This window comes from Triticum urartu, chromosome 5A, assembly GCF_056163025.1.
Source record: "Triticum urartu cultivar PI428250 chromosome 5A, HENAU_Tu73, whole genome shotgun sequence".
Classification (NCBI taxonomy): domain Eukaryota; kingdom Viridiplantae; phylum Streptophyta; class Magnoliopsida; order Poales; family Poaceae; genus Triticum; species Triticum urartu.
Window position 1 is genome coordinate 12972087 of NC_141877.1, and position 72089 is coordinate 13044175.

The window sequence follows — 72089 nt, forward strand, 5'->3', positions numbered from 1 at the left end:
CCAAGGCAAGTGGGAGCCCCCCCACCCCTAGGGTTTCAACCCTAGGCGCAAGGGGTGGGCCTTGGGGGGCGCACCAGCCCACTAAGGGCTGGTTCCCCAACCCACTTCAGCCCATGGGGCCCTCCGTGATGGGTGGCCCCACCCGGTGGACCCCCAGGAACCTTTCGGTGGTCCCTGTACAATACCGGTGACCCCCGAAACTCCCCCGATGGCCGAAATTGCACTTCCTGTATATAATTCTTCACCTCCGGACCATTCCGGAACTCCTCGTGACGTCCGGGATCTCATCCGGGACTCCGAACAACTTTCAGGTTACTGCTTATTCATATCCCTACAACCCTAGCGTCACCGAACCTTAAGTGTGTAGACCCTACGGGTTCGGGAGACATGTAGACATGACCGAGATGGCTCTCCGGTCAATAACCAACAGCGGGATCTGGATACCCATGTTGGCTCCCACATGCTCCTCGATGATCTCATCGGATGAACCACGATGTCGAGGATTCAAGCAACCCCGTATACAATTCCCTTTGTCAATCGGTACGTTACTTGCCTGAGATTCGATCGTCGGTATCCCAATACCTCGTTCAATCTCATTACCGGCAAGTCACTTTACTCGTACCGTAATGCATGATCCCGTGACCAGACACTTGGTCACTTTGAGCTCATTGTGATGATGCATTACCGAGTGGGCCCAGAGATACCTCTCCGTCATACGGAGTGACAAATCCCAGTCTTGATCTGTGTCAACCCAACAGACACTTTCGGAGATACCCGTAGTATACCTTTATAGTCACCCAGTTACGTTTTGACGTTTGGTACACCCAAAGAACTCCTACGGTATCCGGGAGTTACACGATCTCGTGGTCTAAGGAAAGGATACTTGACATTGGAAAAACTCTAGCAAATGAACTATACGATCTTGTGCTATGTTTAGGATCGGGTCTTGTCCATCACATCATTCTCCTAATGATGTGATCTCGTTATCAATGACATCCAATGTCCATAGTCAGGAAACCATGACTATCTGTTGATCAACGAGCTAGTCAACTAGAGGCTTACTAGGGACATGTTGGTGTCTATTTATTCACACATGTATTATGATTTCCGGATAACACAATTATAGCATGAATAAAAGACAATTATCATGAACAAGGAAATATAATAATAATGCTTTTATTATTGCCTCTAGGGCATATTTCCAACAGTCTCCCACTTGCACTAGAGTCAATAATCTAGTTACATTGTGATGAATCGAACACCCATGGAATTCTGGTGTTGATCATGTTTTGCTCTAGGGAGAGGTTTAGTCAACGGATCTGCTACATTCAGGTCCGTATGTACTTTACAAATATCTATGTCTCCATCTTGAACATTTTCATGAATGGAGTTGAAGCGACGCTTGATGTGCCTGGTCTTCTTGTGAAACCTGGGCTCCTTGGCAAGTGCAATAGCTCCAGTGTTGTCACAGAAGAGTTTGATTGGCCCCGACGCATTGGGTATGACTCCTAGGTCGGTGATGAAATCCTTCACCCAAATTGCTTCATGCGCTGCCTCCGAGGCTGCCATGTACTCCACTTCACATGTAGATCCTGCCACAACGCTCTGCTTGCAACTGCACCAGCTTACTACCCCACCATTCAAAATATACACGTATCCGGTTTGTGACTTAGAGTCATCCAGATCTGTGTCGAAGCTAGCGTCGACATAACCCTTTACGACGAGCTCTTCGTCACCTCCATAAACGAGAAACATTTCCTTAGTCCTTTTCAGGTACTTCAGGATATTCTTGACCATTGTCCAGTGTTCCTTGCCGGGATTACTTTGGTATCTACCTACCAAACTTACGGCAAGGTTTATATCAGGTCTGATACACAGCATGGCATACATAATAGAACCTATGGCTGAGGCATAGGCGATGACACTCATCTCTTCTATATCTTCTGCCGTGGTCGGACATTGAGCTGAGCTCAATTTCACACCTTTCAACACAGGCAAGAACCCCTTCTTAGACTGATCCATATTGAACTTCTTCAATATCTTATCAAGGTATGTGCTTTGTGAAAGACCTATGAGGCGTCTTGATCTATCTCTATAGATCTTGATGCCTAATATATATGCAGCTTCTCCAAGGTCCTTCATTGGAAAAACTCTTATTCAAGTAGGCCTTAATGCTGTCCAAGAGTTCTATATCATTTCCCATCAAAAGTATGTCATCTACATATAATATGAGAAATGCTACAGAGCTCCCACTCACTTTCTTGTAAACGCAGGCTTCTCCATAAGTCTGCGTAAACCCAAACGCTTTGATCATCTCATCAAAGCGAATGTTCCAACTCCGAGATGCTTGCACCAGCCCATAAATCGAGCGTTGGAGCTTGCACACCTTGTCAGCATTCTTAGGATCGACAAAACCTTCCGGCTGCATCATATACAATTCTTCCTTAAGGAAACCATTAAGGAATGCCGTTTTGACGTCCATTTGCCATATCTCATAATCATAGAATGCGGCAATTGCTAACATGATTCGGACGGACTTTAGCTTCGCTACCGGTGAGAAAGTCTCATCGTAGTCAACACCTTGAACTTGTCGATAACCCTTAGCGACAAGCCGAGCTTTATAGATGGTCACATTACCATCCGCATATATGTCTTCTTCTTAAAGATCCATTTATTTTCTATGGCTCGCCGCTCAACGGGCAAGTCAGTCAAAGTCCATACTTCGTTTTCATACATGGATCCTATCTCGGATTTCATGGCTTCCAGCCATTTGTCGGAATCCGGGCCCGCCATCGCTTCTTCATAGTTTGAAGGTTCACCATTGTCTAACAACATGATTTCCAAGACAGGGTTGCCATACCACTCTGGTGCGGAACGTGTCCTTGTGGACCTACGAAGTTCAGTAGCAACTTGATCTGAAGTTTCATGATCATCATCATTAATTTCCTCTCTAGTCGGTGCAGGAACCTCAGGAACATTTTCTTGAGTTGTGCCATTTTCCGGTTCAAGAGGTAATACTTCATCAAGTTCTACTTTCCTCCCACTTACTTCTTTCGAGAGAAACTCCTTCTCTAGAAAGGATCCATTCTTGGCAACAAAGATCTTGCCTTCGGATCTGAGGTAGAAGGTGTTGGGTTTCGTAGTAATTTCAAAAAATTTCCTACGCTCACGCAAGATCATGTGATGCATAGCAACGAGGGGGAGAGTGTTGTCTACGTACCCAACGCAGACCGACTGCGGAAGCGATGACACGACGTAGAGGAAGTAGTCGTACGTCTTCACGATCCAACCGATCAAGCACCGAAACTACGGCACCTCCGAGTTCGAGCACACGTTCAGCTCGATGACGATCCCCGCACTCTGATCCAGCAAAGTGTCGGGGAAGAGTTCTGTCAGCACGATGGCGTGGTGACGATCTTGATGTACTACAGCAGCAGGGCTTCGCCTAAACTCCGCTACAGTATTATCGAGGTATATGGTGGCAGGGGGCACCGCACACGGCTAAGGAATAGATCACGTGGATCAACTTGTGTGTCTAGAGGTGCCCCCTGCCTCCGTATATAAAGGAGTAGAGGGGGGAGGCTGGCCGGCCAAGGAGGGAGGCGCAGGAGCAGTCCTACTCCTTCCGGGAGTAGGACTCCCCCCCCCAATCCTATTCCAAGTAGGATTCCCAAGGGGGGGAAAGAGAGAGAGGGGGCCGGCCACCTTCTCCTAGTCCTAATAGGACTAGGGGAGGGGGAAGTGGCGCAGCCACCTTGGGCTGCCCCTTTCTCCTTTCCACTAAGGCCCATGTAGGCCCATATGGCTCCCGGGGGGTTCCGGTAACCCTCCCGGTACTCCGGTAAAATCCCGATTTCACCCGGAACACTTCCGATGTCCAAACATAGGCTTCCAATATATCAATCTTTACGTCTCGACCATTTCGCGACTCCTCGTCATGTCCATGATCACATCCGGGACTCCGAACAACCTTCGGTACATCAAAATGCATAAACTCATAATATAACTGTCATCGTAACCTTAAGCGTGCGGACCCTACGGGTTCGAGAACAATGTAGACATGACCGAGACATGTCTCCGGTCAATAACCAATAGCGGGACCTGGATGCCCATATTGGCTCCTACATATTCTACGAAGATCTTTATCGGTCAGACTGCATAACAACATACGTTGTTCCCTTTGTCATCGGTATGTTACTTTCCCGAGATTCGATCGTCGGTATCCAATACCTAGTTCAATCTCGTTACCGGCAAGTCTCTTTACTCGTTCCGTAATACATCATCTCACAACTAACATATTAGTTGTAATGCTTGCAAGGCTTATGTGATGTGTATTACCGAGAGGGCCCAGAGATACCTCTCCGACAATCGGAGTGACAAATCCTAATCTCGAAATACGCCAACCCAACATCTACCTTTGGAGACACCTGTAATGTTCCTTTATAATCACCCAGTTACGTTGTGACGTTTGGTAACACCCAAAGTGTTCCTCCGGTAAACGGGAGTTGCATAATCTCATAGTCATAGGAACATGTATAAGTCATGAAGAAAGCAATAGCAACATACTAAACGATCGGGTGCTAAGCTAATGGAATGGGTCATGTCAATCAGATCATTCAACTAATGACGTGACCTCTTTAATCAAATAACAACTCTTTGTCCATGGTTAGGAAACATAACCATCTTTGATTAACGAGCTAGTCAAGTAGAGGCATACTAGTGACACTCTGTTTGTCTATGTATTCACACATGTATTATGTTTCCGGTTAATACAATTCTAGCATGAATAATAAACATTTATCATGAAATAAGGAAATAAATAATAACTTTATTATTGCCTCTAGGGTATATTTCCTTCAGTCTCCCACTTGCACTAGAGTCAATAATCTAGTTCACATCGCCATGTGTTTTAACAGCAATAGTTCACATCACCATGTGATTAACACCCATAGTCCACATCGATATGTGACCAACACCCAAAGGGTTTACTAGAGTCAGTAATCTAGTTCACATCGTTGTGTGATTAATACCCAAGGAGTACTAAGGTGTGATCATGTTTTGCTTGTGAGAGAATCTTAGTCAACGGGTCTGTTATATTCAGATCCGTAAGTATTTTGCAAATTTCTATGTCAACAATGCTCTGCATGGAGCTACTCTAGCTAATTGCTCCCACTTTCAATATGTATCTAGACCGAGACTTAGAGTCATCTAGATTAGTGTCAAAACTTGCATCGGCGTAACCCTTTACGACGAACCTTTTTTTCACGTCCATAATCGAGAAACATATCCTTATTTCACTAAGGATAATTCTGACCGCTGTTCAGTGATCTACTCCTAGATCACTATTGTACTCCCTTGCCAAATCAATGCAGGGTATACAATAGATCTGGTACACAACATGACATACTTTATAGAACCTATGGCCAAGGCATAGGGAATGACTTTCATTCTCTTTCTATCTTCTGTCGTGGTCGGGCTTTGAGTCTTACTCAACTTCACACCTTGTAATACAGGCAAGAACTCTTTCTTTGACTGCTTCATTTTGAACTACTTCAAAATCTTGTCAAGGTATGTACTCATTGAAAAAACTTATCAAGTGTCTTGATCTATCTCTATAGATCTTGATACTCAATATGTAAGAAGCTTCACCGAGGTCTTTCCTTGAAAAAAAAACCTTTCAAACACTCCTTTATGCTTTACAGAATAATTCTACATTATTTCCGATCAACAATATGTCATTCACACATACTTATCAGAAATGCTGTAGTGCTCCCACTCACTTTCTTGTAAATACAGGCTTCACCGCAAGTCTGTATAAAACTATATGCTTTGATCAACTTATCAAAGCGTATATTCCAACTCCGAGATTCTTGCACCAGTCCATAGATGGATCGCTGGAGCTTGCATATTTAGTTAACACCTTTAGGATCGACAAAACCTTCTAGTTGCATCGTATACAACTCTTCTTTAGTAAATCCATTAAGGAATGCAGTTTTGTTTATCCATTTGCCAGATTTCATAAAATGCGGCAATTGCTAACATGATTCGGACAGACTTAAGCATAGATACGAGTGAGAAAAACTCATCGTAGTCAACACCTTGAACTTGTCAAAAACCTTTTGCGACAATTCTAGCTTTGTAGATAGTAACACTACTATCAGCGTCCGTCTTCCTCTTGAAGATCCATTTATTTTCTATGGCTTGCCGATCATCGGGCAAGTCAACCAAAGTCCATACTTTGTTCTCATACATGGATCATATCTCAGATTTCATGGCTTCAAGCCACTTTGCGGAATCTGGGCTCACCATCGCTTCTTCATAGTTCGTAGGTTCATCATGATCTAGTAGCATGACTTCCAGAACAGGATTACCGTACCACTCTGGTGCGGATCTTACTCTGGTTGATCTACGAGGTTCAATAGTATCTTGATCTGAAGTTTCATGATCATTATCATTAGCTTCCTCACTAACTGGTGTAGGTGTCACTGAAACAGTTTTCTGCGATGTACTACTTTCCAGTAAGGGAGCAGGTACAGTTACCTCGTCAAGTTCTACTTTCCTCCCACTCACTTCTTTCGAGAGAAACTCCTTCTCCAGAAGGTTTCCAAATTTTAGCAACAAAAGTCTTGCCTTCGGATCTGTGATAGAAGGTGTATCCAATAGTTTCCTTTGGATATCCTATGAAGACGCACTTCTCCGATTTGAGTTTGAGCTTATCAGGATGAAACTTTTTCATATAAGCATCGCAACCCCAAACTTTAAGAAATGACAGCTTAGGTTTCTTGCCAAACCATAGTTCACACGGTGTCGTCTCAACGGATTTAGATGGTGCCCTATTTAACGTGAATGCAGTTGTGTCTAATGCATAACCCCAAAACGATAGTGGTGGATCGGTAAGAGACATCATAGATTGCACTATATCCAATAAAGTACGATTATGACGTTCGGACACACCATTATGCTGTGGTGTTCCATGTGGCATGAGTTTGTGAAACTATTCCACATTGTTTTAATTGAAGACCAAACTCGTAACTCAAATATTTTACCTCTGCGATCATATCGTAGAAACTTTTATTTTCTTGTCATGATGATTTTCCACTTCACTCTGAAATTCTTTGAACTTGTTCAAATGTTTCAGACTTATGTTTCATCAAGTAGATATCCCCATATCTGCTCAAATTATCTGTGAAGGTCAGAAAATAATGATACCTGCTGCAAGCCTTAATATTTATCGGACCACATACATCAGTATGTATGATCTTCAACAAATCTGTTGCTTGCTTCATTGTTTCGGAGAACGGCATTTTAGTCATCTTGCCCCAAAAGGCATGGTTCGCAAGCATCAAGTGATTCATAATCAAGTGATTCCAAAATCCCATCAGCATGGAGTTTCTTCATGCGCTTTACACCAATATGACCTAAACGGCAGTGCTACAAATAAGTTGCACTATCATTATTAACTTTGCATCTTTTGGTTTCAATATTATGATTATGTGTATCACTACGATCGAGATCCAACGAACTATTTTCATTGGGTGTGTAACCATATAAGGTTTTATTCATGTAAACAGAACAACAATTTATTCTCTTACTTAAATGAATAACCGTATTACAATAAACATGATCAAATCATATTCATGCTCAACGCAAACACCAAATAACACTTATTTAGGTTCAACACTAATCCCGAAATTATAGGGAGTGTGCGATGATGATCATATCAATCTTGGAACCACTTCCAACACACATCGTCACTTCACCCTTAACTAGTCTCTGTTTATTTTGCAACTCCCGTTTCGAGTTACTAATCTTAGCAACTGAACTAGTATCAAATACTAAGGGTTTGCTATAAACAGTAGTAAAGTACACATCAATAACATGTATATCAAATATACTTATGTTCACTTTGCCATCCTTCTTATCCGCCAATCACTTGGGGTAGATCCGCTTCCAGTGACCAGTCCCTTTGCAGTAGAAGCACTTAGTCTCAGGCTTAGGACCAGACTTGGGCTTCTTCACTTGAGCAGCAACTTGCTTGCTGTTCTTCTTGAAGTTCCCCTTCTTTCCTCTGCCCTTTTCTTGAAACTAGTGATCTTGTCAACCATCAACACTTGATGTTTTTCTTGATTTCTACCTTCGTTGATTTCAGCATCACGAAGAGCTTGGGAGTTGTTTCCGTTATCCCTTGCATATTATAGTTCATCACGAAGTTCTACTAACTTGGTGATGGTGACTAGAGAATTCTGTCAATCACTATCTTATCTGGAAGATTAACTCCCACTTGATTCAAGCGATTGTAGTACCCAGACAATCTGAGCACATGCTCACTAGTTGAGCGATTCTCCTCCATCTTTTAGCTATAGAACTTGTTGGAGATTTCATATCTCTCAACTCGGGTATTTGCTTGAAATATTAACTTCAACTCCTGGAACATCTCATATGGTCCATGACGTTCAAAACGTCTTTGAAGTCCCGATTCTAAGCCGTTAAGCATGGTGCACTTAAACTATCAAGTAGTCATCATATTGAGCTAACCAAACGTTCATAACGTCTGTATCTGCTCCTGCAATAGGTCCGTCACCTAGCGGTGCATCAAGGACATAATTCTTCTGTGCAGCAATGAGGATAAACCTCAGATCACGGATCCAATCCGCATCATTGCTACTAACATCTTTCAACACAATTTTCTCTAGGAACATATCAAAATAAACATATGAAAGCAACAACGCGAGCTATTGGTCTACAACATAGATATGCTAATACTACCAGGACTAAGTTCATGATAAATTAAAGTTCAATTAATCATATTACTTAAGAACTCCCACTTAGATAGACATCCCTCTAATCCTCTAAGTGATCATGTGATCCAAATCAACTAAACCATGTCCGATCATCACGTGAGATGGAGTAATTTCATTGGTGAACATCATTATGTTGATCATATCTACTATATGATTCACGCTCGACCTTTCGGTCTCCGTGTTCCGAGGCCATATCTGTATATGCTTGGCTCGTCAAGTATAACCTGAGTATTCCGCGTGCGCAACTGTTTTTGCACCCGTTGTATTTGAACGTAGAGCCTATCACACCCGATCATCACGTGGTGTCTCAGCACGAAGAACTTTCGCAACGGTGCATACTCAGGGAGAACACTTCTTGATAATTAGTGAGAGATCATCTTAAAATGCTACCGTCAAACTAAGCAAAATAAGATGTATAAAAGATAAACATCATATGCAATCAAAATATGTGACATGATATGGCCATCATCATCTTGCGCCTTTGATCTCCATCTCCAAAGTACTATCATGATCTATATCGTCACCGGCATGACACCATGATCTCCATCATCTTGATCTATATCAATGTGTCGTCGCGTGGTCGTCTCGCCAACAATTGCTCTTGCAACTATTGCTATCGCATAGCGATAAAGTAAAGAAATTATTGGACGCTTGCATCTCATGCAATATAGAGACAACCATAAGGATTTTGCCAGTTGCTGATAACTACAACAAAACATGATCATCTCATACAACAACTTATATCTTATCACGTCTTGACCATATCACATCACAACATGCCCTGCAAAAACAAGTTAGACGTCCTCTACTTTGTTGTTGCAAGTTTTACGTGGCTGCTACGGGCTTAAGTAAGAACCAATCTCACCTACGCATCAAAACCACAACGATAGTTTGTCAAATAGACTCCGTTTTAACCTTCGCAAGGACCGGGCGTAGCCATACTTGGTTCAACTAAAGTTGGAGAGACAGTCGCCCGCAAGCCATCTATGTGCAAAGCACGTCGAGGGAACCGGTCCCGCGTAAGCGTACGCGTAAGGTTGGTCCGGGTCGTCTCATCCAACAATACCGCCGAACGAAAGTATAACATGCTGGTAGGCAGTATGACTTATATCGCCCACAACTCACTTGTGTTCTACTCGTGCATATAACATCAACATAAATAACCTAGGCTCTGATACCACTGTTGGGTTTCGTAGTAATTTCAAAAAATTTCCTACGCTCACGCAAGTTCATGTGATGCATAGCAACGAGGGGGAGAGTGTTGTCTACGTACCCAACGCAGACCGACTGCGGAAGCGATGACACGACGTAGAGGAAGTAGTCGTACGTCTTCACGATCCAACCGATCAAGCACCGAAACTACGGCACCTCCGAGTTCGAGCACACGTTCAGCTCGATGACGATCCCCGGACTCTGATCCAGCAAAGTGTCGGGGAAGAGTTCCGTCAGCACGACGGCGTGGTGACGATCTTGATGTACTACAGCAGCAGGGCTTCGCCTAAACTCCGCTACAGTATTATCGAGGTATATGGTGGCAGGGGGCACCGCACACGGCTAAGGAATAGAACACGTGGATCAGCTTGTGTGTCTAGAGGTGCCCCCTGCCTCCGTATATAAAGGAGTAGAGGGGGGAGGCTGGCCGGCCAAGGAGGGAGGCGCAGGAGGAGTCCTACTCCTTCCAGGAGTAGGACTCCCCCCCCCCAATCCTATTCCAAGTAGGATTCCCAAGGGGGGGAAAGAGAGAGAGGGGGGCGGCCACCTTCTCCTAGTCCTAATAGGACTAGGGGAGGGGGAAGTGGCGCAGCCACCTTGGGCTGCCCCTTTCTCCTTTCCACTAAGGCCTATGTTGGCCCATATGGCTCCCGGGGGGTTCCGGTAACCCTCCCGGTACTCCGGTAAAATCCCGATTTCACCCGGAACACTTCCGATGTCCAAACATAGGCTTCCAATATATCAATCTTTACGTCTCGACCATTTCGAGACTCCTCGTCATGTCCATGATCACATCCGGGACTCCGAACAACCTTCGGTACATCAAAATGCATAAACTCATAATATAACTGTCATCGTAACCTTAAGCGTGCGGACCCTACGAGTTCGAGAACAATGTAGACATGACCGAGACATGTCTCCGGTCAATAACCAATAGCGGGACCTGGATGCCCATATTGGCTCCTACATATTCTACGAAGATCTTTATCGGTCAGACCGCATAACAACATACGTTGTTCCCTTTGTCATCGGTATGTTACTTGCCCGAGATTCGATCGTCGGTATCCAATACCTAGTTCAATCTCGTTACCGGCAAGTCTCTTTACTCGTTCCGTAATACATCATCTCACAACTAACATATTAGTTGTAATGCTTGCAAGGCTTATGTGATGTGTATTACCGAGAGGGCCCAGAGATACCTCTCCGACAATCGGAGTGACAAATCCTAATCTCGAAATACGCCAACCCAACATCTACCTTTGGAGACACCTGTAATGTTCCTTTATAATCACCCAGTTACGTTGTGACGTTTGGTAACACCCAAAGTGTTCCTCCGGTAAACGGGAGTTGCATAATCTCATAGTCATAGGAACATGTATAAGTCATGAAGAAAGCAATAGCAACATACTAAACGATCGGGTGCTAAGCTAATGGAATGGGTCATGTCAATCAGATCATTCAACTAATGATGTGACCTCTTTAATCAAATAACAACTCTTTGTCCATGGTTAGGAAACATAACCATATTTGATTAACGAGCTAGTCAAGTAGAGGCATACTAGTGACACTCTGTTTGTCTATGTATTCACACATGTATTATGTTTTCGGTTAATACAATTCTAGCATGAATAATAAACATTTATCATGAAATAAGGAAATAAATAATAACTTTATTATTGCCTCTAGGGTATATTTCCTTCAGAAGGTATACCCAATAGTTTCTTTAGGGTATCCTATGAAGACGCATTTTTCCGACTTGGGTTCGAGCTTTTTAGGTTGAAGTTTCTTGACATAAGCATCGCATCCCCAAATTTTTAGAAACGACAGCTTAGGTTTCTTCCCAAACCATAATTCATACGGTGTCGTCTCAACGGATTTCGACGGAGCCCTATTTAAAGTGAATGCGGCAGTCTCTAAAGCATAGCCCCGAAAAGATAGCGGTAAATCGGTAAGAGACATCATAGATCGCACCATATCTAATAGAGTGCGATTACGACATTCGGACACACCATTACGCTGAGGTGTTTCAGGCGGCGTCCGTTGTGAAACTATTCCACATTTTCTTAAGTGTGTGCCAAATTCATGACTTAAGTATTCTCCTCCACGATCTGATCGCAGGAATTTGATTTTCCTGTCACGTTGATTCTCAACCTCACTCTGAAATTCCTTGAACTTTTCAAAGGTCTCGGACTTGTGTTTCATTAAATAGATATACCCATATCTACTTAAGTCATCAGTGAGGGTGAGAACATAACGATAGCCACCGCGAGCCTCAACACTCATTGGACCGCACACATCAGTATGTATGATTTCCAATAAGTTGGTTGCTCGCTCCATTCTTCCTGAGAACGGAGTCTCGGTCATTTTACCCATGAGGCATGGTTCGCACGTGTCAAACGATTCGTAATCAAGAGACTCTAAAAGTCCATCTGCATGGAGCTTCTTCATGCGTTTGACACCTATGTGACCAAGGCGGCAGTGCCACAAGTATGTGGGACTATCATTATCAACCTTACATCTTTTGGTACTCACACTATGAATATGTGTAGCATTACGCTCGAGATTCATTAAGAATAAACCATTCACCATCGGAGCATGACCATAAAACATATCTCTCATATAAATAGAACAACCATTATTCTCGGATTTAAATGAGTAGCCATCTCGTATTAAACGAGATCCTGATACAATGTTCATGCTCAAACTTGGCACTAAATAACAATTATTGAGGTTTAAAACTAATCCCGTAGGTAAATGTAGAGGTAGCGTGCCGACGGCGATCACATCGACCTTGGAACCATTCCCGACGCGCATCGTCACCTCATCCTTCGCCAGTCTCCGCTTATTCCGCAGCTCCTGTTTCGAGTTACAAATGTGAGCAACTGCACCGGTATCAAATACCCAAGAGCTACTACGAGTACTGGTAAGGTACACATCAATTACATGTATATCACATATACCTTTCGTGATGCCGGCCTTCTTGTCCCTAAGTATTTGGGGCAGTTCCGCTTCCAGTGACCACTTCCCTTGCAATAAAAACACTCAGTCTCGGGCTTGGGTCCATTCTTTGGCTTCTTCCCGGCGGCTTGCTTGCCGGGCGCGGCAACTCCCTTGCCGTCCTTCTTGAAGTTTTTCTTACCCTTGCCTTTCTTGAACTTAGTGGTTTTATTCACCATCAACACTTGATGTTCCTTTTTGACTTCTACCTCTGCTGATTTCAGCATTGCAAATACTTCAGGAATGGTCTTTTCCATCCCCTGCATATTGAAGTTCATCACAAAGCTCTTATAGCTCGATGGAAGCGACTGGAGGATTCTGTCAATGACCGCGTCATCCGGGAGATTAACTCCCAGCTGAGTCAAGCGGTTATGTAACCCAGACATAGTGAGTATGTGCTCACTGACAGAACTATTTTCCTCCATCTTACAGCTGAAGAACTTGTCGGAGACTTCATATCTCTCGACCCGGGCATGAGCTTGAAAAACCATTTTCAGCTCTTCGAACATCTCATATGCTCCGTGTCTCTCAAAATGCTTTTGGAGTCCCGGCTCTAAGCTGTAAAGCATGCCGCACTGAACGAGGGAGTAATCATCGGAACGTGTCTGCCAAGCGTTCATAACGTCTTGTTCTGCAGGGAGAACAGGTGCTTCACCTAGCGGTGCTTGTAGGACATAATCTTTCTTGGCAGCTATGAGGATGATCCTCAGGTTCCGGACCCAGTCCGTATAGTTGCTGCCATCGTCTTTCAGCTTGGTTTTCTCTAGGAACGCGTTGAAGTTGAGGACAACGTTGGCCATTTGATCTACAAGACATATTGTAAATATTTTAGACTAAGTTCATGATAATTAAGTTCATCTAATCAAATTATTCAATGAACTCCCACTTAGATAGACATCCCTCAAGTCATCTAAGTATAACATGATCCGAGTTAACTAGGCCGTGTCCGATCATCACGTGAGACGGACTAGTCAACATCGGTGAACATCTTCATGTTGATCATATCTTCTATACGACTCATGCTCGACCTTTTGGTCTTCTGTGTTCCGAGGCCATGTCTGTACATGCTAGGCTCGTCAAGTCAACCTAAGTGTTTGCATGTGTAAATCTGTCTTACACCCGTTGTATGTGAACGTTGGAATCTATCACACCCGATCATCACGTGGTGCTTCGAAACAACGAACTGTCGCAACGGTGCACAGTTAGGGGGAACACTTTCTTGAAATTATTATGAGGGGTCATCTTATTTACTACCGTCGTTCTAAGTAAACAAGATGCAAAAACATGATAAACATCACATGCAATCAAATAATAATAGTGACATGATATGGCCAATATCACATAGCTCCTTTGATCTCCATCTTGGGGCTCCATGATCATCTTGTCACCGGCATGACACCATGATCTCCATCATCATGATCTCCATCATCGTGTCTCCATGAAGTTGCTCGCCAACTATTACTTCTACTACTATGGCTAATGCGTTTAGCAATGAAGTAAAGTAATTTACATGGCGTTTCTCAATGACACGCAGGTCATACAAAAAATAAAGACAACTCCTATGGCTCCTGCCGGTTGTCATACTCATCGACATGCAAGTCGTGATTCCTATTACAATAGCATGAACATCTCATACATCACATATATATCATTCATCATTCATCACAACTTTGGCCATATCACATCACAAAACACTTGCTGCAAAAACAAGTTAGACGTCCTCTAATTGTTGTTGCAAGTTTTACGTGGCTGCAATAGGGTTCTAGCAAGAACGTTTTCTTACCTACGTGAAAGCCACAACGTGATTTGTCAACTTCTATTTACCCTTCATAAGGACCCTTTTCATCGAATCCGCTCCAACTAAAGTGGGAGAGACAGACACCCGCCAGCCACCTTATGCAACTAGTGCATGTTAGTCAGTGGAACCGGTCTCACGTAAGCGTACGTGTAAGGTTGGTCCAGGCCGCTTCATCCCACAATACCGCTGAAGCAAAATAAGACTAGTAGCGGCAAGAAAGTTGACAACATCTACGCCCACAACAAATTGTGTTCTACTCGTGCAAAGAGAACTACGCATAGACCTAGCTCATGATGCCAATGTTGGGGAACGTTGCAGAAAACAAAAAATTTCCTACGGTTTCACCAAGATCCATCTATGAGTTCATCTAGCAACAAGTGATCGGATGCATCTACATACCTTGTAGATCGCGAGCGGAAGCGTTCAAAGAACGGGGATGAGGGAGTCGTACTCGACGTGATCCAAATCACCGAAGATCCTAGCGCCGAACGGACGGCACCTCCGCGTTCAACACACGTACGGTCAGCGTGATGTCTCCTCCTTCTTGATCCAGCAAGGGGAAGGAGAGGTTGAGGAAGATGGCTCCAGCAGCAGCACGACGGCGTGGTGATGGTGGAGAAGCAGTACTCCGACAGGGCTTCGCCGAGCTCTACGGAGGAGGAGGTGTTGGAGGGGAGAGGGAGGCGCCAAGGGCATGGGTGCGGCTGCCCTCCCTCCCTCCCTCTATATATAGGGGGCCTAGGGGGGGCTGCGGCCAAGGGGGGTGGAGTGCCCCCCAAGGCAAGTGGGGAGCCCCCCCCACCCCTAGGGTTTCAACCCTAGGCGCAAGGGGTGGGCCTTGGGGGGCGCACCAGCCCACTAAGGGCTGGTTCCCCTCCCCACTTCAGCCCATGGGGCCCTCCGTGATGGGTGGTCCCACCCGGTGGACCCCCGGGAACCTTCCGGTGGTCCCGGTACAATACCGGTGACCCCCGAAACTCCCCCGATGGCCGAAACTGCACTCCCTATATGTAATTCTTCACCTCCGGACCATTCCGGAACTCCTCATGATGTCTAGGATCTCATCCGGGACTCTGAACAACTTTCGGGTTACTGCTTATTCATATCCCTACAACCCTAGCGTCACCGAACCTTAAGTGTGTAGACCCTACGGGTTCGGGAGACATGTAGACATGACCGAGATGGCTCTCCGGTCAATAACCAACAACAGGATCTGGATACCCATGTTGGCTCCCACATGCTCCTCGATGATCTCATCGGATGAACCACGATGTCGAGGATTCAAGCAACCCCGTATACAATTCCCTTTGTCAATCGGTACATTACTTGCCCGAGATTCGATCGTCAGTATCCCAATACCTCGTTCAATCTCGTTACCGGCAAGGCACTTTACTCGTACCGTAATGCATGATCCCGTGACCAGACACTTGGTCACTTTGAGCTCATTGTGATGATGCATTACCGAGTGGGCCCAGAGATACCTCTCCGTCATACGGAGTGACAAATCCCAGTCTTGATCCGTGTCAACCCAACAGACACTTTCGGAGATACCCGTAGTATACCTTTATAGTCACCCAGTTACGTTGTGACGTTTGGTACACCCAAAGAACTCCTACGGTATCCGGGAGTTACACGATCTCATGGTCTAAGGAAAGGATACTTGACATTGGAAAAACTCTAGCAAATGAACTATACGATCTTGTGCTATGTTTAGGATTGGGTCTTGTCCATCACATCATTCTCCTAATGATGTGATCTCGTTATCAATGACATCCAATGTCCATAGTCAGGAAACCATGACTATCTGTTGATCAATGAGCTAGTCAACTAGAGGCTTACTAGGGACATGTTGGTGTCTATTTATTCACACATGTATTACGATTTCCGGATAACACAATTATAGCATGAATAAAAGACGATTACCATGAACAAGGAAATATAATAATAATGCTTTTATTATTGCCTCTAGGGCATATTTCCAACACAGGTCCCAAAATATAGATTTCTTCTTCCACATGGGTGCGCGTCCGTCAGCGTCATTCGGAACAGGTTGTCCACCAGGACCCTTTCCAAAGACCACCTTCAAATCCTTGACCATATCATGTACTCAGCACCAGTACGGTGGCGAGGCTTCGTCCGGTGATCCGCCTCACCTTTGAAACACTTGCCTTTCTTTCTTACGGGATGCCTGCTCGGAAGAAATCGACGATGTCCCAGGTACACATTCTTCTTACAATTAGCCAAATATATACTGTCGGTATCGTCCAAACAGTGCGTGCATGCGCAGTATCCCTTGTTTGTCTGTCCTCAAAGGTTACTGAGAGCAGGCCAATCATTGATGGTCACGAACAGCAACGTCTTTAGGTCAAATTCTTCCCGCATGTACTTATCCCACGCACGTACACCTGTTCCATTCCACAGTTGTAAGAGTTCTTCAACTAATGGCCTTAGGTACACATCAATGTCATTGCCAGGTTGCTTAGGGCCTTGGATGAGCACTGGCATCATAATGAACTTCCGCTTCATGCACAACCAAGGAGGAAGGTTATACAAACATAGAGTCACAGGCCAGGTGCTATGGTTGCTGCTCTGCTCCCCAAAAGGATTAATGCCATCTGCGCTTAGACCAAACCATACGTTTCTTGCGTCATCTGCAAACTCCTTCCCGTACTTTTTTTTCGATTTTTCTCCATTGCGACCCGTCAGCGGGTACTCTCAACTTTCCGTCTTTCTTACGGTCTTCTCTGTGCCATCGCATCGCCTTGGCATGCTCTTTGTTTTGGAACAAACGTTTCAACCGTGGTATTATAGGAGCATACCACATCACCTTGGCAGGAATCTTCTTCCTGGGGCACTCGCCCTCGACATCACCAGGGTCATCGCGGTTGATCTTATAGCGCAATGCACCGCATACTGGGCAAGCGTTCAAATCCTCGTACTTACCGCGGTAGAGGATGCAATCATTAGGGCATGCATGTATCTTCTGCACCTCTAACCCTAGAGGGCAGACAGCCTTCTTTGCTTCGTACGTACTCTCGGGCAATTCGTTGTCCTTTGGAAGCATATTCTTTATCATTACCAGCAACTTTCCAAATCCCTTGTCAGATACACCATTCTCTGCCTTCCATTGTAGCAATTCCAGTGTGGTGCCTAGCTTTTTCTTGTCACCTACGTAATTCGTGTACAACAATTTTTTGTGATCCTCTAACATGCGCTGCAACTTCTTCTTCTTCAAATCACTTATGCAGTTTTCTTTGCATCGGCAATGGCCCGACCTAGATCATCAACGGGTTCATCTGATGCCTCTTCTTCAGCTTTTTCCCGCATTGCTGGCTCAGCTTCTTCCCGCATTACCGGCTCAGCTTTTTCCCTCATTGTTGTATCATCATATTCAGGGAACCCATGGCCAGGATAGTTGTCGTCGTCCTCTTCTTCCTCATTGCCTTCCATCATAACCCCTCTTTCTCCATGCTTGGTCCAAACATTATAGTGGGGCATGAAACCGGACTCAAACAGGTGGACGTGAATGGTTCTTGACATAGAGTAATTGTGACCATTCTTACAGCCAGCACATGGACAAGGCATAAAACCATCCGCCCTCTTGTTTGCCTCAGCCGCAAGCAAAAAAGTACGCACGCCATTAATGAACTCGGAAGAGCATCGGTCATCGTACATCCATTGCCGGCTCATCTTCAATACACAGCACTGAAAACACCAAATTAATACAATACATAAAGTTCATACATAAAGATCATACAACACTTAAATGCAACAAACAAATAACTCTCTAGCTAAAGAATTTAAATGCAACAACAAATGCGATCAAGATCGCAACTAAGGTAACAATTGATCCAACAACATAATGATATCAAGCCTCACTATGAATGGCATATTTTTTAATCTTTCTAATCTTCAAGCGCATTTTCTCCATCTTAATCTTGTGATCATCGACGACATCGGCAACATGCAACTCCAATTCCATCTTCTCCCCCTTAATTCTTTTCAATTTTTCTTTCAAATCCTCGTTTTCTCTTTCAACTAAATTTAACCTCTCGACAATAGGGTCGGTTGGAATTTCTGGTTCAACTACCTCCTACATACAAATATCTATGTCAACTTGATGGGCATAATTTATCATAAACACGAAATGCAATGAATAGTTTTAAAAGAGAATATACCACATCCGAATCATAACCCGGACGAGGCCCGACGGGGACGGATATCAAAACCATGGCACTATGTATAACAAACAACGTATGGGTAAGATAATTATACGAGTAACTATATATCCAAATCACACAAACATCAATTTTTTTATATAAAACTTTATGAACAAGAGGCTCACCACAAGGTGGTGCCGGCGACGGGACGTTGCGAGCGATCGACGGTGGTTACGACGGAGATTTAGAAGGTACTAAGTAAACCACACCTACATATGCAAACTAAGTGTTATTTTTGACCTCAAATTGCATATAAATCAAATACTAGCACATATATATAATTCCTCCCAAATTACTAAACTCAAAAATCAATCACTATATAAAGCATTGCACGAGCTAATCTAGCAATGAGAGATGAAAGGACAAAGTTGCTAACCTTTGTGATCATTTGAATGGATGGGGGCCTTCAAATCTTGACAAATTTTGGGCAAAATGTGTGATGAGCTTGAGAGGAAGAGGGAAAAAGAACAGAGAGGAGAGGGGAAAGGGGAAGAACAGAGCGAGCTCGGGTGGACGAATGGTCTATGTAGGACGGCCTTTAGTACCGGTTCATGATACGACCCGGTACTAAAGGTGCTGGAGGGGCCCCGGACTGACAACATCCTGCCACCACTCACTTTAGTACCGTTTCGTGGCACGAACCGGTGCTAAAGGTTCGCCACGAACCGGTACTAATGAGAGCGGCCGGCTAGCTGTTGGAACCGGCACTAATGCACACATTAGTGCCGGCTCAAATTCAAACCGGCACTAATGTGCTTCACATTTGACCCTTTTTCTACTAGTGTTATTGAGGATCACTAGCAACGCCTTAGCGAGTCCTAGTTGTTCTATCACATGTTATTTGCTACATTTGAACCATTCAACATGTTTAAATTTGAATAATTAGGTTTGTAAACTATTTCATGATTTGCTTGAACATTCAAATTCATGTTTAGTTTCTAATATGTGCTAATATGTAGTTGCAATGTATACTAGAATTGCAAAGTTTAGAAAAACAAAAATTTACTCCGCTAAATATAGGGGATTGGTTAAGTCCATCCAAAACTTAGTGGAGTAAATATACTCCATTAAGATTTAGGGCACTGGATTCTCCTTTATTTATTGGGAATCAGTTAGAAATGCCTTCATTCATCCATATAGGTGACGAGTCGATTGGTACTCTCCATGCAGAACTGCGAGCAGTAGGAGGCATTTTAGCAAACTAGATCAATTTCCAGCAGGTTCTACGTCCATCAGAAGCCCAACTTGACCCTAACACGCCATCTGTACAGGCCTCCTCAAAAGCAAGTTCATATGCACTTTTAACAGGAAAAATGAAAACTTTCCAGGACCCCATGCAACTGCCTCCTCTAATCTTGGTGTAGCCCTGATCTTAAGGGGGTGTTTGTTTACAGAGACTTATTGGTGTAGGGACTTAAAAAAGTCTCTTTTAGTTCCATCTAAACTAAACATGAGGGACTTATAGAGACTTAAAGTGAGCATTTGAGACTTATGAAAAAAGACTCTGAGGGAGAGTCTTATTAGGACTTTTAGTTGTAACATGGTATTTTAGTCCATGTTTAGTCCCAGGAACCAAATAGATAAGGACTTTTTAGAGACTAGCGACTTTTTAGATGGGACTAAAAAAACCCTAGGACTTATGAACCAAACAGAGCCTAAGAATGTCATCAACATCATATGGCATGAAATAAGATCTCAACATCGCTCTGCCACTTGTGAGGATTCGAAAATAGTTTAGTCCTTTTAATAACGCGGCGGGGAGAATAGTGGCATGTTTGTAGGAAAAAAAAGGAGGATGGAGCATGAGAGCAAAAGGCAGTGTCCATTCGTCTGAGTGTCTGAGTGGAGTCTCCAGCCAAGCAAACGAGAGAGGCAGAGGCAGAAAGAACAAGACGTAAACGACGTACCTACTGTATATAGCCATATATACAGTAGGATTTAGTGGCGCACGTCGACGCTGATGGGTGAGCCGGGCGGCGCCTACTGCCTGGCTCCCAATCCAATCCCTCTTACGCACGTACACACGCTTTACACTATTTTTCTCTCCCCTTGTGGATAAAATTCGTTGAATATTGTCGATCGATCGAGTTGTGTGCTGTATGCATGCAATTTCTGCGTCCACTCGTTTGCATTCTTGCTTCCTTGGCCGCGGAAATTCGTGACCCTGGCTTGCCTGAGCCTCCAGTGGGCAGCTCATCTGCTCCCGGAAGAGGAAAAATCCATCACAGACGCGCTGGATGGGTGGATAATTACGAGCTTAGTTAGTCTTAATAAAGCAAAGATGACGTGTTACTCTGTGTTACGTACGCTCAAGCGGCTTTGTCACGGGGTCGGAGAAAAAAAAATCCGGTACGCTTTCACTCGTCTCAGCAGCACCACGCGTTGCCGATCCCGTGCCAAACCACATGTGCATACAAGAATTTATTTTTTCTTGGAACAAAAGGGGGTTGAAACCCGGCCTCTGCATCAAGATGTACGCAATCATGATTTTCAAAAAAAGAAGATGTCACAATCATTTTGTATTAGTAATTATTAAGCAGAGTATAGAACAAAGACGGCCATGGTCAAATCATTGTGAAAAAAAACTATGCCTAAGTCGACTTCATTTCCCAACAACGCCTTCAAGAAGAGATGAACCTTCTTCACGCCGATGACGGAGGGAACGCTGCGTGGGCTGGGCAAATTGATGAAGTTGTGCTACCGTCACCGCCTCGCTTCAAGGGAACCCCGACCTCACCGTCCCAGTGAGATGGCAAGAATCTACACAACTACACGCCTTGGCGAGGTCAATATATGGCCGGAGGTGGGGAAAAAACTTGTTAATTTTAGCGTTGATGCTCCCTCCGCCATCTTAGCAACCCGACCACGAAATCCTAACCCTAGCATCTCAACACGCCAAAAAGTTGAAGCACCGAGGTTCCCTTCACTTTCCGTCATCGATCGAAGCAACACGAATGGAAAGGGAACCATCGGGCTTGTTGCCGGCAAAGAAGGTGGAGAATTGGACGGCTCCTTTTCGCCCGTCGGTGATCATGAAAAATCTGGAAAAAAAAATGCGTAGATATAATATACATCTACCATGCAATGAAATTCCAAGCATAGATTTGAAACACGTCTCGAGAAGCAAGGATAAAACTACAAATCTAGTTTTTCATCGTTCTAATGGACCAGAATCGCGGCCTAATCCGAAATAACTGCTAGTCATAACTACACGTGATCATTTTGTTTCTAGAGTTGTAGTACATTTTAATTTGAACCTGAAATCTGTGACGTGGTAAACATATATGTACTCTCTTTGTAAAGAGATGGTCTAAACGCTCTTATATTATTTTACGGAGGAAGTGCTAAATTATATATTTTCAATTCTCAATTTTATTAAAAATATGCTTTCAGTTTTTATTTTGACAGGTCGTAGAGTGTGTCTTCTACAGTAGCTAAAAGCTAGCGCATGCAGACCGGGCGCGACGCTGATGGATGCACCGGACGGCGCCTACTGCCTGGGACCGAACCGAATAGTTGGATCTCTCTGACCGGCCGGCAAGCCGACACGAACGACGGAACGAGCACACGTACACGTTGGTGCGCGTCTGAAGCGTTCCTGCCTCGGCACAAAGAAGAAAGAAACACAAGCACTCGATCCATCGCGGCGTATTCCCTTGACGCTTTCTGTCGAAATCTCTGAATATACATTGTGCATGTGCGTCCAATATTTCGTGTATATTTTCTAGTGGAAGCGATGGACCAACGGGCGCACGCACGTGTCCACTCGCTCTGATTCTTCCTTTTCCAAAAATCGCCATATGAAGTTGAAGTAATTTCGTCAAACGAAACGCCGCTGTCATTGTGGACGGGCGATGGACGGCCTTGTCCGTGTGCGTGTGTGTGTGTGTGGCCTCGAGTTATTAGCTCGCCCCGCTTGCACACGAGATGTGCTGCTGCCCGTCCGGAATTTTTATTTTCGCCAGGGACGTCCTTGCAAGGCTCTGGTACGGCTCCTGCCCTTTTCTGGAAGGAAATAGAAAACTTGAATATTGTGCTGTCGTCGTCAAACTTTTTTCTTAAAAAAAGAACGGTGTGGCGCATGCAGCATATGTACCCCGGACGGTGCCTACTGTCTGGCTCCGACGGAATGAATATCTCCGGCCGACATGTCCACGCACGCATCACCATGTACGCACAGAATGTGTTTTGTCTCCGGTGCGTCCCTCAGGCGGTGCTGCCTCCACGCAAACAGCAAGCTGATGAGATGCACCCGCCAACCTACTACTGTTTCTTCGCAGTGCTCCCCGCCGAAACCTCCTCCACATCGTTAGAGAATCTGTGGATGAATTCCAATTCTCGCTTGCTAGAATAGAAATGTTGCTGAATGGCTTGACTTTGGTGCCAAACCACTAGGACCAGACGCCTCAGAGGTGGATAAAGCCGATGCTGGAGGTGGTTCAAATTAACGTCGATGGAGAGAGCCTTATGTGCAGCGACATGCATGCATGCATGTTCTAGCGGCTGGGATCATCCCGGCGATGTCCTCTTCGCTGCTGCTGGAAAACTGCCACTGGAGCACATGGCTGAATTGAAGCTCTTCATGCTGAAGCCTGTGCGTGCCTTACTGCATGCCGTTCATCTGGCGGAAGACCATGGCATGGGCCGGCCTGAATGCATCGTGCATCGCATGCAATCCATCAACTTTGTAGTGGAAGGGATCCACACGTACGTGGCCACGTTTTTTTTTTTTTTGAAACAAAGAAGGTGGCTGGTTGCCGACCTTATATTTCAAAACAGGCCAAAGCCTGATGAAGTAGCAGATACAAACAATGCCTGATGGATGCACCGGACGGCGCCTACTGCCTGGGTCCGAACCGAACAATTGGATCTCTCTGACACGAAGCGCGGCTGAAGGGGGTTCCTGCCTCGACAGGAAGAAGAAAGAAACACAAGCACTGAAGCACTTGATTTTGCCAGATGCGAGGCGATCCATCGCGGGAACGGCCGGCGTATTCCCTTGACTCTTCTTTCTGCCGAAATCTATGAATATAGTACGTACGTACGTACATTGTTGTATGCCGACCTGTGCGTGTGTACGTGCCTCCAATATTTTGTGTATTTTCTAGTGGGAAGCAATGGACCAACGGCACGCACGCGCCCACTTTTCAAGACCGTACGTACGCCATGATGTTGAAGTAATTTCGTCTGATGAAATGCCGCTGCCAGTCATTGCGACCGAGCGATCGACGACCTTTGTATGTGTGTGGCCTCGAGCTATTAGCTCACCCGCTTCGATTGCAGGCTTGTTAGTGTCGAACTGAAAAATGCAGTATATTTTTTGCTCACTAATTCGTGAGTTTGATGGTTTCTTAAAAAAAATCATAGGTGCACAGTTACAGAAAACAAAAGAGTGGATCTGGAGCTTTGTACGTGACGTCTAACTAGAAGGGTTGGGTGCGTTTTGCTGAGCCGTTGGTGTTGTTGAGATTCTTAAAAAAAATACTCGCTTTGTTTTAAAATATAAGATGTACTACTTTTTTGAAAAGTTCAACCTCTTTAAATTTGAACAAATTTATAGAGAAATATATCAAAATTCATGATATCATATTGGTTTTATTAGATTCATCATGAAATGAATTTCCATATATTTTTTGGTTTAATATTGTGGATGTCGATATTTTTTGGCTCTAAACTTGGTCAAAATTAAAGAAATTTGACTTTCCAAAGAACTATTACCCCTTGTATTTTGAATTGATGAAATATTTAGTTTGGCGGATGGGAGACGATGGAGTGTGTTTTATGTTTATTACAATGCGTTTCTTTTGTGGGTTTTTCATGGTGTGATTTTGTGTTATGCGCTAATCAATTCATATTTTTATGGGTAAGTTTCTACATCGGTGGTTACATGTACTATATTGGTGCTATAGTACCATCACATGGTGGCGCTTTTCTTTTTCTAGATGGTAAGAGGGCGCACGGGGTTGATATGTCTTTCTAGCCGGTTGGTATTGATTGATTTGAAAAATCGTTGGTCCGATCAAAAGTGTACACCAAATTCAAAATTGAATATCTCAATTGAATAAAAGAGCTTCAAAATTAGAAAATATGGTGAGTTAAAATAATTAAACGGGGAGCTCCTTTAGAAATATTGACCGAATCAGGTGATTAAGTTCTAAACCAAAGACCTCAATTAGTTGTGAGGACTTAAGAATTAGGAAGCATAGTGTATAATATAAAAGATTTGAATGAGAGTTTTGAGAAATTATTGACTTGGCCAAAATCGGATGACCCAATTCTAATTGGACATCTTAATTGATTATGAGGCCTTTTACCCTAAAAAGCTTAGTGATATAGTAGATGGGTAACACTCTTAATTAACTTAGTTAGTTTGCTCAAAATCTAAAACATAACAATGCACTAATCAGATGATTTAGTCATTAAAAAAAGAAATACATTGATTGCACAGGTCAGAAAGCTCGCCCAAGATAGTATAGTCTCATAACGGGTGAGACGCTTGGTCTAATAAAAAAATTGATATTTTTTGCTGCCTGCCACAGCTCCGTGGTAAATTTAAGTTATGATGTATTAATCCAGAGCAATCAAGTCACCGCTCCAGTGCTCCACCACGCGTATCAAACAGCATCTGCATTCAGTCGAGCCGTGTGGGGAGCAAGCGCAGGAAACAATGGGCAAAGGACATACGCGCGTACTATTCCCGCAGCCGTATATTGCGAAGTATACCACGAAAAAGCCTGCCAGGAGTGAATCGTGAAGCATATTTCCACGAGGCAGATAACGAGCTACCTGATGCTCAGCCTCTGTGACGCCGCACTCGGACATGTGCCCTTTTTCGGAAAGACTAAACAATGCTCGTCTGTTATAACAGGATATGAATATTTTATTATCTAGTTTTTTAATCTACCTGTCAATAATAATACGTTTGTGTAAACAAATGTTCATCGTTCATTAAATTCTGTGCATGAATTATCTAATATTTTGATAAGGAATTTGGTAAGTAGATTAAAGTGAAATTGGTTCAAAAGGTAAATAAATTAATGTGATTGATTATCATATACATGGAAGGTTGGACGAAAGGATGATGAGAAGAAAGGTGAAATGGGATGAAAAAAAGATTGGATATCATGCTGTCGTGGTCAACTATTTTTTTATTTAAAAATAAATAAAAGAAATGTGCGCCACTGTTTAATTGAAAGCGCCGAGAGTGATATCGGTGGTGGTGGTGTGGCGCGTGTAGACCGCGATCGACCGACGTTGATGGATGCCCCGGACGGTGCCTACTGCCTGGGCCCGAACGAATATCTCCGGCCGACACGCCCACGCATGCATCACCACGCATGTGTATATGTGTGCTTGTCTCCGGTGCGCCGCTCAGGCGTTGCTGCCTCCACACAAACAGCAGGCTGAGACGCATCCGCCAACCTGTCACTGTTTCGCAGCAGTGCTCCCCGCCGAAGTAGACCCGGCCTGTATTTTAGACGTCGACCCGGCATGTATTTGTACCCCGTATGCATGCATCGTGCGTAGGATCGCCTCGCATCGCATGCAATACTTGAACTTTGTACAGCGGAAGCGACCGACACGTGGCCACGTTCTGATTCTTCCGTCTCAAAATACGCACGTTACGTCAGGAAGATCGAATTAAGCAGGCTGGTCAAATAAGGCCGTACGTCACGGTCCTTTGTGAGTTGTGAGTCGTGTGGCGTGGAAGTAGCTCGCCTGCTGTTGCAAGCCTAGCATTTGGCGAGAACACATCACAGAGCCCTTAGGATAACATCTTCTTACTCCAACCCGGCCGGGGCAATCTTAAAGCAAGCAAGAGGTGACGTGATTTACTGGAGATTTGGCACGTGTTTTTCACTCGTGGGCGACTAAACAGACAGCACGCGCGTGATCCGCGGACCAATCTCTAGCCTGGAGGCCGACCCACCCGATCGCGGCCGCGGCACCCCCGATCCGACATGACGACACCGCCACGGACGGACGGACCCGGTCCGACCTACGTGACGCCCCGCATGAGGCTGTTCCTAATGCATGCGTGTTTAGATGAGGTGCTAAGCACATTAAATAGGTTAACAACTATACTTCCCAATGTATAGGTGTTTAGTTTATGGTTACTAAGCTTGCTTCATTTAATGATTTAACAACTAAAGCTCTTCATGTATTGGTGGGTTTCTTTCCTTTAAATGTTTTGCCTAGGTTCACGCGCTTAGTATTGTTTCTTCATGGGGTCACAACATTCATCTCTCTTCTCTTAAATAACATGTCACATTAGAATTTTTGCCTACATGAAAGGCTTAGCACCTGTGCAAGGTGGAGCATTGGGAGGGGCCTGACACCCGCCGCCACTCCTGCGTCGCTGCCCGTGGGCCCATCCAGTGCCCACCACGTGCCCCTTCCTTCTCCGTGGACCGACAGCAGGGCAAAATATTTGGCCATTTACTTATTGTTCGTCAATTTATTTCTTTTTATTTATTGGCAATAATAAATACATCTGGTTGGTTTTTTCTCGCGTTGCTTATGGAAGAGAGCGGGAGCAGAAAATAAGATGGTGTTTGGTTCTCTAGTCCTAGGACTTTTTTTAGTCCTAATAACTAAAAAGTCACTAGTCCCTAAAAAGTCCTTTCCTGTTTTTTTTCTCATCATGTGTACGTGATGATGGGACTTGATGTCATGTCTCTTTAGATCGATTCGAGGGTTCAAAGATGATTATTGCGACTCCGAGGCACTTGTTTCTTAATTGTAAGTGCACAAAGATTTTTCGGCTGTCACTGATTTGGTAAGGCCGGCTCAGAGGTGCTTCCGCGGCTTGTTTTGACGGAGACAACGGTGGTTCGGTTTTAGCGACCTAGATGTAGTTCTTAGAGCATTACTAGTAGAGCCCTCAAACCCTCAAACCCCTAAAAATAACCGCATTTTTACAGTTTTCGCCGAAAAAACACCATAGACCAGAACCTCTAAACCCTCAAACCCGTAAAAAAATTTAGAGGTCCAACCCTCAAACCACTTTGCAATCTGTAGAAGTAGGGGTTGAGGGGAAAATCGCCCCCAACCCGCACTCCTCCTCGCTCGCGCGGGAGCCAACCGCCTCCTCCTCCCGGCTGAAGGAAATATGCCCTAGAGGCAATAATAAAGTTATTATTTATTTCCTTATATCATATGATAAAAGTTTATTATTCATGCTAGAATTGTATTGACCGGAAACATAATACATGTGTGAATACATAGACAAATAGAGTGTCACTAGTATGCCTCTACTTAACTAGCTCGTTAATCAAAGATGGTTATGTTTCCTAACCATGGACAAAGAGTTGTTATTTGATTAACGGGATCACATCATTAGTTGAATGATCTGATTGACATGACCCATTTCATTAGCTTAGCACCCGATCGTTTAGTATGTTGCTATTGCTTTCTTCATGACTTATACATGTTCCTATGACTATGAGATTATGCAACTCCCGTTTGCCAGAGGAACACTTTGTGTGCTACCAAACGTCACAACGTAACTGGGTGATTATAAAGGAGCTCTACAGGTGTCTCCAAAGGTACATGTTGGGTTGGCGTATTTTGAGATTAGGATTTGTCACTCCGATTGTCGGAGAGGTATCTCTGGGCCCTCTCGGTAATGCACATCACTTAAGCCTTGCAAGCATTGCAACTAATGAGTTAGTTGCCGGATGATGTATTACAGAACGAGTAAAGAGACTTGCCGGTAACGAGATTGAACTAGGTATAGGATACCGACGATCGAATCTCGGGCAAGTAACATACCGATGACAAAGGGAACAGCGTATGTTGTTATGCGGTCTGACCGATAAAAGATCTTCGTAGAATATGTAGGAACCAATATGGGCATCCAGGTCCCGCTATTGGTTATTGACCGGAGACGTGTCTCGGTCATGTCTACATTGTTCTCGAACCCGTAGGGTCCGCAAGCTTAAGGTTTCGATGACAGTTATATTATGAGTTTATGCGTTTTGATGTACCAAAGGTTGTTCGGAGTCCCGGATGTGATCACGGACATGACGAGGAGTCTCGAAATGATCGATACATAAAGATTGATATGTTGGAAGCCTATGTTTGGATATCAGAAGTGTTCCGGGTGAAATCGGGATTTTACCGGATTACCGGGAGGTTACCGGAACCCCCCCCGGGAGGTATATGGGCCTTAGTGGGCCTTAGTGGAAGAGAGGAGAGGTGGCCAGAGATGGGCCGCGCGCCCCTCCCCCCCTTGGTCCGAATAGGACAAGGAGAGGGGGCCAGCCCCCCTTCCTCCTCTCTCTCCTCTTTCCCCCCCTCCGCGAATCCTATTCCAACTAGGAAAGGGGGGAGTCCTACTCTTGGCGCGCCTCCTCTTGGCCGGCCGCCCTCCCCTTTGAACCTTTATATACGGAGGCAAGGGGCACCCCTAAGGACATAAGTTGATCCACGTGATCATATTCTTAGCCGTGTGCGGTGCCCCTTCCACCATAGTCCTCGATAATATTGTAGCGGTGCTTAGGCGAAGTCCTGCGACAGTAGTACATCAAGATCGTCACCACGCCGTCGTGCTGACGGAACTCTTCCCCGACACTTTGCTGGATCGGAGTCCGGGGATCGTCATCGAGCTGAACGTGTGCTAGAACTCGGAGGTGCCGTAGTTTCGGTGCTTGATCGGTCGGGCCGTGAAGACGTACGACTACATCAACCAAGTTAACGCTTCCGTTGTCAATCTACAAGGGTACGTAGATCACACTCTCCCCTCTCGTTGCTATGCATCACCATGATCTTGCGTGTGCGTAGGATTTTTTTTGAAATTACTACGTTCCCCAACACCGGCCTCCTCCTCCCGCCGCCTCCCGCCGCGCCGGCCATGGAGGGCCCCGCCGCAGCCACGCCTCCGCCCGTCGCGCCCGCCCCGCCCGCCCCCGCCCAACTGACCGTGGCCGACGTGGTGGCGGCGACCCACGTCGGGGCCAAGCGGCGGCGGGCGGGCCTCGCACCACCTCCTGCCGCCCCGACCACCGTCACCGCCCCGGCCACCGTCACCGCAACGGCGCCCGCCCTCGCCGCCTCCCCGCCACCCGCCCCGACCACCAATAAGAGCCGGCCGAAGGCGGCCTCTCATGGGCCGCGAGGGGCGGCCTCCAAGGTCGTCGGCTCGTCCCCGACCGTGACCAAGCCGCGGAAGAAGCCCGCGGCGCGGAAGAAGCCCGCGGCGGCCGCCGTCGCCGAACCTCCTCCCGCCGCGCATGAGGTGTTCGAGGAAATGGCAAACCCATTCTCGTTCATGGACCTCCTCCAAAACGCGGAGGTGGACCTCGGAGCTCCGCCTCTAGACCCCTTTAGGGTTGGTGACGACTTGGAGGAGAAGGAGGAAGATGAGGAGGATGTAGGGGATGACGAGGAGGAGGTGGCCGAGATAGGGGAGGAGGCATTCACCACCGCTTCCCGCCCACACGCGCGGTCGACAAACTACACCGAAGCGGAAGATGTCCTCTTGGTTCGTGCTTGGGCAGCTGTGGGAATGGATGCAACCACCGGCACCGATCAAACTGGTAAACGGTATTGGCAAAGGATCGAGGACGTCTATTGTAAGATCATGCCGAAGAATAGTGGGTTCATCCATCGCTCTTTCCGGTCGCTTCAAGGCCGGTGGGAGTTGATCAAGCCCGCTTGTTCTCGTTGGAGTGCAGCCATGGACCAAGTGATAGATGCACCACCTAGTGGAACCGTGGAGAGTGACTATGTGAGTACATATTTCTTCACTATTTTGATTATGTCTGTGCACTATGCTATTGGTGGGTTCTTATGTGATTTATGTGTGGTTGATAGGAGACAATTGCCGGCATGAGTTACAAGGAGATGGCCGCTTCCAAGGGCAAGCCATTCCCATTTAAGCATGTTTGGTCAATTCTTCAAATCTTTGACAAGTGGAAGTTGAGGGATCAAGATACCGCACCCAAGACGTCGGCAATGCTAAGGATGGATGATAGTGAAGATGAGGAGGAGAGGAACTTGGGCAAGCCCGAGGGAACCAAGAAAGGCAAGCTAAGGGTGAAGATGGAAGAAGAGGCGTCAAGCCTAAGGGAGAAGATGGACCACATGATGAAGGCAAGAGAGGAATTGACAACGAATACATTGGAGACGAAGCTTCTTATCACCGAGAAGAAGAAAGAGGTCAAGCTTGCACAAGTTGAAGCAAAGCGTGAAGAAGCAAAGCGCAAGGCCGAGTTGGAGGAGAGGATGATCAAGCTCAAAGAGGCAAAGGTATGGAAAGAACTCATGGTGGAAGAGAAAGAGCACATGATGATGTCCAAGAAGGACATGGATGAAGACCAATTGCAATGGTGGAAGGACTACAAAGAGGACATCGCGGAGAGGAAGAGGATGTTCCGTGTTGCGTCCTCTACTTTTCGAGATGACACTCCGATGAGTAGTTGTGGTGATGGCGGTGTGTACGACTCCACCGGTGCCGATGGAGATACTTGATGGAGCCCGCTTGTGGTCTAGGAGATGGCGCCGAGGTGCAACTTTTTGGTGATGGTGCCGATGAGAGGAGGAAGATTATGATTTTGTGATGTAAACTATTAAACCATGCATCAATGATTGTCATTTGGTAGTTTGTTTGGAAGTTGATTGTGTTCTTGTTGTCATAAATTGTGAGATGTCAAATGATAGATTTAAAGGTTGTGGTCGAGGCAAACACTAGAACCCTTAAATTCAATCCTTAAAGCAGCAGTTTAAGGGTTGGGTTTGAGGGTTCTAGTATTTGCCCCTGTTTTTCAACCCTTAAAAATGTCAAAAAGTGGTATTTCTCAATTCTTAAAACTGCTTGAAGGATTTAAGAGTTTGAGGATTTTACTAGTAATGCTCTTATAATGCTTGAGTTGCTTTGTATTTCTCGAATCTTCACAGTAGGTCTGAGTTTTGCAAAGAAAATGTAAAGAGTAAACAGGAAGGATATTATTTTAATACGAAACAATTACCGGCCAAGTGCCCTGTTCTTAAAGCAAAAGGTGACGTGATTTACCAGAAATTTGGCACGCGTTTTTCACCGTGGTCGACTAAACAGACAGCACGCGCGTGTGCGTGCGTGCGTGATCCGTACGCGGACCAATCCGGCAGTCCGTAGCTCGGTCGAGGCGGACCAGATCGCGGCCGCTGGCCTCCGATCCGACGGCCCAGGTGCGCGCGAGCACGGCCGCCATGACGACGACACCACCATGGACGGACCGGGTCCTCTTACGTGGCTCCCCGCATGACACCCGCCGCCGCAGATGGGCCCAGCCGGCTCCCACCACGTGGCCCGAGCCGCCGTCGTCACGGTCAAGCTTTCCATTATTTTTAGCATCAGTATAGACACAAGCGCTCATATACACGCGCATACACTCATACCTATGAACGTACACACGTACACCTTATCCCTATGAGCACTTCTGAAAGACTGAGCCGGCATATCATCTTGAGATTTACGAAGTCACCGTAGACGCCTCGTTGTTGACGGGAACGTCTCCTCCCACTGAAAGCGCATCGCCAGAAATCCTTAAATAAATCCAGAAATAATGCGAGCATCAGGATTTGAACCCTGCTGGGTTGGGAATATCACTGTCCACCTAACCAATTCAATCATAGGTTGATTCCATTTATTTATTGTTCGCCCATTGATTGATTTTTATTCGCCAGAAATAAATACCATTGGGTTGGTTTTTTCGCGTTGCTTACGGAGGGGCGGAAAGAAAATAAGACTTGGAAGGAATCCCTGAGCCCATCAACTCCTCTCGCTCTCGCTCGCTCCCGGGCAACCAAAAACTCCACGCCCGGCGGCCGAGGCTTCCGCTCCAATCTCCGGCGAGGTTGCTCCCTCGCCATTGCCGCGCTCGTTTCCCAGGTGGGCGGCGGCCGTTCCGCTCCTCTCCTCTCCCCGCCCGCGCTCCCGGTAACCGTCGGCCGCCTTATTCCTCCCTTCTGATTCCGCTTCATGGTGTAGGGTTCTGCGGCGGCGGCACGAGACTCGCTCGAGGACGACCGACGCCGGGCGGCGGCCGGCCCCTCACTCGCTCGCTCGCTCGCTTGGTTCCGGCGGGCTTGCCCTCCCCGTCGACTAGGAGGGTAACGGATTCCTCTGCCGCTCCTCCTCCGTTTTCCGCGCTTATTTTGCTGCTGCTACTGCTACTTTAGTTCGGCAGATTCGTTTCGGTTCTGGCGAGTTCCTGCCAAGTGGCGGCAACGGTTGCGACGCATTCCCTTCACCACCTCGCGCAAGCCCCGGAGATTTCCTATTTTCCTCTTTTTTCTTCAGCGATATTAGCTAGCCTGCGCTCGGTTGGTTGGTTGGTGTGTTTTTTCACCGGTTGTTCTGCTCTGATTTTGTATTGTTCCGTTCCGTGTTAGCTTTATTTAGTCTTATTACTTACACCTGGGACATGGAGGATTGCGGGGTAGCCTTAGCCTAGCGTTGCGTTGCTGGTGCTGGCACGCGAACCGACCCCACAGTAGAGCGATCGAATCTGGCCTACCTGTTCAACTCTACCGGACAGCTCGGATTCGCCCACTTCCAGTTTGCAATGCAATGCAATGCTTGCTCATGCTGCTGCTGCCCAATCATCGAATTTAATTTGATTATATAAACTATGACCTTGGAGTACTACTGATATGTGCTTTGATCTACTAAGGGAGGGGGCTAATTTGCGGGTAATCTTTGGTAATTTCAGTATGGTTTTTCTGAGACCACTGCTTGATCGACGGTTCTGTTGTCCTGTGGCACTTACACATCATGCAGCTTGTTTCGTTTGAAAACTGATGTAAAGGGGGAACTTGTTAAGCACGTTTGGAATGCGCATACACTCCTGGTGGGATGACAATGGAACTGGCAGTGATGCTGCTGTGCAATTTACAATTCAGCCTGCAGACTCAATGTGTTAACCACTATCTTCCTGTTCCTATACCTGCAGGTGCCAAGGGCATCACGGATGGTGCTTCTGTGCATATTTAGATGACATATGATCTGTTTTCGGTGACTGACCCGGTAGAAAGCCATGAAGATCAGCGCACTCCTGACCTCTGCGGGCATCAATATTGGGCTTTGCGTGCTCTTTCTGTCGCTCTATTCTGTTCTGAGGAAGCAGCCAGCCAATGTCAGGGTCTACTTCGGCCGGAGGATTTCCGAGGAGCATAGTCGGCTCCGAGAGGCTTTTATTTTGGAGAGGTTTGTTCCATCAACTGGCTGGATCGTCAAGGCCCTGCGGTATACCGAGGAAGAGCTCTTGGCAGCTGCTGGGCTGGATGCTGTCGCTTTCAATAGAATGCTTGTCTTCAGGTACACCAAATTTCGTCTTTGATATCCATGTATCCCTCTGTGCCATTATTGTGTTGGTTAAAAGACAATGGTATCTGATTGATGAGCTTGTTAACATCCACGCGTGGTCTGAATCAGAAGGAGACAGAAACTTGTTGCTCTGGCAGCTGCATACAAAATAGAACTTCTTTTAATGCTGTTATATAAAATCGTAGAGGACAGACCCAGTGCATAGAAGCTCCCACACAAGGTGGGGTCTGGGGAGGGATTATAGGAACTTAGTCTTACCCCTGCGAAGTGCAATGCAGAGAGGCTGGTTCGAACCAAGGACCTTTTGGCACAAGTGGGGAGGACTTCACCACTGCGCCAGGCCTGGCCTCTATTATATAAAATCGCAGATCCCTCTTTTTTGTTTGCTATTTTCTGCCATACTGCTTTTCTATCAGTTTAACATCAGATTCGAGTTTTGCACACTGATACATTCGTTTCTGCAGCATACGTATCTTTTCACTGGCTGCCCTTCTGTGTGTGTTTGGAATACTTCCATTGCACTATTATGGAAAAAATATACTACATAGTCGGATTCCTTCAGAAGATTTGGATATCTTCACAATTGGGAATGTGGAAGTGCGATCAAGATGGTGAGCTGAGCAATTTATTTTAATTTTATCATAAGGTGTTTTTTAGGGTATCATAAGGTAGTTTTTTTAGGCTATCATAAGGTTTTCTTTTTCTAGGCTATCATATGGTGGTTTTATCAAGGCTGAAATTGTATATTTGTTTGTCGTATGCTGTGTTGATTATTGGTATTTATAGTGTTAATCGTTTTGCCTCTAACTGGACTTCATTTAGTTCCGTGCACGTCTCCACTCTTCAAAACATGAGAAAATAATATGTATATGGGAGCGCAATATACATACTTCTTTATTCAATTTATTTGCTGGTTGCATTGCAGGCTTTGGGTTCATTGTCTAGTTCTCTACATAATATCTGGAGTAGCTTGCATTCTCCTATATCTTGTAAGTATTTTTTTGAAGTACGGACTATTCTACATCGTCATATTGAGGAACACATGTAATGTTGTTTCCTTACCCAATCTTTCAGGAGTATAGGCACATTGCTAGACTGAGGCTCCTTCACCTTAAGCGTGCAACACCCAATCCAGGCCAATTTACTGTGCTTGTTCGCGGAATACCAAAGATAACAAAAGAATCGTGCAGTAGTGCTGTTGATGATTTCTTCACCAAGTATCATGGATCAAGTTACCTATTCCACCAAGTTGTTTATAAAGTTGGGAAAGTTCAGAAGATAATGGTAAGCAATTCTCATACAACGTTTCTATTTGTTTGGAGGGTGGGAGATGTGGGAGAACGTGACATAATTGCCAAGGTAGTATTTTTATGATTTAATGCTGTCAGTCTTAGACTTACTTTCCTCGTGGTTCGGTAACCGCTATGTCATGTAAGGGATAATTCATGTGCTGCACATTCATTATGATAATTTTTGTCTTCTCCATGAATTTGTGAAATGATCTCATATCATTTAAGTTACATTTATACATTTTATCTGCAAAGGTGTTTGTGATATTGCATATTCTTTTTCATATTCTCCCTGAGTTACTGAATTGATCTCAGATCGGTTGATTTGGATTTGTACCTTTTATCTGCATATTAGTATTTTGCCTTCTGCTTCTGGAGTAAAACTGTTTCGTATACTGCAGACTGGTGCCAAGAAGGCATGTAGAAAGTTGAAACATTTCACGGACACCACTGTAGATCAGAGCTGCAAAGCAATTACATACCGGTGTTGTCTTTGTGGTGCCTCTTCAAATTCTTTCCACTTGTTGCCCACTGACGAAGTTGTACCGAGCAGAGGAAAAGCTGACCTGGACGATTCTAGCTTGAACATGGATAATGAGGTTTGCTTCACAATTTTGCAAACATTGATTCTTTTACTAAGTTTATCAACAAGTCGATATAGAATCAGTAACTGCAGTTCTGGAACTATTTACAGGAATGTGCGGCTGCTTTTGTATTTTTCAAAACTCGGTATGGAGCACTTGTTGCGTCAGACGTTCTTCAGACATCGAACCCTACGAAGTGGGTTACTGATCCAGCTCCAGAACCAAATGATGTGTATTGGTCAAACATTTGGCTTCCCTATAAGCAGCTTTGGATTCGACGGATAGCGACGCTTCTTGGTTCTATTGTTTTTATGCTCTTATTTCTGGCACCAGTGACGTTTATAAATGGTCTATCTCAGCTTGATCAGTTGCAGAAGAGGCTTCCTTTCCTTAATGGGATATTGAAGCAGTAAGTACCTATGTTGCACTGGAGCTGACATCTATATTGAACTTCATCTTCCCTATCGACTAATATGTAGAGTCTAGTATGCATCAGATCTCATTTAGAGCTGAAATTTGAAACAGCAAGCAAAACCATTTATATCTAGACCGATTAACACATTTTAGTTTGAGTGTTTTGTGATAGTTAAGGTACTACTATTCAGCATAGACATATGGCTTGTCCTTCATTTGTAATTGGCTTCTATTGACTCCTCTTCCATGTGCAGGCCACACCACATGGTCCAACTAATAACTGGATACCTTCCGAGTGTCATACTGCAAATATTTCTGTACTCTGTTGCGCCAATAATGATGCTATTTTCAACACTAGAGGGGCCTGTATCTCACAGCGAAAGGAAGAGGAGTGCTTGCTGTAAAGTGCTGTACTTCTTGATTTGGAATGTATTCTTTGTTAATGTGGTATCTGGTACTGTCTTAAAACAATTGGATTTTTTTTCAAGCCCAAAGGACATTCCTGTCCAGCTCGCTAAGGTTATACCTGGGCAGGTTAGTTCCATCTTGTTGTTACGCAGTAGAAGATCATTCTTCTTTTTTCTTTTGAGAAAATGCAGAAAGATCATTTTGTTTATGGAAGGTCAATATATTCTGACTGCAATTCTGTAAATCCATTTTGATTTCAGGCTTCCTTCTTCATCACCTATGTTCTGACTTCAGGATGGGCCAGTTTATCATCTGAACTTATGCAACTCTTTGGTCTGATCTATAACTTCATAAGGAAGTATGTTCTGAGAATGAAAGAAGATACAGAGTTTGTCCCCTCGTTCCCCTATCACACTGAAGTACCAAAAGTATTGTTGTTTGGACTATTGGGATTCACATGCTCTGTACTGGCGCCCTTGATCTTACCTTTTCTGCTAGTCTACTTCTTCCTGGGTTATGTCGTATACCGCAATCAGGTGAGCGAGAAACTAGAGTTGGTGTTATAGTGTTATACTAATAAGTCCATAGCAGTTGTTATGTTGCATTCTGTTTTCTTAGAACAACTATGTTGCCATTATACATATAGGTGAACATTGTTTAGTAGCTTACACAGTGCTATCCGCAGATATAAATTAGGACAATTTAAGATGTTCTTGTCAACGATTAAATACTTGATACAAAGTATATTTGCTATTTTTGCTTGGTATGCTAATGATCTGCCATCTGTATATGTCCTCAGCTGCTCAATGTGTACCGCACGAGATATGACACCGGTGGTTTGTATTGGCCGATTATACACAACACAGTGATATTCTCTCTCGTGCTCACCCAGATCATCTGCCTCGGTGTATTTGGCCTGAAAGTATCACCAGTAGCTGCAGGCTTCACCATACCTCTCATCATCTTCACTCTTCTGTTCAATCAGTATTGCAGAACCCGGCTTCTTCCACTGTTCAGCACTTTCCCAGCACAGGTTTGCATTGCTTCCATAATTCTCCAAGCTAGGAAATAACATACTGATGAACATGAACCTAGTTTTTAGTGCAAACTCGGAAATAACTCAGGGGCAGAACTTTATTGCCATTTCCTGACCGGTGATTATTATCCCTGTTTTGTTGACCGCTGTGTTCCGCAAGTGCAGAATTTAATCGACATGGACAGGGAGGACGAGCTGTCAGGAAGAATGGAACATATTCACCAACGGCTCCATACCGCATATTGCCAGTTCCCTGATTCCGAAGATATACAACTGGAGGAGATTCGGACCGTCGGGAATGATGAGGACGTCGGAGGTTGTAGCTCAGGCGGGTCCAACGGCAAAGGTAGCCCGGGTGAGTTCAACGGCAAAGGTAGCTCGGATGAGTCCAACGGCAAAGGTAGCCCGGGGGAGTTCAATGGCAAAGGTGGCTCGGACGAGTCCAACGGCAAAGAGACCCTCCAGGAACAGCAGCAGCCCAGAAGGGATCTGTCTCACCCAACACTCAAAGGGCTCCCCGTTAGCCGTCTGCAGAATGCCGTGAGATGCGTCACTTTCCTCATTAGGCTGCAGAAAAGAGGCTTGTCATGATACAGCCAGCGTTGGACAACTAACTACTGACGAACCCTTTCATCATGTGGCCGCTCATGTAAATGTACAGCGATATATAGGCCGTACAAGTTTTTTTTTTTTTGGAAAAAGAGGGGGTTTATAGATCATACATACAAGTACACAAGATACATTAGAGAATAGGTTAAGAAAAATAGTAATCCAAGTAAAGCATCATCATGGTTAACTGGGGGTGCAATTTTGGTCTTAGGGCAGCGTCCGGAAGTTTCGACAGACATGAAAGTGATCCGTGTCGTGAGGTATCATGATCATCATTACCTGTAAAGTCTTCTTACCTGTAGACATCCAAGGCTGTGGTTTTCATGCTTGTCTGGTTAGTTCTGTCCTGGGCATCTCCGTTTGATGATGAACTTGACCTGTTTTTGTCGAGGCATGGGCAATCATTTTTGTATTTGGTGGCAGCTCTTGGCATCTAGCACTGGTCAGGCACAACATCTTTGGTTGATTGCGAACTCTACAGCGAGGATAAAAATCAGGGGGAGTTGTCAGTCCTGTTGTCCATTGTTCTTTTTATACCCTGGTCGGTCCAAAAATAGTAACCGAGCGTGCAGCCAAGATCCGTTGGTTAAATAATGAAATGAAATGACCCCTTGGTTACGATGTTGATTAGCGAGCAATTATCGGTGGCTAATACTACCTCCGTCATGTAATATAAGAGCGTTTTTTACACTAGCTTCATCTCATAATATAAAAGCGTTTTTGACACTGCACTAGTGTAAAAAAAACGCTCTTATATTATGGAACGGAGGAAGTAATTAATAATAATCCTTGCAATTTGGGAGGGCCAGCGCGGCGTGGAGCGCACGCAAGGAAGCCCGATGAACTGTATTCAAATTAGATCCCGAATTGTATTACTTATTAATCAGGTTGGAGGAATAATTATGTATGGAAGCAAGATTAGTGAATAATCTACCCTCCTTGTGGGGGCATTGCTGCTCCTTGTTGCCAGCCTGAGTGATGTGGTTGGGTCCGCAATTTCTACACACCGCTCGTTTGCAGGCGTCAGGGAGTCGACGTCTCAAGCGTCTCCACCGTTGAGCCGACATACTAAGCGTGAAGCGTTTTTTCTTAACTTTTGTTTCTTCCGTTTCTATTATTATCACATGTGTTTTTTTCTCTATCCATTTCCTTTTTCTTTTTCGTTTATCATTTTTTTTCTCTGTTCACACTCTTCTTCTTTTTTTCGTTGTTTTCGGCGGCGATGGGGCGCGTACAAACTTGTTTAAAATTTACACAATGCTCCTACGTATGAACAACCATTCTCAAAATGTATATGAAGTTTTCTACACGTACACGAGTGCCCAATTTTTGAACATGGTATACACATTTTCTTTAATGCACTGGGGTGGGCCCCGCATTGGAATTGGTTGGTTTTGGGAGGAGTGGATGGGCTCTGCCTCTGCCTCTGCCTGCTCCCTCTCTCTCTCTGCTCTGCCGAGACAAATCAACTCCTCTGACCTGTCGCTCCCTCCCTCCCGCCTCCCACCAACCAATCGCCGGCGACCTCGGCCCCTCGCCATTGCCGCGCTCCGTCGAGGCGGGCGCTTCCCCCGCTACTCTCCCCGCAATGCTCCCGACGCCCGCCGCGTTTCCCTTCTGATTTCTCCGGTCGCTTCAGGGTGGCGTAGGGTTCCTCCTGCCTCTGCGGCGGCGGGCGCACGACGTACGTCTTGGCTCCGGCGGCTGTTCCAGTCCAGTCTGAGGTAGCAGATTCCTCTTCCTCCCCCCTTTTTTTCTGCTCCTATGTATTCTTCTGCTACTTCCATCAGAACGGCAGGTTGAATTCTTCTGTAGTGTTCTCGGCATTTTGGTCAGAGGTTGGAAGTTTTCCATTTTGTTTCTAGTCAAATTATTAGCCCCCAAGTTGGTCGAATCTGATTTTGAAGCGCTCCTGCTCAGTACTTTTGATCGAATATAGCCCACCACCTGTTAAACTCAGCCGGACAGCTCGGATTCCTCCCGTTCATATCTCATGGAATCTGTGCTCAGAAAAATTATCTGAAGGAATTTTTGCTCAGAATTTGCCGCAAAAAAATCATCTCATGGAATCTGTGCTCGGAGTATGCGATATTACCATGTTGTGCTAGATAATGTGTGCTTTGATCGAGCCAGGGGGGCGGTGCTCGGATTCGGTGGCCACTTGGAGGGGAATCTTTGGTTATCTCAGTTAACTGATAAGTACATCCAAAGTTGAAAAAACAGCACTAGGAGTTAATTGTGCTTTTGCAACTGCCTTGCGCTTTTCTGACAAAAAGCGCAGGCTTAACCGCAATTAAGCACCAGGGGTTTTGCTATCCCGCGCAGGCACGCCTTTCTAACTATGGTCTTGTCCCACTACCACATTGAGCAGCTTTTGCTTCATCTGGAACTTGTCAAGTTTAGACTTTAGACTACTTCAGTCTCTAGTGTTAAGCAGTATCTTCATCTTCCTGTATCTGTAGGTGCCGAGGACATCAAGAATGATGCTTCTGTATATGCTTAGATGACATCAATCAGCCGGACAGCTCGGATTCCTCCAGTTCACATCTGATGGAATTTGTGCTTTGATCGAGCCAGAGGGGGGCGGTGCTCGGATTCCTCCAGTTCATATCTGATGGAATTTGTGCTTTGATCGAGCCAGCAGGGCGGTGCTCGGATTCTGTAGCCACTTAGAGGGGAATCTTTGGTAATCTCAGTTAACTGATACATCCAAAGTTTGAAAAAAACAGCACTAGGAGTTAATTGTGCTTTTCTGACAAAAGCACACGCTTAAGCGTAATTATGTGCATATTACGCGCTGCTATCACCCAGGCATGCCTTTTTTAACTATGGTCTTGTCACACTACCAAGTTGAGTAGCTTTTTGCTTCATCTGGAACTTGTGCAGTTTCGACTTTAGACTACTTCAGTGTCTACTACTGTTAAGAAATATCTTCATCTTTCTGTACCTGTAGGCCCCGAGGACATCAAGGATGATGCTTAGATGACATGTGCTCCATTTCTTGTCCGTGGCTGGTCTGATAGGATAGGAAGCCATGAAGATCAGTGCGCTCATGACCTCTGCTGGCATCAATATTGGGATCTGCGTGCTCTTGTGGTCGCTCTATTCCGTTCTCAGAAAGCAGCCAGCATTTGTAAGGGTCTACTTCGGCCGGAGGATCGCCGAGGAGAATAGACTGCTCCGAGAGGCCTTCATCTTGGAGAGGTTTGTTCCATCCACTGGCTGGATCGTCAAGGCCCTGCAGTGTACCGAGGAAGAGCTATTGGCAGCTGCTGGGCTGGATGCTGTTGCTTTCAATAGAATGCTAGTATTCAGGTACTCCCGAGTTTTTGTCCTGATATCCATGTACTCCTTCCTTGGTATCATTATTCTGCTGGCTAGAAGAAGACACTGGTATCTGGTTGATGAGCATATTAACATCCATCTATGTATGTGTTGACTATAAAATCAGGAGACGGAAAGTGGCAGCTCTGGCAGCTGCCTTATAAAATTGGGCTTGTTTTAGTGCTTGTTAAGAAGAATCCTTTTTCTATCGGCTTAATGGACCTCAGATTCCAAATTTGCAAACTGATGTATTCATATTTTTTTCTGCAGCATACGCATCTTTTCCCTAGCTGCCATCCTGTGTCTTTTTGGAATTCTTCCAGTGCATTATTTTGGACGAAAGATGCATCGCCTTGAGATTTCGTCAGAACAATTGCATATGTTCACAGTTGGTAATGTGGAAGTGCAATCAAGATGGTGAGTTGAACAATTTATTCTAGGTTTATCATAAGGTAGTTTTATCAAGGCTGAAATTTTATATTTATTCGTGGTATGCTGCGTTGATCATTTGGATTTATAGGGTTATCTTGTTTTGCCTCTACCTTGACTTGATTAGTTCCTTGTATGTCCACTCTTCAAGACATTAGAAAAGAACAGGCAATGTATGGTGGCGCAACATACATCCACACTTCTGTATTCATTTTATGTGCTGGCTGTATTGCAGGCTTTGGGTTCATTCTATAGTCCTCTACATTATATCTGGAGTAGCTTGCTTTCTCCTATATGTTGTAAGTTTTTTTTTGCTCGTAGAAAGTAGGGAGTATTCTGTTTCCTCATATTGAGGAACACATTTAATGTTGTTTCTCTACCCATTTTTTCAGGAGTATGGGCACATTGCTAGGCTGAGGCTCCTTCACCTTAAACGTGCAACACTAAATCCAGGCCAATTTACCGTGCTTGTTCGCGGAATACCAAAGACAGCAAATGAATCATGCAGTAGTGATGTCGATGATTTCTTCACCAAGTATCATGCATCAAGTTACTTATTCCATCAAGTTGTTTACAAGGCTGGGAAAGTTCAGAAGATAATGGTAAGCAATTCTCATACAACATTTCTATCTGTTTGGAGGGTGGGGATGATCTCAAATCGCTTGGTTTGGATTTGTACCTTTTATCTGCATATTAGTATTTTGCTTCCTGCTTTTGGAGTAAAACTGTTTAATATGCTGCAGACTGGTGCAAAGAAGGCATGTGGAATGTCAGACCCTTCCACAGACACAACTCTAGATCAGAGGTGCAAGGCTGTTACATACCCGTGTTGTCTTTGTGGAGCCTCTTCGGATTCTTTCCAGTTGTTACCGACTGACGAAGTTGCAAAGAACATAGATAAGAAGGTTTGCTTTGCAGTTTTGCGAGCATTGATTGCTTTATTTACTATGTTCATCTTCAATAAGAATAAAATCAGTAACTTCAGTTCTGGAACTATTTACAGGAATGTGCAGCTGCTTTTGTATTTTTCAAAACTCGGTATGGAGCACTTGTTGCTTCAGAAGCACTTCAGACTTCGAACCCTACAAAGTGGGTTACTGATCTAGCTCCAGAACCAGATGATGTGTATTGGTCAAACATTTGGCTTCCTTATAAGCAGCTTTGGATTCGACGGATAGCTACTGTTCTAGGTTCTCTTGTTTTTCTGGTCTTATTTGTGGTACCAGTGGCATTTATACAAGGTCTATCCCAGCTTGATCAGTTGCAGAAGAAGCTCCCTTTCCTTGATGGGTTACTGAAGAAGTAAGTACCATGTACTGGAACAGACCTCTCTATGCTCATCTTCATATCCACTGACTCGTAGACTCTAGCATGCATCAGGTCTCATTTAGACTGGTTAACACATTCTACCTTGATGTATCTTGAACATATAGCTTTTTCTTCATTTATATGTAGTTGGCTTCGAGAATTGACCCCCATCCCTTTGACGTGCAGGCCATACATGAGCCAAATAATAACTGGATACCTTCCTAGCGTCATACTGCTACTATTCCTGTACACCGTTTCGCCAATAATGATACTGTTTTCGACAATGGAGGGGCCTACATCTCACAGTGAAAGGAAGAAGAGTGCTTGCTCTAAAGTGCTGCACTTCTACATTTGGAATGTGTTCTTTGTTAGTTTAGCATCTGGTGCTGTCATAAACCAATTGAACCCTTCTTCGAGTACGAAGGACATCGCTGTCCGGCTAGCTCATGTCATACCTGAGCAGGTTAGTTCTATCTTGTCTTTCATGCTGCAGAAAGATCATTTTTCCTCTAACTAATACACTGTAAATCTGTGTTTCAGACTACGTTCTTCATCACCTATGTTCTGACTTCAGGATGGGCCAGTTTATCATCTGAACTTATGCAACTCTTTGGTCTGATCTATAACTTTATAATAAAGTATGTCCTGAGAATGAAAGAAGATATCGCGTTTGTTCCCACATTTCCTTATCACACAGAAATACCAAAAGTTATGTTGTTTGGACTATTGGGCTTCTCGTGCTCTGTACTGGCACCCTTGATCTTACCTTTTCTGCTAGTCTACTTCTTCCTGGGTTATGTTGTATACCGCAATCAGGTGAGAGAGAAACTAGAGATGGCTTCTAGAATACTAATAATCACATGGCAGTTGCTATGTTGCATTCTATTTTCTTAGAACAACTATGTTGCCCCCGCAAAAAAGGAAAAACTATGTTGCCATTACAAGTGAACATTGTTTAGCAGCATACAGTGCTATCCGCAGATATAAAATGGGAAAATTTAAGTACATGCTCTTGATGGCAAATACTTGATAAAAATAATTTTGTTAATTTTTTCCGACGAGCAAGGCAGGAGCTCTGCCGATTTCATTATGCTGCCGATTTTTGTCATATGAACCCTATTGGTTCTGTATGCTAATGATCTGCCATCTTGTATCTGTTTTCAGCTGCTCAATGTTTACCGCATGAGATATGACAGTGGTGGTTTGTATTGGCCAATTGTACACAACACGGTGATATTCTCTCTAGTGCTCACCCAGGTCATCTGCTTCGGTGTATTTGGCCTAAAAGAATCACCAGTAGCTGCAGGCTTCACTATACCTCCTATCTTCTTTATTCTTTCGTTCCATCAGTATTGTAGAACCCGATTCCTTCCCCTGTTCAAAACTTTTCCGTCACAGGTTCGTGCTATTATTTCGATACATAACACTCCAAACTAGTTGGGAATAATAACCCAGGAGTGAAATTTATTGTTACGGTGACTGGTGAGTCGTTGTTATCCCTGTTCCACTGATTGGCTGTGTTCCGACTGTGCAGGATTTAATCGACTTGGACAGGGAAGACCAAAGGTCAGGGAGAATGGAACATATTCACCACGGACTCCGTTCCGCATACCGCCAGTTCCCTGACAATGAAGATATAAAGCTGGAGCAAATCCTGACCGTCGGGAATGATGAGGACCAAGACGAAGGCTGTAGCTCGGGCGAGCGCAACGGAGAAGAAACCTGCAAGGAACAAGAGCCCAGAAGGGATCTGTGTCACTCAACTCTGAAAGGACTCCCTGTTAGCCGTCTGCGGGATTCCGTGAGATCCATCGCTTTGCTCTGGACTGCAGAAAAGAGGTCCGGTGATAGAGCATTGATTAACTAACCACTAACTAACCCGTTTATCTGTCCGTCCGGTCGTGTAAATGTACGTCAGTATAGGTCATACATACAAGTATAGTATACATCATGCATTAGTTAGAAAATCCAAGTGAAGCATCATCATGGTTATTGGGGTACAATTTTTGTTTAGGGCAGCGTTCGAAGTTTGGACAAACAGGAACTAAGGCCACCCACAATGCGTGGTATCATGGGCTAGTATCATAATAACACATGATACTACTTTAGTTACTGCATCCACAATACATAATATCATACATTAGTATCACATTATCACTCGATATGTTCAGTTGTAAAATCTTGATATGAAATTGTGGATATGATCTATTTCTTACGAACTCTTCTTGTTTGATGCTCTGTGAATGTGATATTGTATCGTAATATTGAAGAATATTGGGTTTTATGCCTGGCTGAGGGCATGCAACTCTGTTTGATGAACTTAATCTGTATTTATGAAGAAGCATGCACAATCATTTTTGTATTTGGTGGCAGCTCTTGAGCTGTCATCTACAATATCTGTAGATGATTTCAGACTTTACAGCCATTATCTATCACTATCATTTTTTTAGTGCAATTGACAGTAGGACATTGTCCCAATGTATAATTTTATTAAGATTTATATACAAATGTACATGCAAAGAATAAATAATGGGAGAATAAAACATAATGAAAGCAAAGGGAAGTTAGGAATCAGAGATGTGGGCCTATCCGAGTGCTAAGACAGCTTGATTTTTCTTTTCCGTTTAAGATTGCGCGGCTGTGTCCAATCAGAATAAGATCTTGCTTCAGCCCGAATCGCCAAGAGTTAATCCCTAGGAGTTTCATTCTTGTAAATTTCATCATTGCGCTGCATCCACACGTTCTAGCAAGTAGCAACCCATAATTAAAATATCCATAGCAATCTTCTTAGGAACCATTGACTTGCCAACAGCATTTCATCGAAGACTGAAATGCCCCTCAATCTGTTATGAATAATAGATTGCCAACATCCTTGAGCAAAATTGCCAACTTTCTCATATGGGCAAGACAGACGCGTAGGGGTTTCCTCAGTGCCCTCATTGCAAAAGATATAGGTATAGATGTTCATATGAAAAGACTTGCAATTGAGAAGGATCCTAGTGTTGACCCTGTCATGTATGGACAACCAAAACAAGATTTATCTCTTGATCTACATGCACTTATTCAAAGCCATTTAAACAAAAGATGAGCCTTTGTCTTGCCCATGAGAAAGTTGTATGTTCGCATTGAGGAGTAAGCATGTGATTTTCAAATATAGCCCTATTTATCTTGCTCATCCGAATGAGGATTTCGATCAAGCAAGTCTTGTACTTCAGTATACCAAGTGAAAACTCGACTAGACAAATGCTTGTGGAATTCTTGTGCAAGATCACCAGAGTTAAGGATACTAGCCAGAGAAATTTTATCATTAAGAGCAGACGAGTGCATCTCAGGGAATTTTTAGTGAGAGGTTGTTCTACCCATTTATCATGTCAAAATAACAGAGTGCCCTTGTCCTACAGTACATGTGGCCACATCTTGACAATTTGGGATGTGCTTCAAGAGAAATTGTCAACAGAAAGAACCTTCGGTTCTGCCCTGGGGAGGGGTATTAGAATAATAAATTTCCCAAATGTGCTTCACCTAAGGAAGACTAGCCTTGTTATAAACCTTATATTGATTCTTGATCAGTAAAGCTTTGTTATGTGTATATCCAAAACTCCCAAACATCCCTGAGTTGTAGCCCTACAGACTTTTTTCCATGAAATGAGAACCCTTTATCCCCTGTTCCAATTTTTTTCTTCATAAGGTAGATAATCTTCTTTTAGTTCTTTTGGGAAGGGGTGTAAGATCATCAATTCTGGGCATGTTGATAGTAAGTTGCTCCAATTAGGTGAAAGGGGAGGAACCCCTGGCAAGCTAGGATGGCAGTGAGAGCTTGCATCTTAGCATCTAATCTAGGACATTAATATACACCATGAATTTAGGACAGTAATACTGAGCCTAAAGCGAGCCATCTCAGCAATTATCATTTCCGATCGTCTGTTTTCATGATCTGAATGTTTCTCGCCGTCGGATCACATGTGTATAGACATCTCTCCCACATCTGGCCCAGCTATCCTATGGGTTGCTGCTACAGAGGCCGGAACAAAGGCCTCTGGTAATTTGGGTTGTCGGCCAAACCATTCATCTAACCCCGACTTCACTCAAGAGGTCACCTTCAAACGAGTCTAAGCAGCAAGTGCGAGAGTAGGTTTTTAATTTGCAGTAGATGCACCTCAGAAATAGGAAGCACACAACTTGTATCATCAACATACTGTAAAACTAGGAAGTCAAGGCATGACTCAACTGGCAGAGGGCACTACTAGGGAAATGCTTATACACAGGAACTCAGTAGTAGCGCTTTTTATAAGAAAGCGCTGTTGCTAAAAAACGGTAGCGCTTGTCACTGAAGAGCGTTGCTACTATTCTTGTAGCAGTAGCGCTTCTGTTATAAAAAACGCTACTACTATAGTTGCCAACAGTTGTATGACAGTGTAGGTATACTAGTAACGCTCGTAATTAAAAAGCACTACTCTATTGTACATAGCAATAGCGTTGTCCTCTGACGAGCGCTACTGCTAAATAGCAGTAGCGGTTATTGCTAAACAGCGTTACTACTAAGCTTACCTTATCCACACCCGGCGCCCTGCGCGCGTCCCTCACTCTCCCTCACACACTCTCACGCGCCGCTCGTCGCCTGCCGTCGCCACAGTCGGCCGCCATCACCGCTGACGCCCCCGAGGTATCTGCCTCCCTCCCTCCATCCTCCTCTCGCCGCCCTCCCCTCCCTCCCTCCCTCCTCCTCTCGTCGCCCTCCTCTCTCCCTCCCTCCTCCTCTCGTCGCCCTCCTCTCTCCCTCCTCCCACGGCCCTCCTCTCTCCTCCCTCTCTGCCGGCGGCCCCCTCCTCCACCTCCTCCCTCCTCCCTCTCCTGCTCTCTCCTCCTCCTCCCTCCTCCTTCCCCTCCTCCTCCCTCCTCCTCCTCCTTCCTCCTCCTCTTGGCCTCCTCCCACCTCCTCCCCCTTTTTGTAAATAGGTTTTAGTTTTTGTTAAATGTAGGGTTTTGTTTTTAGTAAATGCAGGTTTTTAGTATATTTTGTTTTTAGAAAATTTGAATAAGTAATTTGAAAAGAATAAGTAAATGTAGGTCTTTTGAATAGAATAGGAACTTTTTAGAAATTTTGAATAAGTAAATTTGAATAGAATAAAATATGAAATTAAAAAAATAAGTAAATGTAGGTCTTTTGAATAGAATAGGAAATTTTTAGAAAATTTGAATAAGTAAATTTGAATAGAATTGGATATTATAAGTACATTTGAATAGAATAATTAAATGTAGCTTATGGAGTTTCACTAAGTCCTAAGCTGACGATAATAATGTTTTTGTTCATATTTTGTTTTTGCAGAAATCAAGGAGCAACGACGACAAGTGTTTTTTTCGTAATTAAGCATGACTTCAACTATTTCAACGTGTAATTTTCATATTTTATAATTCGAGTAGCTTATCCCATGTCATGCAAGACGCCATGTCTTGGAGAGGATGAATTTTGAAAACCATAAAAATTTTGAAACAAAGAAAATTCACCTAAAGACCCATCATGGTATGGATTTTGAAGTAAATCTGTACAATTATGAGAGCGTAACCCATTTGGGTTGCACAAATTGGGAAGCACTTTGCAAGATGTATGGTTTTTATGAGGGTATGCTTGTCACCATGGATCTTGGTGATTCTGACATCGACCAAGACAATATGGACATTTGGGTCCTTGTTGATACGCTTTCAATTCTACCGCTATGTGAGTTTCTCAAACATAGTTATTAACTAATTTATATTGTTTATTTCAAAATAGTTGACAGCTTATTTCCATTGACAACTTATTTTCATTCTTCAAACAAAGTGCGGAAGATGGTAGACAGAACCTACTACACCGATGGCTCTGAGTTAACTTATCAAGAGAAAAATCATCTGATCACATTTTGTACTAATCTTGAGAATTACAATATCTATTATCAAACTCCTCCACATTATGGTCAATACGTGCCACTAGTGCACGTGTTGAACTACGGTAACATCCATGGAGATGCCATGATAAGATTTTTTACTATTACGACATCCGTGCATCCTTTGCATAGATTCTTTTAAACTTAACTACATTGCTAACTACAAAGTTATTACTATGTTTTTCAACAGAAAATCCCGAAGGATTGTGTGCCTCATCTGATGTATCAGAATGGCCGCCTTGATGTTTTGAACATACGGCCAGGTCATCCTACGAATCACACCTGTTCATATCAGATTTCTAAAAGCACCGAAGACATGAAAATCAAAGAATGGAAAAAATGTATGGACAATCAGAAGGAGGTACTTGGAAGCAACATTGTGCGAAAGGCAAGAATTGGAGACAAGATAATCTCGATTCTCCATAATGGAGAGTCAGGGCCTATCTTGTTTTATGCTATTTTACCTAAGAGAAGGTAGTAGGTCCTAGCTAATAATACTCATGATCATGTGCTAAGACAACTAAGTAGGTTGGTTAGATGACTATGATGATGATGTGGTATCGAGTAGAAGTTGTATGATCGATGATGATGAGTACGACTTGTTATTATGATACCAACAATGAGTTATTTATTATTATGATCGATGATGCATGATGCTAAGTTGTTATATGAGCATGATGAGTTATTATATATATCAGTAGGTGAAATGAACATGGATTAGATTCATTTCACCCATTGTTATATATAATAACTAATCATGGTCATACAATCATATGATGAAAGTACTGTATATAAAACCACAACGAAAATAGCTGTATTTTTAAAAATACAGAAAAAGTTAGCAGCAACGCTTTTCAGAAGAAACGCTACTGCTACTTACTACTATCAGTAGCGCTTTCCCAAAGAAAGCGCTACTGCTAACTAGGTATAGCAGTAGCGCTCCTTATCTAGCGCTACTGCTACTAGTTAGCTGTAGCGCCTTAGTGATACCGTTCGTACAAGCGCTACTGCTAGCTATAAAACAAGCGCTACTACTAGGGTTTTCCCTAGTAGTGGGGGTTAGAATAAGTTGACTGTGCATGGCTTCATTGAGGATTGAGTGGAGAAAGTTTGCTCCTAGCAAAAAAGAGAGGAGATAGGGGATCACATTGCCGAACCTTAGAGTTTCTTCACGTAGGATTGTTTAGTATGTCTAGAATGTGGTAAATAGACTACAGACAAGCCTAGAGGACTCTCTCCTCAATTTTAAAGATCTTGGCACTTCTAAGCTTTTTCGTGATAGTCTAATAACACCCCACACATGCAAGTCTACAAGAGTATTGCAAGTGAAGACAAAACTTGCATAAGTAAAGTTAAACGTGAGAGGTATGCGTACACTAGGAGACTCAACGAAGTATTTTTCCCATGGTTCAGATAGTTAGCACTATCCTACTCCATGTTGCTAGTGGCTACAAACCACGAAGGTTCAAGGATCACGGAGATCCCAGTTGCGAGTTCCACAAAGCAACAACTCTATGGAGGACTACATCCATGAAGGAGCAACCAACCTATGTCGTCATGGCATACTCCAACCTCACTCGGGGTAGATCCTCACAAAGTAGGTGATCTACATGCTCATACACACTTTTTGGTTCCTTCACACCTTCAAGGCTCCCAAACACATACACCTAACCAATCTAGGAGGCGCACACCCTCCAAAAGTAACAAGATTGAGGTTGTTTGGTGAAGAATACCTTGCTCTTGTGCTTCACTCCTCTCAAAACTCTGTTTAGATATGACTTACAATTTGAGATATAGGAGTGGAAAATAAGGAGAGGCTAGATCTCAAAAGAGCGTCTTAATTCTTGATGAAGAAAGAACTTTGAACTCAACACAAGAAGGTGAATTTCTTTCTCAAAAAATATGATTTGGATGTTTTCCTTTGAGTGAATAGATGGTATGTGTGTGTCTATATATCAGCAGAACCAGAAACCTGACTGTTGCACAATTGTTAGCATGGCTCGAAGGCTCAAAGGGTTTAGCTCCATACAAAGATAAAGGTGACAACTACTCTCATATGTATTGGAAGGCCGGACCAAAAGTCATTCTAAAGCCCTAACTAACAAACGGTTCACTTATGCATGCTTTTGAAAGCCGTTCAAAATTTCCAACCAAAAAATGTTTTGAGTGTCCCAACGGTTCAAGAAGTGGAGGTTTCAAATGGGGGGTGTCCAGAGGATCCAAAGTGATAAGGTTTATAGGCTAAATGTAGAGAGATAGTGGGAAACATGAAAGAATTCTTGAGGATTTTTGGTCATTAAGCACATGGACGATTAGCAACCTTGATGCCCTTTCGATAGTATTGGCATACATATGGATTTAAGTGATATTATATCACTAAAATGAAAACTCCAAGTCTTTTGGGACTTAATTTGAAATAGGCTTGATAAACATTAGTACCTTGATATATGTTAACATTAATTACCAAATTTTACCTAGGGGATCAGGATGCACTTTCACTTCAGCTACTAGGGGAGGATTGGGAACAACATCATCAATAGGACCAGGAGAGTTTTTGTGAGATTATACTACATAGTTACTGGAGATATGCAAGCCCAAGTCCTCACCCCCCTCAATATCGGTGAAATGAGGAGTATTAGTCATCACATCTGCACAAGTTCTATTAAAATGAATAGTAGGAATAACATGAATCACCTGCATTGATTTATTAGTAGGAGCATTGTCATAGGAAATATTAGCTTCCATATTATCACCACATGGAACAATCTAGTTACAGGGAGTAGACAACACTCACTTGCTCTCCACATTCCTTAGGATTCACATTTTCCTTTGTTCCACCTTGCTCCATTGATCTCCCAACATGTCCATTGGTGGAGAATCCAGAGGACGTAGATGAGTGGTCACAATCTGCGCAAAAGAGTGTGAATCGCCCCAACCTTCCCTTCCCACCATACAAAGGAAGGGGAAACCCTATATGGTGAGGATTTTGGAGCCTCCAGAAGTGGTGGAGGAGGTCATCAAGATTTGGAAATGGAAGTGGATGGGTGAGAGGATAAGGGTTTTACCTTGTGCTTGGGCCTGAAGTGTTGTAGGAAGCGGACCATGGTGAGAGGGCGCTTTCTCTCGGCACGTGTCGCACATCTGGCCCAACCGTCCTCGAAATCGCTCATAACCCCATCCCAAGGATTCCCGACACATTAAATCATGATGGATGACCTAGAGGAACCCACTTATTGTAGAAACAATGCCCGATGGCATTGGAGATGAGCCATCCCACTGTCATTGAAGTGAGGAGGCGATGGGAAGATATGATGTGCTCCGGCATATTGCATGGGTGCAGCGAGCAAAGTCGAGGGTGGAGGGGATGGGTGTTTGTATGCCACTGACAAGGATGGCGAGAGAAACGCCAGACTCGCCATCGTGGAATACTCCTAGACTACACTAGCACCACTGTCGTTGAACTCAATTATTAAGAAGAATGTGCAATCATTATTGTCTTTGGTGTGACCTCTTGACAACTAGCATTGACCTATCACTATCTACAGCTGATATCAAACTTTATAGGCAATATCATTCTAGTTAGATATAAAATGCAAATCGAGGGAATTACCATTTTGTCCACTGTCCTTCTTTCCCTTATTTTTTGGTAGTTAGGACGTCCATTATTTTAACCGTGGAATCCTTTATTCCATTAACTAGAGATCACAACAATACCGCCGGCCACTAAGTCCGAACAAAGGTAGGAGCGCCACCCACACTTATGGCTTGGGTTACGACATCCATCTTTGCAGCGAACACCGCTAGGGAATCGACAACCTTATTTCAAAGTCTAGGACAATACATTATTTAAGCACAAAAATGTATCATATGACAAACTTTAGTCTCTCAGAAGAGAACTCCACTAGGCACTAGGTCTTGATATGTGATGGCCTTCATAAGCTTATGTGCATCTGTTTTGATAATTCACGTCACGCCGCAGTACTGAGCTGCTTGGATAGCTTCTACATGCGTTGCATCATGAACACATCACAATTTTCTTGCTCTTGATCTCACTACATCACCTGTGTTATCTCGAGGAACAAAGCCCCAACCTCCTCTCGAATCTGCAATAAAGTGCCATCAATGGTGGTCTCAGTATGTTGCCATGAGGAGTCTGGGTCACCATCCAAAGTTTGCTCCAATTTCTTCAGGTAAAGAAATTCATAATCCATGAAATTCCTCTTAATCTAGTAAAGTGTGTCATTCACATTGAGGTTCTTCTCCCTAGCATTAACCTTATATATTTTGGGTCAGCTGCCATGCCCATGATAGCGATATACAAAAATATTTGCTTCGAGACACCCAAGCTGAGCAAGCAATGAAGGAACTGTTGGGGAACGTAGTAATTTCAAAAAATTTCCTACGCACACGCAAGATCATGGTGATGCGTAGCAACAAGAGGGGAGAGTGTTGTCCACATACCCTCGTAGACCGAAAGCGGAAGCGTTAGCACAACACAGTTGATGTAGTCGTACGTCTTCACGATTCGACCGATCAAGTACCGAATGCACGACACCTCCGAGTTCAGCACACGTTCAGCCCAATGACGACCCTGAAACTCCGATCCAGCCGAGTGTTGAGGGAGAGTTTCGTCAGCACGATGGCGTGGTGACGATGATGATGTTCTACCAACATAGGGCTTCGCCTAAGCACCGCTACAGTATTATCGAGGTGGACTATGGTGGAGGGGGGCACCGCACACGGCTAAAAGATCAAATCAATTGTTGTGTCTCTGGGGTGCCCCTGCCCCCATATATAAAGGAGCAAGGAGGGGAGGTCCGACCGGCCAGGAGGAGGCACGCCAGGAGGAGTCCTACTCCCACCGGGAGTAGGACTCCCTCCCTTCCTTGTTGGATTAGGAGAAGGGGGGAAAGAGGAGGGAGAGAGGAAGGAAAGGGGGGCGCCGCCCCCCTCTCCTTGTCCTATTCGGACTAGAGGGGGAGGGGCGCGCGGTCCTGCCCTAGCCGCCTCTCCTCTTCTCCACTAAGGCCCACTATGGCCCATTAAGCCCCCGGGGGGTTTCGGTAACCCCTCGGTACTCCGGTAAAATCCCGATTTCACCCGGAACATTTCCGATATCCAAATATAGGCTTCCAATATATCAATCTTCATGTATCGACCATTTCAAGACTCCTCGTCATGTCCGTGATCACATCCGAGACTCCGAACAACCTTCGGTACATCAAAACTCATAAATTCATAATATAACCGTTATCGAAACTTTAAGTGTGCGGACCCTACAGGTTCGAGAACTATGTAGACATGACCGAGACACGTCCCCGGTCAATAACCAATAGCGTAACCTGGATGTTCATATTGGCTCCCACATATTCTACGAAGATCTTTATCGGTCAGACCGCATAACAACATACGTTGTTCCCTTTGTCATTGGTATGTTACTTGCCCGAGATTAGATCGTCGGTATCTCAATACCTAGTTCAATCTCGTTACCGGCAAGTCTCTTTACTCGTTCCGTAATACATCATCCCGCAACTAACTCATTAGTTGCAATGCTTGCAAGGCTTAAGTGATGTGCATTACCGAGTGGGCCCAGAGATACCTCTTCGACAATCAGAGTGACAAATCCTAATCTCGAAATACGCCAACCCAACAAGTACCTTCGGAGACACATGTAGAGCACCTTTATAATCACTCAGCTACGTTGTGACGTTTGGTAGCACACAAAATGTTCCTCCGGTAAAAGGGAGTTGCATAATCTCATAGTCATAGGAACATGTATAAGTCATGAAGAAAGCAATAGCAACATACTAAACGATCGAGTGCTAAGCTAACGGAATGGGTCAAGTCAATCACATCATTCTCCTAATGATGTGATCCCGTTAATCAAATGACAACCCATGTCTATGGCTAGGAACATAACCATCTTTGATCAACGAGCTAGTCAAGTAGAGGCATACTAGTGACACTCTGTTTGTCTATGTATTCACACAAGTATTATGTTTCCGGTTAATACAATTCTAGCATGAATAATAAACATTTATCATGATATAAAGAAATATAAAATAACTTTATTATTGCCTCTAGGGCATATTTCCTTCAGTCTCCCACTTGCACTAGAGTCAATAATCTAGATTACACAGTAATGATTCTAACACCCATGGAGTCTTAGTGCTGATCATGTTTTGCTCGTGGAAGAGGCTTAGTCAATGGGTCTGCAACATTCAGATCCGTATGTATCTTGCAAATTTCTATGTCTCCCACCTGGACTAGATCCCGGATGGAATTGAAGCGTCTCTTGATGTGCTTGGTTCTCTTGTGAAATCTGGATTCCTTCGCCAAGGAAATTGCTCTAGTATTGTCACAAAAGATTTTCATTGGACCTGATGCACTAGGCATGACACCTAGATCGGATATGAACTCCTTCATCCAGACTCCTTCATTTGCTGCTTCTGAAGCAGCTATGTACTCCGCTTCACATGTAGATCCCACCACGACGCTTTGTTTAGAACTGCACCAACTAACAACTCCACCGTTCAATGTAAACACGTATCCGGTTTGCGATTTAGAATCGTCCGGATCAATGTCAAAGCTTGCATCAACATAACCGTTTACAATGAGCTCTTTGTCACCTCCATAAACGAGAAACATATCCTTAGTCCTTTTCAGGTATTTCAGGATGTTCTTGACCGCTGTCCAGTGATCCACTCCTGGATTACTTTGGTACCTCCCTGCTAGAACTATAGCAAGGCACACATCAGGTCTGGTACGCAGCACCGCATACATGATAGAGCCTATGGCTGAAGCATAGGGAACATCTTTCATCTTCTCTCTATCTTCTGCAGTGGTCGGGCATTGAGTCTTACTCAACTTCACACCTTGTAACACAGGCAAGAACCCTTTCTTTGCTTGATCCATTTTGAACTTCTTCAAAACTTTGTCAAGGTATGTGCTTTGTGAAAGTCCAATTAAGCGTCTTGATCTATCTTTATAGATCTTTATGCCCAATATATAAGCAGCTTCACCGAGGTCTTTCATTGAAAAACTCTTATTCAAGTATCCCTTTATGCTATCCAGAAATTCTATATCATTTCCAATCAGTAATATGTCATCCACATATAATATCAGAAATGCTACAGAGCTCCCACTCACTTTCTTGTAAATACAGGCTTCTCCGAAAGTTTGTATAAAACCAAATGCTTCGATCACACTATCAAAGCGTTTATTCCAACTCCGAGAGGCTTGCACCAGTCCATAAATGGATCACTGGAGCTTGCACACTTTGTTAGCTCCCTTTGGATCGACAAAACCTTCCGGTTGCATCATATACAACTCTTCTTCCAAAAATCCATTCAGAAATGCAGTTTTTACATCCATTTGCCAAATTTCATAATCATAAAATGCGGCAATTGCTAACATGATTCGGATAGACTTAAGCATCGCTACGGGTGAGAAGGTCTCATTGTAGTCAATCCCTTGAACTTGTCGAAAACCTTTCGCAACAAGTCGAGCTTTATAGACAGTAATATTACCGTCAGCGCCAGTCCTCTTCTTGAATATCCATTTATTCTCAATGGCTTGCCGATCATTGGGCAAGTCAACCAAAGTCCACACTTTGTTCTCATACATGGATCCCATCTTAGATTTCATGGCCTCAAGCCATTTTGCGGAATCTGGGCTCACCATCGCTTCTTCATAGTTTGTAGGTTCGTCATGGTGTAGTAACATAACCTCCAGAACAGGATTACTGTACCACTCTGGTGCAGATCTTACTCTGGTTGACCTACGAGGTTCAGTAACAACTTGATCTGAAGTTTCATGATCATCATCATTAACTTCCTCACTAATTGGTATAGACGTCACATGAACCGGTTTCTGTGATGAACTACTTTCCAATAAGGGAGCAGGTATGGTTACCTCATCAAGTTCTACTTCCCTCCCACTCACTTCTTTCGAGAGAAACTCCTTCTCTAGAAAGGATCCATTCTTAGCAATGAATGTCTTGCCTTCGGATCTGTGATAGAAGGTGTACCCAACAGTCTCCTTTGGGTATCCTACGAAGACACATTTCTCCGATTTGGGTTCGAGCTTATCAGGTTGAAGCTTTTTCACATAAGCATCGCAGCCCCAAACTTTAAGAAACGACAACTTTGGTTTCTTGCCAAACCACAGTTCATAAGGCGTCGTCTCAACGGATTTCGATGGTGCCCTATTTAACGTGAATGCGGCCGTCTCTAAAGCATAATCCCAAAATAATAGCGGTAAATCAGTAAGAGACATCATAGACCGCACCATATCTAGTAAAGTACGATTACGACATTCGGACACACCATTACGCTGTGGTGTTCCGGGTGGCGTGAGCTACGAAACTATTCCGCATTGTTTCAAATGTAGACCAAACTCGTAACTCAAATATTCTCCTCCATGATCAGATCATAGAAACTTTATTTTCTTGTTACGATGATTTTCAACTTCACTCTGAAATTCCGTGAACTTTTCAAATGTTTCAGACTTATGTTTCATTAAGTAGATATACCCATATCTGCTTAAATCATCTATGAAGGTGAGAAAATAACGATACCCGCCGCGAGCCTCAATATTCATTGGTCCACATACATCAGTATGTATGATCTCCAATAAATCAGATGCTCGCTCCATAGTTCCGGAGAACGGCGTTTTAGTCATCTTGCTCATGAGGCACGGTTCACAAGTACCAAGTGATTCATAATCAAGTGGTTCCAAAAGTCCATCAGTATGGAGTTTCTTCATGCGCTTTACACCGATATGACCTAAACGGAAGTGCCACAAATAAGTTGCACTATCATTATCAACTCTGCATGTTTTGGCTTCAACATTATGAATATGTGTATCACTACTATCGAGATTCATAAAAAATAGACCACTCTTCAAGGGTGCATGACCATAAAAGATATTACTCATATAAATAGAACAACCATTATTCTGTGATTTAAATGAATAACCGTCTCGCATCAAATAAGATCCAGATATAATGTTCATGCTCAACGCTGGCACCAAATAACAATTATTTAGGTCTAATACTAATCCCGGAGGTAGATGTAGAGGTAGCGTGCCGACGGCGATCACATCGACTTTGGAACCGTTTCCCACGCGCATCGTCACCTTGTCCTTGGCCAGTGTTCGCTTAATCCGTAGTCCCTGTTTTGAGTTGCAAATATTAGCAACAGAACCAGTATCAAATACCCAGGTGCTACTGCGAGCTCTGGTAAGGTACATATCAATAACATGTATATCACATATACCTTTGTTCACCTTGCCATCCTTCTTATCCGCCAAATACTTGGGGCAGTTCCGCTTCCAATGACCAGCCTGCTTGCAGTAGAAGCACTCAGTCTCAGGCTTAGGTCCAGACTTGGGTTTCTTCTCTTGAGCAGCAACTTGCTTGCTATTCTTCTTGAAGTTCCCCTTCTTTTTCCCTTTGCCCTTTTTCTTGAAACTGGTGGTCTTATTGACCATCAACACTTGATGCTCCTTCTTGATTTCTACCTCCGCAACTTTCAGCATTGCAAAGAGCTCGGGAATCGTCTTATCCATCCCTTGCATGTTATAGTTCATCACGAAGCTTTTGTAGCTTGGTGGCAGTGATTGAGGAATTCTGTCAATGACGCTATCATTCGGAAGATTAACTCCCAGTTGAATCAAGTGATTGCAGTATCCAGACATCTTGAGTATATGCTCACTGACAGAACTATTCTCTTCCATCTTGCAGCTGTAGAACTTATTGGAGACTTCACATCTCTCAATCCGGGCATTCTTTTGAAATATTAACTTCAACCCCTGGAACATCTCATATGCTCCATAACGTTCAAAACGTCATTGAAGTCCTGGTTCTAAGCCGTAAAGCATGGCACACTGAACTATCGAGTAGTCATCAGCTTTGCTCTGCCAGACGTTCATAACATCTGGTGTTGCTCTTGCAGCAGGTTTGGCACCTAGCGGTGCTTCCAGGACGTAATTCTTTTGTGCAGCAATGAGGATAATCCTCAAGTTACGGACCCAGTCCGTGTAATTGCTACCATCATCTTTCAACTTTGCTTTCTCAAGGAACAGATTAAAATTCAACAGAACAACAGCACGGGCCATCTATCTACAATCAACATAGACAAGCAAGACACTATCAGGTACTAAGTTCATGATAAATTTAAGTTCAATTAATCATATTACTTAAGAACTCCCACTTAGATAGACATCTCTCTAATCCTCAAAGTGATCACGTGATCCATATCAACTAAACCATAACCGATCATCACGTGAAATGGAGTAGCTTTCAATGGTGAACATCACTATGTTGATCATATCTACTATATGATTCATTCTCGACCTTTCGGTCTTAGTGTTCCGAGGCCATATGTGCATATGCTAGGCTCGTCAAGTTTAACCTGAGTATTCTGCATGTGCAAAACTGGCTTACACCCGTTGTAGATGGACGTAGAGCTTATCACACCCAATCATCACATGGTGTCTGGGCACGACGAACTTTGGCAACGGTGCATACTCAGGGAGAACACTTTTATCTTGAGTAGTGAGAGATCATCTTATAATGCTACCGTCAATCAAAGCAAGATAAGATGCATAAAAGATAAACATCACATGCAATCAATGTAAGTGATATGATATGGCCATCATCATCTTGCGCTTGTGATCTCCATCTCCGAAGTACCGTCATGATCACCATCGTCACCGGCGCGACACCTTGATCTCCATCATAGTATCGTTGTCGTCTCGCCAATCTTATGTTTCTATGACTATCGCTACTGCTTAGTGATAAAGTAAAGCATTACAGGGCGATTGCATTGCATACAATAAAGCGACAACCATATGGCTCCTGCCAGTTGCCGATAACTCGGTTGCAAAACATGATCATCTCATACAATAAAATTTAGCATCATGCTTTGACCATATCACATCACAACATGCCCTGCAAAAAAAAGTCAGACGTCCTGTACTTTGTTGTTGCAAGTTTTACGTGGCTGATACAGGCTGAGCAAGAACCGTTCTTACCTACACATCAAAACCACAATGATAGTTTGTCAAGTTGGTGCTGTTTTAACCTTCACAAGGACCGGGTGTAGCCACACTTGGTTAAACTAAAGTTGGAGAAACTGACACCCACCAGCCACCTGTGTGCAAAGCACGTTGGTAGAACTAGTCTCGCGTAAGCCTACGCGTAATGTTGGTCCGGGCCGCTTCATCCAACAATACCGCCGAACCAAAGTATGACATGCTGGTAAGTAGTATGACTTATATCGCCCACAACTCACTTGTGTTCTACTCGTGCATATGACATCTACACATAAAACCAGGCTCGGATGCCACTGTTTGGGGAACGTAGTAATTTCAAAAAAATTCCTACGCACACGCAAGATCATGGTGATGCATAGCAACAAGAGGGGAGAGTGTTGTCCACATACCCTCATAGACCGAAAGCGGAAGCGTTAGCACAACGCGGTTGATGTAGTCGTACGTCTTCACGATCCGACTGATCAAGTATCGAACGCACGTCACCTCCGAGTTTAGCACGCGTTCAGCCCGATGACGTCCCTCAAACTCCGATCTAGCCGAGTGTTGAGGGAGAGTTTTGTCAGCACGATGGCGTGGTGACAATGATGATGTTCTACCGACGCAGGGCTTCGCCTAAGCATCGCTACAGTATTATCGAGGTGGACTATGGTGGAGGGGGGGGGGTACCGCACACGGCTAAAAGATCAAATCAATTGTTGTGTCTCTAGGGTGCCCCTGCCCCCGTATATAAAGGAGCATGGGGGGAGGTGCGGCCGGCCAGGAGGAGGCACGCCAGGAGTAGTCCTACTCCCACCGGGAGTAGGACTCCCTCCCTTCCTTGTTGGATTAGGAGAAGGGGGGAAAGAGGAGGGAGAGAGGAAGGAAAGGGGGGGGGGGCGCCGCCCCCTCTCCTTGTCCTATTCGTACTAGAGGGGGAGGGGCGCGCGGCCCTGCCCTAGCCGCCTCTCCTCTTCTCCACTAAGGCCCATTAAGCCCCCGAGGGGTTCCGGTAACCCCTCGGTACTCCGATAAAATCCCGATTTCACCCGGAACATTTTCGATATCCAAATATAGGATTCCAATATATCAATCTTCATGTCTCGACCATTTCGAGACTCGTCGTCATGTCCGTGATCACATCCGGGACACCGAACAACCTTCGGTACATCAAAACTCATAAACTCATAATATAACCGTCATCGAAACTTTAAGCGTGCGGACCCTACGGGTTCGAGAACTATGTAGACATGACAGAGACACGTCTCTGGTCAATAACCAATAGCGGAACCTGGATGCTCATATTGGCTCCCACATATTCTACGAAGATCTTTATCGGTCAGACCGCATAACAACATACGTTGTTCCCTTTGTCATCGGTATGTTACTTGCCCGAGATTCGATCGTCGGTATCTCAATACCTAGTTTAATCTCGTTACTGGCAAGTCTCTTTACTCGTTCCGTAATACATCATCCCGCAACTAACTCATTAGTTGCAATGCTTGCAAGGCTTAAGTGATGTGCATTGCTGAGTGGGCCCAGAGATACCTCTTCGACAATCGGAGTGACAAATCCTAATCTCGAAATACGCCAACCCAACAAGTACCTTCGGAGACACCTGTAGAGCACCTTTATAATCACCCAGTTACGTTGTGACGTTTGGTAGAACACAAAGTGTTCCTCCGGTAAATGGGAGTTGCATAATCTCATAGTCATAGGAACATGTATAAGTCATGAAGAAAGCAATAACAACATACTAAACGATCGAGTGCTAAGCTAACGGAATGGGTCAAGTCAATCACATCATTCTCCTAATGATGTGATCCCGTTAATCAAATGACAACCCATGTCTATGGCTAGGAAACATAACCATCTTTGATTAACGAGCTAGTCAAGTAGAGGCATACTAGTGACACTCTGTTTGTCTATGTATTCACACAAGTATTATGTTTCCGGTTAATACAATTCTAGCATGAATAATAAACATTTATCATGATATAAGGAAATATATAATAACTTTATTATTGGGGACATTTACATCTATGCCCTTAACTCGAACCCACTACTCAGTTTTGCCCCTAATTTTTAGGTATGCTCAGTTTTGCCCCTCCGTCGTTAGTTTCACTTATAGAAATGCCCTTCTCTGCCGTTACCGTCCGGTCAAAGGTCTTTGACCGTCCTGAAAAAATAGCAAAAAAAATCAAAAAAAATATGAAATTTGGTGGGATCGAAGATAGTCATGTCCGCAAGGCGCGTGCACATTTTCATGCCGTTCGGACACTCCGGGAGCTCGTGTCAAAGGAAAACATAAATTTTGTACGCATGCGAGCAGTAAATTCAAAAAAAATAGAAAAAAAATCAAAAAAATATGAAATTTCGTGGGACTCAAGATATTCAGGTGCGCAAGATGTGTGCACGTTTTTGTTGTGTTTGGACATTGTAGGAGCTCGTGGAGAAAAAAACAAATTTTAGCTCAAAAAAACTTTGAAAAAATGCACTATTTTGTTTTTTTTTCTCTAGAGCGCCCCATACGTCATTTGATCACCAAAACTTGCAAGCACTTTGTGCACTCAAGCCTCTTTGACGCCAAATAAATTGAATTTTTTTTGAACTTTTTTGCTATTTTTTTTCGAATTTACTGTTCATAGGCATAAATTATTTTTGTTTTCCTTTGCCACGAGCTCCCGGAGTGTCCAACCAACACAAAAATGTGCACGCGCCTTGCGGACATGACTATCTTCGATCCCACCAAATTTCATATTTTTTTGATTTTTTTTGCTATTTTTTTCTGGATGGTCAAAGTACTTTGATCGGACGGTAACGGCGCAAAAGGGCATTTCTATAAGTGACACTAACGGCGGAGGGGCAAAACTAAGCATACCTGAAAATTAGGGGCAAAACTGAGTAGTGGGTTTGAGTTAGGGGCAGAACTGGAATTGGCCCTTATTATTGCCTCTAGGGCATATTTCCTTCAGGAACTCCTACGGTGTAGTGCATTCAGCTAGCCTTTCCCTTTCATATTGCACGTTGAGGATACCCCATATCTTACATACCTCTTTAGATTTTACCAATAGGTGGGCTCCATTCTCATCAAATCTCCCGCAAATAGGGCATCGATCTCTAATCCTCATCACTTGATGTTGAGCCTCATCCGAAGGCTGATCTATGCAATGCACCTCTTCCTGATTTCTGTCCATTTGAATCCATCATCGGTCACTGTTTGACCACAACTTCCTGCAGTACTCCTACTTGGCCTCTCATGATGCAATTTTTATGCCATTTTATCATAGAAAATGCTCTTTGGATCATAATACCATGCCTAGTCATCTTCCATATATTATCCGCACACACCAAGTTAACAAGGTTAATATTGCATCTTGTAGCCAAGTATCTATGTACGGATTAAAGAGTGCATCTACTATTCGTAGGATTGAATTGAAGGAAATATTCCCTAGAGGCAATAATAAAGTTGTTATTTATATTTCCTTATATCATGATAAATGTTTATTATTCATGCTAGAATTGTATTCATCGAAAACTTGATACATGTGTGAATACATAGACAAAACAAAGTGTCCCTAGTATGCCTCTACTTGACTAGCTCGTTAATCAAAGATGGTTAAGTTTCCCGACCATAGACATGTGTTGTCATTTGATGAACGGGATCACATCATTAGAGAGTGATGTGATGGACAAGACCCATTCATTAGGTTAGCATAATGATCGTTAAGTTCTATTGCTATTGCTTTCTTCATGACTTATACATATTCCTTTGACTATGAGATTATGCAACTCCCGAATACCAGAGGAACACATTGTGTGCTATCAAACGTCACAACATAACTGGGTGATTATAAAGATGCTCTACAGGTGTCTCCGAAGGTGTTTGTTGGGTTGGCATAGATCAAGATTAGGATTTGTCACTCTGAGTATCAGAGAGGTATCTCTGGGCCCTTTCAGTAATGCACATCACGACAAGCCTTGCAAGCAATGTGACTAATGAGTTAGTTGCGGGATGATGCATTACGGAACGAGTAAAGAGACTTGCTGGTAACGAGATTGACTAGGTATGAGGATAACTACGATCGAATCTCGGGCAAGTAACATACCGATGACGAAGGGAATAACGCATGTTATTATTGCGGTTTGACCGATAAAGATCTTCGTAGAATATGTAGGAACCAATATGAGCATCCAGGTTTCGCCGTTGTTTATTGACCAGAGATATGTCTCGGTCATGTCTACATAGTTCTTGAATCCGTAGGGTCCGCACGCTTAACGTTTGATGATGATTTGTATTATGAGTTATGTGTTTTGGTGACCAAAGATTGTTCGGAGTCCCGGATGAGATCATGGACATGACGAGGAGTCTCGAAATGGTCGAGAGGTAAAGATTGATATATCAGACGATAGTATTCGGATACCGGAACGGTTCCGGATCGTTTCGGGTATTTTCCAGAGTACCGGGAGGTTACCGGACCCCCCCGGAAAGTAATGGGCCACTATGGGCTATAGGGGAGAGAGGAGGCAGCCCACAAGGGGTGGCCACGCGCCGCCCCCATGGGAGTCCGTATTGGACTAGGGGTGGGGGCGGCGCCCCCTTTCCTTCTCCTCCTCCCACTTCTTCCCCCTTTCCCCTCCATATGAGAAATAATAAGAGGGGGGTGAGGGAGTCCTAGATAAGGGGGTCCTTGGGCGTCTGAGCTATGTGACATGGGCCGGACTGATGGGCCATGAAGATACAAGATAGAAGGCTTTCCCCCGTATCCGGATGGGACTCTCCGTTGCGTGGACAGCAAGCTTGGAGGCTAGACGTGTAGTTTCCTTTCTCTGTAAACTGACTCTGTAGAACCCTAGCCCCCTCCGGTGTCTATATAAACCGGAGGGTTTAGTCCGTAGAGGCAAGGACAAATCATACATGCTAGACATCTAGGGTTTAGCCATTACGATCTTGAGGTAGATCAACTCTTGTAACCCCTATACTCATCAAAGTCAATCAAGCAGGAAGTAGGGTATTACCTCCGTCAAGAGGGCCCGAACCTGGGTAAACATCATGTCCCCCGCCTCCTGTTACCTTTGATCCTCAAACGCATAGTTCGGGACCCCCTACCCGAGATCTGCCGGTTTTGACACCGACATTGGTGCTTTCATTGAGAGTTCCTCTGTGTCGACAACAGAAGGATCGATGGCTCACCTTGTCATCAATGACAAAATCACCTCTGGAAGGGCCCTAGCTCCCGAGCAGATCCTCTAGCTCGGCAGTTTTACCATGGGTGCCCGCCGACCGTTAAGCCAAATGCAGTCCCCCAAATTGCTAAAAATCATCTCCGCATCGGCCTCGAACACTCCGAAAAGATGGATCCGACAGATATTTCGTCTTTGAACGAACTGCTAGATCGCATCGCCGCCCTGGGGGTCGCAACAGACTATGATCGGATTGGGCTTAAACCCGATCAGAGGGAAATTAGGTCCCCACTGATCACCCTTCTGATGGCGGTCGTAGAGGAACAAGCCGAGGATGCCTCTCCCCCTATGCTGAGAACAAGCTATGTTCGTATTTGCGTGACTTGCGAGCCAGATACCCATCTTCGGGAAGAGACATCCTGTCCTTCGAACATAGAACCATGCGTTGAGCCCGAGAACCCCCAGGACACTTCGGATCCCGGGCTAGTAACCTCAGAAATTCTCCATTCTTCGGATTCCGCAGTGGGTTAGGGTTCGGATTTTAGCCCACCCACCCACCACAAGCAATACTCCTCAAGCAATTCCGGTCCTCCGGACATATGCGACCTAATGTACGTATGAAAACAACCTCGGGAAACAGTCCATTACTTTTGGGCCAGATTCCTCCTTGTTAAAAACAAGATCAAAGATTGCTGCGACGATGACGCGGTTTCAGTATTCTGCCACAACTGTACAGACGAGGGGATCCTCAATGCCCTCAACCGACACCGCATACTGCACTTTGCAGAATTAGCGAATATAGTATAGAAATATTGCACAATGGAAAGGGCCTAGAAAGCCCAGACAGCTCGGTGGGAATCACCCCCCTTTAAGCCACCCACCGGACGGGCAAAAAGGATGCACCCTCGTGGGGCACCCAATCATCATCCCGTGGACAAGAAAATCAAGCCCTTAACGGGACACCGAACTGTCCTTGATGAATGGCTGGACAAGCCCTGTCAGATACACACGACGCCGAATTCCGAACCAACGCACAGCCTTCGGGCATGCTGGGTACTCCGGCAGGTGGCTAAGAGCGGTGAGACTATCCTCACCAATAAAACCTCAGAGAAATACTCTCCGGAGGACGACGATCTCAGCGTCTTTACGAACTTCGAGACCTTTTCTTCAAATAATCGACGTAAAAGGGCACTCCGCGACCTCGCCGAAATCAACCAAATAGCCATAGTAAATCCTTGGAACGATACAACAATAACTTTCACCGCCAATGACGAACCAAGGGCTTGATCAGTCCGTGCACCAGCCGCTTTGGTCTTAAACCCAATCATGGGCGGCGGCAGCGGACTGAACCTCATCTACAAAGACACGCTCGATAAAATGCAAATAGACAAGAGCCACATCGAGCAAAGCAGTACAACCTTTCGAGGCATTATCCCTAGTCGAGAAGTGCGATGCTCGGGGAAAATCAAACTTGACGTAATATTCGGCATGCCGGAGAACTACAGGTCCGAAGAGTTAATCTTCCACGTGGCACCTTTCAACAGCGGATATCACGCCCTGTTGGGGCGAGACGCATTCACACGCTTTCAAGCTATACCCCATTACGTGTACATGAAGCTCAAAATGCCCGGGCCCAACGGATTTATCACTATCACCAGTGATCTGGACATAGCACTTCGCGCCGAAAAAAAAACCGCATCCTTGGCCCTCGAGGCATTATCTGAGGCCCTTGCTGCCGAGGAGATCACCGCTCTACGCTCCACGATGGATAGAGACGACGTAATCCTCGACAAAAGGCCTAAGTCCACTTCTGTCAGGCCAGCAAACAAAATAGTCAAATTCCAAGTCCACCTGACAGATCCTAATAAAACAGCAGCCATTGGAGCACAGCTGGATCCGACAGTCGACGCCGCTCTAAGAGCTTTCCTGCGCAAGAATTGGGACATCTTTGCCTGACATCCTTCAGATATGCCAGGAATCCCATGCAGATTGGCCGAACACAGCCTTAACATAATAAAGGGGTTCAAGCCAGTCAAGCAAACGCTGCGGCGATTTTCCGAACCCAGGCGACAAGCTATGGGGGAGTAGCTAGCCAAACTACTTGAAGCCGGGTTCATTAGAGAGACCAAACACCCGGATTGGTTAGCAAACTTGGTCATGGTGCCAAAGAAGGACAAATCATGGCGCCTTTGTGTCGATTTCAAAGACCTCAACAAGGCCTTCCCATTGCCTCGCATTGACCAAATCATCGATGTAACTGCACGACACGATTCACTGTGCTTCCTCGACGCATACTCCGGATACCATCAGATTAAGATGAAGGAATCCGATCAGCCTGCAACGGCATTCATTATGCCGTATGGGCCTTTCTGCTTCAACACTATGCCTTTCGGACTCAAAAACGCTGGTGGCACTTATCAACGCAGGATTCAAACTTGTCTGGAAAAACAAATTGGCAAGACGGTGGAGGCATATGTGGACGACGTCGTCATCAAGACTAAGCACCTCGAATCATTGGTGGACGATCTGCGACTCACATTCGACAACCTCCGGACATATGATATCCGACTCAATCCAGAAAAATGTGTCTTCGGAGTCCCAGCCGGAAAACTGCTCAGGTTCATCATGTCCAACAGAGGAGTTGAAGCAAACCCAACAAAAATCCAGGCCCTATCACAATTGGCAACACCAACAGACTTAAAAACAAGTCCAAAAGCTAGCGGGGTGTGTGGTAGCATTGAGTCGTTTCATCTCCAGACTAGGAGAAAAGGCACTGCCACTTTATCGCCTGCTCCGACGCACTGACCACTTTCAGTGGACAGATGCGGCAACAGCCGGATTGGAAGAAATAAAAACCTTGCTAGCAAACAACCCAATCCTTGCCGCACCAAACGTCGGCGAGCCTATGTTGCTCTACATATCCGCAACTCACCAGGTGGTGAGCGCTGTGCTCATCGTCGAACGAGAGGAAGAGAGACACAAATTCCCACTTCAAAAACCAGTGTATTATGTGTCGGCGGTCCTTAAACCATGCAAATCCCAATACCCGCACTATCAAAAGATAGCCTATGCGGTTTTCATGGCATCTCGGAAGCTGCGGCACTACTTTCAAGAGTGCTCGATCACGGTGGCTTCTGAAGTTCCACTCAACGACATCATAAACAACCGAGATGCCACCGACCGCATTGCCAAATGGGCTATCGAACTCTTGCCATTTGAAATAACATACAAGACATGCCGAGTTATTAAATCTCAGGTGTTGGCTGACTTCGTCGCTGAATGGACAGAAGCCGAACTCCCTAAAGAGTACAACACATAGTCTAACTGGGTGATGTACTTTGACGACTCTAAAATGTTAGCCGGATTGGGGGCCGGTGTCATCCTAACATCCCCTACAGGGGACACAGTTCGTTATGTATTACAAATCATGTATACAGACTCTAGTAAGGCGGCAGAATATGAAGCACTGCTGCATGGGCTTCGGATGGCCGTTTCTATGGGCATACAATGCCTTGAGGTGGGAGGGATTCAAACCTCGCGATATCTCAAGTTAATGGAGAATTTGATGCAAAAGATCCGAAGATGGCGGCCTACCGCAGCGCCGTATTCAAAATATCAACTCCATTTGAAGGGCTTGAATTCCACCATGTGGCCCGAGACAACAATCAGGCAGCAGACATCCTTGCTCGAATGGGCGCTAAACGTGACCCCGTCCCGCCTAACACCTTCGTGGAATGGCTTTTCAAGCCATCCGTGGTATGGCAGGACGGAGCAGAAATACCAGTCCAGCACTGACCACACCCCCGGATGCCGAAGATGGCTCGGATAACACCGGGGGCTCAGGCATCGAGCCAACACCTTCCGCCCATGTAATCATGGTGGTAATCGCTCCATGGACCGAACCTTTCCTAGCCGACCTTAATAGGCAGGAGCTCCCTGATGACCAGAACGAGGCCCACCGCATAGTTCAACGCTCCAAAGCCTACAAAATTCACGAAGGAGAACTCTACAAGAAAAGCACTACTGGAGTTCTTCAAAGATGTATCTCCGAAGAGGAGGGGTGGCAACTCTTGGCTGAAATACATGTTCGCTGCTACCTCTTGAGCTTTCGTTGGTTTTCCCTTGAAGAGGAAAGGGTGATGCAACACAACAGCGTAAGTATTTCTCTCAGTTTTGAGAACCAAGGTATCAATCCAGTAGGAGGTAACTCGCAAGTCCCTAGTACCTTCACAAACAAACAAGAACCTCGCAACCAACGCGATAAATGGGTTGTCAATCCCTTCACGGTCACTTATGAAAGTGAGATCTGACAGAGATAATAAGATAAATATTTTTGGTATTTTTTTGTATAGATTGGAAAATAAAGATTACAAAATAAACGATGATAGAAATAGCAAGTTGATGGGAGAATAATATAATAGAGAATAGACTCGGGGGCCATAGGTTTCACTAGTGACTTCTCTCAAGATAGCAAATTCTACGGTGGGTGAACAAATTACTGTCGAGCAATTGATAGAAAAGCGATAGTTATGAGAATATCTAGGCATGATCATGTATATAGGAATCACGTCCACGACAAGTAGACCAAAACGATTCTGCATCTACTACTATTACTCCACACATCGACCGTTATCGAGCATGCATCTAGAGTATTAAGTTCATAAGAACAGAGTAACGCATTAGGCAAGATGACATGATGTAGAGGGATAAAATCAAGCAATATGATATAAACCCCATCTTTTTATCCTCGATGGCAACAATACAATACGTGCCTTGCTGCCCCTACTGTCACCGGGAAAGGACACCGCAATATTGAACCCAAAGCTAAGCACTTCTCCCATTGCAAGAAAGATCAATCTACTAGGACAAACCAAATTGATAATTCGAAGAGTCTTGCAAAGATATTAAATCATGCATAAAAGATTTCAGAGAAGAATCAAATATTGTTCATAGATAATCTTGATCATAAACCCACAATTCATCGGATCTCGACAAACACACCGCAAAAAGAACTACATCGAATAGATCTCCAAGAGAATCGAGGAGAACTTTGTATTGAGATCCAAAGAGAGAGAAGAAGCCATCTAGCTAATACCTATGGACCCGAAGGTCTGTGGTAAACTACTCACACATCATCAGAGAGGCTATGGTGTTGATGTAGAAGCTCTCTGTGATCGATTCCCCCTCCGGCGGAGCACCGAAAAAGGCCCCAAGATGGGATCTCATGGGTACAGAGGCCGCGGTGGTGGAAATAGGGTTTCGTGGTGCTCCTGAATGTTTTTGGGGTATATGGGTATATATAGGAGGAAGAAGTACGTCGGCGGAGCTGCAAGGGGCCCATGAGGGTGGGGGGCGCGCCTGGCCCCCCTGGGCACGCCCTCCTGGCTTGTGGCCTCCTCGCTTCTTTCTTGACCTCCACTCCAAGTCTCCACGATCATGTTTGTTCCAAAAATAACTCTCCCGAAGGTTTCATTCCATTTGGATTTCGTTTGATATTTCCTTTTCTGCGAAACACCAAAATAGGCAAAAAAACAACAATTTGCACTGGGCCTTTGGTTAATAGGTTAGTCCCAAAAATAATATAAAAAGGTATATTAAAGCCCATTAAACATCCAAAACAAATAATATAATAGCATGGAACAATCAAAAATTATAGATACGTTGGAGACGTATCAAGCATCCCCAAGCTTAATTCCTGCTCGTCCTCGAGTAGGTAAATGATAAAAACATAATTTTTGATGTGGAATTCTACCTAGCATAATTCTCAATGTAATTTTCTTTATTGTGGCATGAATGTTCAGATCCGAAAGATTCAAGACAAAAGTTTAATATTGACATAAAAATAATAATACTTCAAGCATACTAACAAAGCAATCATGTCTTCTCAAAATAACATGGCCAAAGAAAGTTATCCCTACAAAATCATATAGTCTGGCTATGCTCTATCTGAAGGAAATATGCCCTAGAGGAAATAATAAAGTTATTATTTGTTTCCTTATATCATGATAAATATTTATTATTCATGCTATAATTGTATTAACCGGAAACTTAGTACATGTGTGAATACATAGACAAACAAAGTGTCACTAGTATGCCTCTACTTGACTAGCTCGTTGAATCAAAGATGGTTAAGTTTCCTAGACATAGACATGAGTTGTCATTTGATTAATGGGATCACATAAATAGAGAATGATGTGATTGACTTGAACCA

General features: G+C 44.3%; 3 protein-coding genes across 4 annotated transcripts; all 3 read left to right on the forward strand.

Moving 5' to 3' along the window:
* Window positions 1-30220: 30220 nt before the first annotated feature.
* On the forward strand, window positions 30221-31502 carry LOC147967480 (uncharacterized). Its single transcript, XM_087523155.1, has 2 exons — window positions 30221-30759; window positions 30846-31502. Exons 1-2 carry the CDS (start codon window positions 30280-30282, stop codon window positions 31500-31502), a joined length of 1137 nt encoding a protein of 378 aa, XP_087379281.1. The 5' UTR covers window positions 30221-30279.
* A 1221-nt stretch (window positions 31503-32723) lies between these two features.
* LOC125506920 (hyperosmolality-gated Ca2+ permeable channel 2.1) lies at window positions 32724-39068 on the forward strand. Of its 2 annotated transcripts, XM_048671624.2 has the most exons (12): window positions 32724-32901; window positions 33001-33122; window positions 33965-34329; window positions 34803-34949; window positions 35264-35327; window positions 35413-35622; window positions 36029-36226; window positions 36322-36620; window positions 36880-37159; window positions 37294-37569; window positions 37833-38066; window positions 38235-39068. In XM_048671624.2, exons 3-12 carry the CDS (start codon window positions 34049-34051, stop codon window positions 38658-38660), a joined length of 2415 nt encoding a protein of 804 aa, XP_048527581.1. In that variant the 5' UTR covers window positions 32724-32901; window positions 33001-33122; window positions 33965-34048; the 3' UTR covers window positions 38661-39068. The 2 variants fall into 2 exon arrangements, with proteins under 2 accessions (XP_048527581.1, XP_048527582.1); XM_048671625.2 differs by lacking the exon at window positions 33001-33122 and having other exon boundaries at window positions 32728-32949.
* A 1031-nt stretch (window positions 39069-40099) lies between these two features.
* Window positions 40100-46058, forward strand: LOC125506921 (hyperosmolality-gated Ca2+ permeable channel 2.1). Its single transcript, XM_048671626.2, has 12 exons — window positions 40100-40402; window positions 41141-41364; window positions 41632-41993; window positions 42273-42419; window positions 42667-42730; window positions 42824-43033; window positions 43175-43336; window positions 43435-43733; window positions 43926-44202; window positions 44280-44555; window positions 44904-45137; window positions 45274-46058. The coding sequence occupies exons 3-12, from the start codon at window positions 41713-41715 to the stop codon at window positions 45604-45606; spliced, it is 2283 nt and encodes a 760-aa protein (XP_048527583.1). The 5' UTR covers window positions 40100-40402; window positions 41141-41364; window positions 41632-41712; the 3' UTR covers window positions 45607-46058.
* Window positions 46059-72089: the final 26031 nt, after the last annotated feature.

What these genes read in the sequence shown, in the direction of transcription:
- LOC147967480 (XM_087523155.1), top strand. Translation starts at nt 30,280, where the DNA reads ATGGCAAACCCATTCTCGTTCATGGACCTCCTCCAAAACGCGGAGGTG. An exon ending in GAACCGTGGAGAGTGACTAT is followed by an intron (nt 30,760 to 30,845) that starts GTGAGTACATAT and finishes TGTGGTTGATAG; the next exon opens with GAGACAATTGCCGGCATGAG.
- LOC125506920 (XM_048671624.2), top strand. Translation starts at nt 34,049, where the DNA reads ATGAAGATCAGCGCACTCCTGACCTCTGCGGGCATCAATATTGGGCTT. An exon ending in GGAAAGTTCAGAAGATAATG is followed by an intron (nt 35,623 to 36,028) that starts GTAAGCAATTCT and finishes CGTATACTGCAG; the next exon opens with ACTGGTGCCAAGAAGGCATG. An exon ending in CTAAGGTTATACCTGGGCAG is followed by an intron (nt 37,160 to 37,293) that starts GTTAGTTCCATC and finishes TTTTGATTTCAG; the next exon opens with GCTTCCTTCTTCATCACCTA.
- LOC125506921 (XM_048671626.2), top strand. Translation starts at nt 41,713, where the DNA reads ATGAAGATCAGTGCGCTCATGACCTCTGCTGGCATCAATATTGGGATC. An exon ending in AATAGAATGCTAGTATTCAG is followed by an intron (nt 41,994 to 42,272) that starts GTACTCCCGAGT and finishes TTTTTTCTGCAG; the next exon opens with CATACGCATCTTTTCCCTAG. An exon ending in CAAAGAACATAGATAAGAAG is followed by an intron (nt 43,337 to 43,434) that starts GTTTGCTTTGCA and finishes AACTATTTACAG; the next exon opens with GAATGTGCAGCTGCTTTTGT.